The sequence below is a fragment of the Hemicordylus capensis genome, chromosome 5 (assembly GCF_027244095.1).
Source record: "Hemicordylus capensis ecotype Gifberg chromosome 5, rHemCap1.1.pri, whole genome shotgun sequence".
Taxonomy (NCBI): domain Eukaryota; kingdom Metazoa; phylum Chordata; class Lepidosauria; order Squamata; family Cordylidae; genus Hemicordylus; species Hemicordylus capensis.
Window position 1 is genome coordinate 242,105,694 of NC_069661.1, and position 72,089 is coordinate 242,177,782.

Consider the following 72,089-nt stretch of genomic DNA (forward strand, 5'->3'; position numbering starts at 1 on the left):
CCAATGTAAACATCCTGCGATATTTAGTGATAGTAATCTTACCCAGGTAATTCGCAGGTTTAGTATTATACATTTGTAAACCTAGGAAAACTTCTTTAGAGATTAAAGATCGATCAGTCTGCATTTCCATATCATAGATCCGCTGCTTTAATATCAGTCTCGCGTGACAGAAACCCATTTCTAATAGACCATCCAGGCTAAAGCCATATAAACTTATTTGGCGAGATATTGACTGCTTCCAACTAGAATTAAATTTATCAATAAAAATTAAGTGAGCAAGGCCTGTAGAAAAGAAAGACAATCTCAACCAGAAGCTGAGAATGGAAAACCACATCCGGGCTTCAGCATCTGAATTATGTAGGCGGAAAAATCATCCGACCCAGCTGGGGCGTGACAAATGATCAAGCTCCCTGCCTCCAACCTTGTTTTTATCTAACACACAACTGCATCCACCTCCTCAAATTGGGAAGGACTCATTTCCTACCCAGTTTATGATAGTGTGAACTGCCCTAGGAGCTTTACTAACTTTACCTGGATATGCCAGTGCTTTTGAACTTGGGATCTTCTCCATGCAATACATATGCTCTACCACTGAGCTCTGCCTCCTCCTTGGTTTTGGCGAAGCCAAAGGCTTCATGCTGTTGGAGATGCAGCTCCTGATGGCATCAACTCTTAGCACCAGCCATCTATTGACCACTAGGGACATTGGGGGTAGAGACAGCCAGTAAGGGAATCCCCCCTCTGACCATGCTGTCTCTCTACTCTGATTCCCCTTTGTTAGACTGATAGTCTTCAGTTTCATTCTCTCACTGGAGAGAGAAACTTCCTTCTTCTCCCTTTCCCTCTTCCTGTATGTAGCTAGCAGCAAGGCAAGTAGGCCTTATCGATCACCCTGATGGATTTCCTAAATTAATTTATTAAGAACGTTAACTCCAGACAATATTAGCTAGCAGTGCTCCCTTACCTGTGCAATTCTGCCATCACCGATAAAGAAATCTCCCCTCCTGAGCTCTCTAACAAGTGCTATGTGCCAGTTGTAGGGATCTCTGAGGCATGATAACACAGAGAGGCTATTGACACATGCGTGCAAAACCGGGCTAAGGGAGCCCAGCCTGGTTTTGCACGTGTGTGTGTGAATTGCCAGGATTGGGCCATTCCCAGCAGCACCACAGTCAGGGGTGGATCAAGCCTTTTGCCCTCTGTAGGCGGCCAAGGATTTTCCACCCCCACTGCTGCAGTGAGGAAGTTAGGGGTGTCGCTTCTTCTAAATGCCACCACAGTGGCGGGATGTTGGGCAGTGCCAGCAATTGATGGCTGCTGCGGGGAGTGGGGGACAAAGGGGAAATGCTCCAACATTGTACATAATTTCAGTTGTATATCCATGGTTTTGTCAAATGTCAGATAGGAATGAGCAGTCTCTTCCCTCAGTTACATGTAAGTGTTCCAAGATTCTGATATTCTTTTGGTTCTGCTGCTCTTCAGTTCTAGTCTATTGCAGAATGGAGGACTAGATTTTGTGCACAGGCCTGGAATAAATGAAGAAATACAGGATGTTTGTGTGTGTGTGTGTTTTTTAAGAACAAACTATCCCCTGTATATATCTAAAAACCTTTAAAAAGAAAATTTGCAATTTCACAATTACACCATTGCTCTACTCTGCTATTGCACAGATATGTGAATAAAAAATGGAGGGGATGTTTTTATTCCTTTTCTTTTTTTTAAAGGATGATTTCAAAATTACTTTTGGTGGTTTTATTTTTACTGAAGATGGAAAAGGGGTCGGTAATCTCCACTCAGCTGACTAGCAACATTCCAGAAATGTACCACTGAAATTTCCTAAAATCATCTGGGGTTTTTTTTTTACTGGGGGTTGCTTGAGCCAAATAGGCTTCTTCATGTGCTTTAATAAGTTGATTTTAACAAATTTTATATTGTGAGCTGTCTGAGGAGATTTTGAGCCAAAAGGCAATGAAGCAAATAAATAAATAATCCATAACTCGAAAGGATCCCACTTGAGCCTGTAGTGGCTTTCACCCCTTGTGTCTTAGTGTTGGCGGGAAGGCGGGGGTTGCTTCACCCTTTCCTTCTCTTCTGGAATATGCCTCCTCAGCATCCTGCCCCTCACTCGTACCCTCTGCCCTGTATACTCCCAGACATCATCTTCACTGCCTGCCCTACTCTCCCTAAATAGTCTTCCACAACCCTGGCATTCCTCCCATGACTTTTGGTTTCTAGCCTCTGCAGCCTCTGCTCCCTCAGGACTCTGTGAGACCCACTGTTCTCCTCTTCCTCCCATTCCCCATCTTCCTGTGGTTCTCTGGAGGCCTCACCGTCCCAGCGTTCACCTGAGGTCTGCCCCCTGGGCCCTTGACGATGCCCAGCAACACACCAGCACCCTACAAGGCCCTGTCAATGGGCTCATCTTACTTCCCGCTCCTGTCTGGCAGTGCATAATTGATGGAGGAGGAGAAGGTGACCCCAGAAAGTAGGGATGTTGCTATGCCACCAAAGGAGCCGGGGTCCAGGCCAAACTATGGTGCCACATTTTTTTTAACCTTATTTTAAAGTTTCCTCCAGGACTCAGGCTCCTATGCCACTGTGGAGGTCAGCCTTTGCCACTATTGCTGCCGGTGCTGCTCGCTGCTGTTGCTGCCTCAAGGGTGACAGCAGAACCAAACAATGTGTTGCTGCCCAGCATGCAAAAAGCCAGCTGAGAGAAGTAGCATGTGCTCACCCACCTCTGCTTGCTTTTCACACACCTGTTGGCACACTGTTTAGCCCCTCTGCTGGAGGAGGTGAGGAGAGACTGGCATCAGAGATTCAGGGCACCCCCCCACCCCAAACACTGCAGGCCCATATCCCCTGGCCCCTCTAATGACGCCACTGGTGGAAAGTTCTGAATCATCCTTCCATATTGCTCTCTGAGCAATGCTAGCAACAGATGTCTAATTTCTAATGATGATTTAGTCCTGGTTTGGTTTTCAGCTTTGATTAGCATCATGTTTCTTTCTGGAGGGAAGCAAAGAAACGGTAGTTTAACATGGGAGTCGCTGCCGCTTTCCCTCTGCTCGGTGTAAGCAAGACTGTTACAGAGGATACTAAGTAGATATTCAGGCACTTTCCAGTGTTGGATAGGAGAGGCCTGATTGAAAATCAGACCTAGGCATCTATCCTCAGCATTCCAAGTTCTTCAGTTGCCTTGGAGTTAAGTGGAGTGGGCACTTGATTATCATGAAGGCTGGAATTGGATTGAAGCATCCTACTTAAAGGTGTAATAGAGCTGCAGAAGTGTCAGACCTTGGAAGTACCTGGGCCCTTGATTGTAGCAGCTTGAAGTGATTTTTAACAAGTACTTGAAGTGACAGAATCAAATGTTCGGTGTGATGAATGCGCTGTTCCAACGTAACAAAATCATGTTGCTCTTAAAAAAAAAAATCACAAGTAGGAGTTCATGTTCTTGTGTGGAATCAGAGGTGGGAGAAAAATCATCAACATGCAGGGACAAACTTAGCCTCTGACAGACATAGGCATTGTGCGTGCACTCCAGCATGCGTCTCTTTCTATTAGAAACATTTCCCCAGATCCTACCAGCCTGCATACACCCCCACATGGGCAGAAGCCTCCACCTGACTCTAACAGTTGTTGAGTCTGGCAAATACTATAGTCAGCCAGCATCCCAAGTGCCACGACCATGTACTTGCTTTTAATATAAATCTAATGTGAGCTTAAACTACCCCTTTAAAAAAAGAAGCAGCAGCAAATATTGTTTGTGGGTTTTTGCCATTTTTTTGCAGCAATGTTTGTATATACATATAAATGGCCCTCACTTGCCTTCACTCTCATTTGCCTTCATTCATGGAATGCGCTCCCTATTGAGATACAATCCTCCCCACTTCTGACAATTTTTAAAAAATGCTTAAAAACCCATCATTTTACTTAGGCTTTTTCAGCTTTTTAATAGGTTTTTAATTCTGTGATTGACTTTTAAATTGTTAGTTTTAAATTGTTTTTATGTGTTTTTATATGTGTTTTTAACGTTTTTATCATTGTGAACCTCCCAGAGACATGAGTTTGGGCGGTATAAAGGTGTAAAGAATGAATGAATGAATGAATGAATAAATAAATAAAATAAAATAATAAATTTACCCTCAGTTACCTTCAGATCTGACTAGATGAGATTTTATTTGCTGATGACTGATATCGTAGTTGTGATGTCAGGACAGTATCCCATTTACTACTGGTCGCTGATTGGATGGAACCTACATGACTCATTCATAAAAAAAAGAAAAAGGGAAAACTGGGTTGGGAGAGATGGTACCAAAAAAGTCACACAGGATTTTTTTAAAAGGTAAATATTCATACAATCGGTGTCTTTTTCAGTATTTACAAAAAATTCTGCTAAAATAACTACTACTATATATACTAAAATAACTATGCAGCACAGCCTTATTGAAGTTCTATGGGAGAGAGGTTGAATTAATGGCCATTTACACCAAAGTAATCCTATTAACCTCATCGGGAATGCATCAGTTAAGTGATCCCCCAGTCACCCATTAACAAGGTATAGTGAGATTGTTCTGGGTGGGGTGGTTGTAGGAAAATTGGGCTGGAAAATGCACTTTAACAAAAAAAAATCATATGTATTTGCATAATTACATTGGATGTGAGTGCTAATGAAGAGGCAGTAATAAAGCAGGTTGAATTAGCATGATTGAGTGACTTAACATAGTACTTATGATCCCAGAGTCAGGCATGGCTTAAAAACTCACCAGACCTTTTTCTGTGATCTCTTGCAATTTTGCTTTTCAAGTTGAACTTTCAATAATTAGAACATTTTTCTTCCATCTCATGAGCATGAAACCTCATTGACTGAAGTGTTTACATCAGGAGAAACATCTATTCTACAATATTTGCACCTGACAAGATTGATAATGAGGTGTGGGGAGGGGGGAGAGAGATCACTAATACAGAGCACACAAAACATCACCGTTATTTACACTGGCTGAGATCCTGACTAACTGGGTGCTTGTGCAATGAGCAAAATTGCACCTGCACAAGAAAATCTCACCGCTGCGCTAAGAAATGGGGAGCTTTGGAATTGCACTATTGCACAAAGGTTCTCTTTAAAACATCGTCATCATCATCATAATCATCAATACACTTTATTTGTTAGATGCATAACAAATTGTTCTCTGGGTGACTCACAACAGCACAATAAAAACATCGAATTATAACACATGAATTAAAACACAAACTACAAGAGAAATATAGTATTATTTTATTTTTATGTATGTATGTATGTATGTATTAGATTTCTATACCGCCCTTCCAAAAATGGCTCAGGGTGGTGTACAGACAAATAATAAATAAATAAGATGGATTCCTGTCGCCAAAGGGCTCACAATCTAAAAAATTGTACATAACATTTTAAAACTTTTTTTTAAAAAATCAAATTTTAGAAGCCTGAGTGAACAGAAAGGTCTCCACCTGGTGTCTAAAAGAACAAAGTGATGACATCAGGTGAGCCTCACTGGAGAGGCTATTCCATCGATGGCCACCACCAAATGGGGCCTCTTTCTAGAAGCCGCCCACCTCACCTCATTTGGCAGGAGCACTTGGAGGACGGCCTCTGATCATTATCTTATCTGAAGAAGTCTGAGTCGGGACATATGGGACAAGGCACACTCTCAGGTAACTTGGTCCTAAGCCATTTGAGGCTTTAGAAGTTAAAACCAGCACTTTGAATTGGGTCTGGAAATGGACTGGGAGCCAGTTCTGCTGATGAAGCACTGGCGTGATATGATCAAAATGCCCAGCATATGAGGTGCTGTGCCTTGTATCTGTTCTGAAAGTGCAAATATGCTTGCCCTAGCACAACACCTGCCTGGAACGCAAGCTCCAAACTCTATCTGTCTATCATATTTTTATACTGCCCAAAACTTGCGTTTCTGGGTGGTTTACAATTAAAATCATTTAAAACATTAAATCAATTAAATCATTTAAACATTAAAATCATTGACATTAAAACCCACAAACTTGATGCAAATCATTACAGAGAGCGTGTCTGTGCTTGTGTAGCAGCTGCGCATCCTGTGTTATGACTCCTACATTTTAAAGGGAACTTTTGCACAAATGTGCAACAACGCTGTTCTGAAAATCCTCGGGTTTTTAGCACTGCATATTATTTAGCACCGCATATTATTTTCTTGCACCAGGACAACTTTGCTGATTGCACAAGTGCACCATTAGACAAGGAGGTCATTCATACAAGCGAAAACTGTGCTCTACCCAGGTTTGGGAGCTGTGTCGCAGCAGCATATGACAAGGCTTCACACCCCCTCCTCACACTGCAGGCTATAACTTTGCTCTTGGACCAGAGGCGCTCTTACCCCTGGACTTTGGGGCTGAAGTCCAGGGCCTCCACAGCCCCTGGGGTCCCCCAAATCATCTTTAGTCTGTCCTGGGTGGTGTGTTTGCCCAGGAGAGCATGATGATGCTTAATTTGCAGGGGAGCTGGGGGTCTCCAAAGGCCTTTAGGTCCAGGCTCCAAAATTACCTAGGTGCACCTCTACCTTGGACTGTGTCTGAGGGCAGATTGCAACATTGCCAAGATGGGCTATTTGCCCCATGTGGGATTAGATGTAAGAAAAGTTCTTTTGCTTCTCCATCGATGGGAAGTGCATCCTTATTTGGCCTTCCTCTTTTAGCAACCTCTCCATTGATCTTTCTGATCATGTACAGTGTCCTGTCAGACAAGACAGATAATGACTTGGGCTGCTGCAAATGGGACTATATGACATCACACTTTTGAGAGCAGACAACTTAGTAATCTTATCTGACTTGACAGGTATAAAGGGCATTTCAAAAACTGATTGTATCTGCTGTGATTTTAAGAGGGCTGACGTGTGACAAAGAAAATCTTTACGAATCCCTTTTCCCCAGAGAATAAACTCTTCAAGGGGACGGTGCAATATCATTTCTTTCTGAGCACAAAGGAGATTATACAATGCAAAATGTTATTAAGGATTAAGAAAGAGAGCGAGAGAGAGATGCCATGAAATTGGGTGAAGGGTTCAGGGAAAAATTGCCTTCCACAAGCTTTTAAGGTATTTATAAAATGTGACCAAGGATTAGCCATATTGGCATAGTTTCAGTAAGGCTAGATAGGATTGATTCCTACACACACACAAAAGAACTTTGAGAAACTGAGAGCAGTTCTGTTTTGCTTGGCATAATGTAATGCACTCTGTTTAAAAGAACACCTCCAAGAAACCTAGCTGACGATCCTTTAACCAGAATGCTCCTTTAGGTTGAGATAAATAAAGCCATGATATCACATACAGACAGGTGGTGCTCTGGATTATCCAGCAAAGCGCTATGTATGTATACTTATAGGGATCCTTCCAATTTCACAGCATCTGAATGTATCCCTGGATTTAGGAATATATCCCTGGATTTCTTGTTTCCAAACTGGAATCATATTTTGTACAGAGGTTGCTACAGCTATCAGATCATTAGGGATGTGTGAGCCAGCTCGAAATTGAGCTGGCTCAGCTTGGAACTGGCTCAGCTCAAAGGCTCAATCTCATGCCCAACCAGAACCGGTTCAGTTCAAGCTTGAACCAAACCGGGCTGGCTGGTTCAGAGGCAGCTTGAAGCTAGCTCGAAGCCCTATCGGCAAAGGTGGGTCTGATTAAAATCCCCCTTTACTTGTAAAGGGGCAGAGGGTTGCTAATGTTAATATAAACATTAAGTACTCCATAAAGTTAAAATGGAGTACTTACAATTCGATCTTGGCAGTGCTGGAGGCTGCGGGGGGCAGCTCCCTGACCCCCACCAGCTTCCCTTGGAGTCTCCTGAGCGGCCTGGTTCAGGCCATTTGGGGCCTCTGTACTAGTGTGGAGGCCATTATTTAACCACTGCACTTGCTCACGGGCCATTTGCATCACCACACATTTGGTTATGCAAATTATTTATTAATAATAATAATACTAATAATAATTCGGTTTCTATACCGCCCTTCCAAAAATGGCTCAGGGCAGTTTGCATAGAGAAATGATAAATAAATAAGATGGCTCCCTGTCTCCAAAGGGCTCACAATCTAAAAAGAAACAAAAGATAGACACCAGCAACAGTCACTAGAAGTACTGTGCTGGGGGTGGATAGGACCAGTTACTCTCCCCCTGCTAAATAAAGAAAATCACCACGGTAAAATTTGCCTCTTTGCCCAGTTAGCAGGGGTTATGGGCTGTGCGCATGTGTGGAGGTTAAAAAAATGGCCTCTCCCCTGGGGCAGAGGCTCAAAATGGCACATAGCAGGCCCAGGAGAAGCCAGGTGAAGCCAGCGGGGGTCGAGGGAGCCACTGCAGCCATCGGTGCTGCGGAAGCAACTTGTAAGTACACCATTTTAACTTTAGGTAATGGTTAGAGAAACCTGTCCCTTTATGGGTAAAGGGGGATCCTCGCTGGATCCCCCTTTGCCAGCAGGGCTTTGAGCGAGTTCCAAACCGGTTCGAGTTTGAACTGAACTGCGAACCAGCTCGAAGGTGTCAAAACCAAGCTGGCCTGGTCCAGTTCGGATTCGAACCAAAATGGGGAAACTGGTTTTGTTCACATTCCTACAGATCATTCAGGGCTTTCCTCTCCTCTCCATTACTGGTGGGTACAAGCACTTCTGTACACTGATAAGAAAGCATTAAAAGACTTGATAATAATGTTGTATTGTTTATTTAATTCTTTATATGCACCTTCTTCTTCCTTGGTGGCTTTGTACCTTTATTGCTCTTAGCAGCTACATGCTCTGTTTTTGGTGATGCTTGTTTATCAGTGATCTTGATGACAGTGAAGCACATGTCCTAAGGAAGCACATGTGCTTTGGGGCTCTGTGTATGCACAGCAGGAGCCCCCGCACTCTGCAGTCCCCTGACACGCATGCTGATGCACCATAGCCCTAAGCCTTCTGAGCAATGCCTGCACTCCGGAAGCATTCTACAACATTGGGAACCTGTTGCTGATCTTGCCGAGTACTTCTAGAGTGCAGGCAGCACTTGGAAGGCTTATGGCGGTGGCGTAACAGCTCACATGCTGGAAGTTGTATGCAGGCTACCGCTGTGTGCCCGCCGAGCCTTGAAGCACATGTGCTTCATTAGTCAGGATGTCAGGCAGACAGAATTATTTTCTATGCTGATTCAGATCATGCGTCCACAGAAGTGTTTTAAAGATTTTGTATAACTTCTTAAAGCAGCTTCTTTTTCTTTCCTCTTGATGACTGTGGCTAACTTGACGAGCAGCCCTCCATTGATGTTAGGGACCTGACCATGCTGGGGCAGCTGCAGAATAACTTAGAAGCACTTGCAGGCAGTCGTGCAGAGCTACTTCTAGTGCTGCATGATTGCCTGTAAGGAGTATTACGTTTTCCACAGCAGCCCTGTTGTGCTACACAATTGGGACTGCCTTTCAAGTTGAACAGCAGCCCTGGTGGATCCTTCACTTTGACGCAGGGCTACCTGACATGTCAGCCAAGGTTGTTTCAATAGTGCTTCTAACGATGTCTATGTGGCGTGGTTGGTGTGGGGTTTTTTTGTGGCGGTGGGGAGGTACGGAGTGGTGTGCACAGTGAGTTTTTTATTTTCTTTTGCAATAACGTGTAACATTTCTGATGCTTTACAAATGTTGCATGCATATAAATAATTGATTTCAAAAAGCAAATCTGATGTGATGGTCCTCTTTTAACAAATTTATAGGGGTGGGGGGAGTCAAATGAACTTAAGGGACTGAAAGCTGCAACAAATTGAGCATGCTTTAATAACAGAAGTCATTGGAGAAATTCCCTAGTCAAACTGGAATTCAGGAACAGAGGGCAGATCAGAGTTCAAACCAGAGGAACCATAAAGGCGTGAAACTAGGTGGACTCCCTTAATCACAACAATCATAATAACTGTTTCTCTCCACAGTCCCTTCTGTACAATCTTTTCTGTACTCTTCAGTTAAATGAGCAGGTCACTGCATGTATTAACGGCCAAAAGAGTTTTCATAAATTTAAAAAGCATGATGGCTGCAGTCTTCAAGCTAAAGCAAATTTGAGTCTCTGAGCTTCCAATGATTGGATGGCATAGGCAGACCCATTAATACCATGGCTGTGGTCAGGGTGATGAAGACAATAGGACGTTCTTGCAGAAAACATATTTGTCGTCATGCTTTCTGCTAAACTCTATTAAAAAACCTCCGTGGAGGACCTGTCTGGTGTGAACATAATTCATCTTGTCATCTCCGGCAACTCATTGGTAGGTGATTGCATGAAAGCTCATGTAGCTTTTTCACCTCTAGCTTCACCCTCTGTTATAGTACATCACAAACTCATTTAAATGGTGATATTAATGTTTTTAGAGATCACTACAAATGTTCGGGAGCATCGTTGCCGTTAATGTCTCGTGGGGGCTATACTGGAGAGTTTTATCGGCTCGAGGCTGAAGTATTTGATGAAGTAATAACAAACTAGCTTTGAATTGTCTTTCATTACCCTTTATCTCTCCTAGGGAGAATATAATCTTATTCAAATTATAATTGCCTCGGTTATCAATGAGGTTTACTATTTATTTACCTGCACCCAGAAATGCAAATGTACATGCATTCCCCTGTTTTAATGTACCTGTAATGAAATTCCCTTTGCTATCAGAATCATGCATGACAACAAATTATAAACTAGTTACAGGGAAGCGCTATTTGCTCAGCATTAAAAAGACAATACAAACAAAATCTGCAACCCCCCCAAAATCACAATTGTAAGTTGATTCTCCTCCTTTTCTTTAAAATGTGGTTTGATGAAAGAGGCAAAATCCAATCATTGTAAATAAATGTGGGTGTATGTAGAGGAAAAACAAAAGAAATCTACAGCACAATGCTGAAGTAACATTTCAAAAAGCAATGGAGGCCTCTGACTAGACTGGCAAAGATGGATGATACAGGTAGTTCAATGGAATGAACTTCCATTGAATAGAAGTTCAGTGTTTTACTCCATAAGTTCTGGGCCACTTTAGCACATAATGGGGGGACTGGAGTTGGAGGGGCCCACGGTTTCCTTACCATTGTGTCCTAACCCAGCCCAGCAGCAGCAGCACAACCTGAATTTGTGCTGATAAGACTCCAATTTGAACCCTCGGTTTGGTGTTTAGCTGCTCCAAACCAAGGGTCCAGGGAATGCACTGAAGGCTGCATTTGGCCACACTGGAGATGAGGGAGGAAGCTCCTCCCTCCCTCCCTCCCTGATTGGCTGTGAAGGCTGCCCTTCTTTACAGAAGGGAGCCCACACAGCCAGCACCCCCACCTCTCAGCAGTCTCTCTGACTGCAGAGAGGATGCTCTCCTGAATGTCTGAATGTGGACGGGGGATCAGGGTGGAGGCCAGAACCATGGGGCCAGTGTGTTTCTGAATTACATGTGAATGTGGTCTTAGAGTCTCAAATAGGGTGAGCATCCAAAAAAAAGCTGTGGAAGCACTGGAGGTGGATCAACAGCCTACTGGAGACGGATCTGAGGCAGAGCATTGGTGACATGTGCAGGAGCAACCCTCATAAGGGTGCCCAATTGGGATGTGCGTGAATTGAGTTTTTCAGTTTGATTTGAACCCCAGTTGAATCACCCCTGATTTGTTTTGGTTCTAAATCTGGCCAAATCAATTCACACAGACAGCAGGCAGTGATTCTCTCAGCAGCAGGCAGGCAAGGCAAAGCAAAGCAAAGCTCCTCTCCCTCTCTCCCACCCTCCCTCTCTCTCTCCTCCCACAAGGCAGGAAGGCAGAATGGTGGCTGGCTGCCTCCTTAAGTGCATTTGAAAATCCCTCCTTCAAACTCCCCCCACCTTTGTCCCTTCTTTGACCCTTCCCCTAGCCAATGCTGGGTCAGTCACTCCGGACAACACAAGATTTGAATGGAAATGAGCCAATCTGGAACCAGGGTGGAGTCGCCAGCCAATCGTTGCAAACTGTAAGTCACCAATCTGAAGCTTGGGAGGGCAGGATTTTTTTTTTAAAAAAGTTCCTGACACAAAAGGGAGACAGCAAGAGAGATTGCTACAAAATGGAGGTCCGAATCAACAAATTTTGGGGGTCCAAAATCTGGGCGAGTTGTTTTGGACCCGAATCTGGCCAGGTAGCACAGGGGCAATTTTTTTGGTCCACAAATTGCCTGAAACAGGTAGATTTGAGTACAAATCATTTTGTACCTGAATCAATTCGCACATCCCTAGTGAGTCCTGAAAACTTCTAGGGAGGGAAAGAAAGAGGCCTACATTCCTGTGAGAGCAGGAATCTCAGCTCAAAATATCGGGGAAGAGCAAGAGCTCTAAAGATGCCCCCAAAGTGTCCCCAGCAGACTCATTGTCACTTCTACCACCTGTAGTTTTGAAGCAGTCCTCTGGGAATGATGCTACATGATGATGATGTGTTGTTGTTCTTGGGGAATTTCTGGGTGGAAAGGGCAGGAAGAAACAGGAGGAGGAGGAGGAGGAAGCTGTCCTGGCCAGTGGAATGCTGCAATGGCTGATAATGCTCCCATATTTTGTCTTTCTTTTGTGCCCTCTGGCACATCACCAAAATACTACCCCCACCATTTTGCTGCCTGTAAACAGGGTGGTGAAATTGGGTAGAGAGAGAGCATTTTGACTCTGCTCTAAAATTAGCAACAAAAAGGTATTGCAGCAGTCCATCAATCTTACCAACTTCAGCTCTTAGTTCTAATTCCACCTGCTCTGTTCCACAGTAGAGCCCACAGTTCCACCCCTTCACATGGGGCTCTGTGCAAGTTTCAAAACTTTTCCTAGGATTTCTGACTTCATGGGAGAACCCTAGTGTGCATCATCTTTGCAGACCTTCATGTGAAATGTGCATCGGATGAGGAGGGACTTGACTCCACCATCTTGCTTTCCTCTGCACAAATGGACACATTCAACAGACACAGATGGAAGGTTTAAAAAGAGATAATTTCCCCACCTCCTAGCGTTCACCAGTTTTACCCTGGTTGCACCACAATCCTGCCAGTGTGTGCATGGGATGGGAGACATACACACAAACATCCCATATATGTCACTTAGTCCTTCTTAGAGGCATTTGTTCTCAAATTTGGGTCCCAAGGTGATGTTGGACTACAACTCCCATCCAGCCATGATGTCTGGGGATGATGGGAGTTGTAGTCCAACAACATCTGGGGTCCCAAGTTTGAAAACCTCACTAATCTAACTAAAGAGCTTTGAGATCTCCTGAAAGTGGCTGCTTTTCGTCCCCAGATTTATCCGTCATAACAGCTCTGGGTCGGGCTGGGAGAGACTCGTGCCTGCTACCAGGTAATGTAGACAATCTAGACCAGGGATTCTCAACGTTGGGTCCCCAGATGTTATTGGACTTCAACTCCCATTATCTCCAGCCAAAGGCCACTGGGGCAGGGGATTATGGGAGTTGAAGTACAATATCTGGAGACCCAATGTTGAGAACCCCTGATGTAGACAATACTGTCCTGGATGGACCAATGGTGTGACTCGCTATAAGGCAGCTACCTTTGTTCTTCTTACTACTAGCCCTAAACTGGTGATGCTATAGTGATGGTTGGTATTGTACATTCAAATGAAAAATAATTAATGACTCCCTCTTCCTTTCCCCTTTCCTATAATTTCCCCCATAGGTGAAACTCCTATATTTGTGAACTGTTGTTTTGCTATAATTGATACAGAGACCCTTTCCCCCATGAATTTGATTCAAAGGGGATTTGCGAACGTTGCCTTTTGGGTCACAAGGCCGGACTTTATTCACTTAATCAGTCACCCCTGCTTGATTAATAGACTTTTAAAACAGAGTCATATATTAATAATGTAGGCTTTAACTGGGCACCTCGATCAAAGAGCAGATTTTAGAAGTTGATTGGTTTGTATCCTCTAGGCCTGTGATAAATGTCTGGAGATTTCTTGGAGTCATTTTTTTCTCTATGCCTCCCCTTCCCTGCTTCAGTCTGATACTCATTTCAGTCCTTGGAATTGTGATATGAATATTTAACCGAAGAAATGGCTCAGTACTTATTCTCCAAGGCGGAGATCATAAGCAGAACAGCTTCTCATTCAATGCTGAATTCCCTTTATTACAATATTCAATACAAGATGATGCAGAGCAGGAGAAGCTGGAGGGAAGGGCTTGTAGGACACCCAGCTACATTATTTTGCTACATTTAGATTGAAGAGGTCAATTGGTCCTGTTCAGACATTATGTGGTATGTGCATAGCAATGTCCGTACACATTTGCATGTTTGTGTGTGAATTGTGCATGCACTCATTCTAAAACTCAACCTGGGCACAGGCCCCCTCACATGCATGGTACAGAAAGGAAATGCACATCAATTTGTGCATGGGCAATGAGAAAGACCAAGTTTTTCAATGCTGGGAGTAGTATGTGAGCTTCTTTATTGATATACATTAATGTGCCCAAGCTGGAGGGTAGGGCTTGTAGGACACCCAGCTACATTAGCGATAAGCTTACAAATATGTGCATTGAACATAATGTGTGAATAACTGGGTGTGCATACAAATCTGTACACGGGAACCGAGAAGCTGCCTTATACTGAGTCAGATCATTGGTCCATCCAGTTGAGTACTGCCTGCACTGACCGGCAGTGGCTTCTCCAAGGCTGCAGGCAGGAGTCTTTCCCAGCCCTACCTGGAGATGCCAGGAAGTGAACCTGGGACCTTCTCCACGCAAAGCAGATGCTCTACCACTGAGCTATGGCCCTATCCACCTGTGCATAGATTGTATATGTATTGGATTTTACTTGTGAATATGGCTGTGCTGTTCCTGGCATCAAGTTCTGACCTCTAGCAAATTCCGGCTATGCATACGACTGGCACAGACATACCCTGCATTGTTTGCTACTCCTAGAGCAGAGAAGGAATTTATGTTTGGTATGTAGGACTTCAGAAACCCAGCTACTACATTTTAATATGTCTGGTCTGGAGGGGCAGATTGTGTTCCAAGAGTGAAATTTGGATCTGAGCAAGCATTGACTGGCACAACATCTCAATCCATCATTTTCTTACCCCTGAAGAAGGGAATGAGAGAATGTAGAGGCTCAGAATGTTGGTGGGCAGAAGTCAGTCGACCGTGATCATCATAACACCTAAGTCCATGTTGTGGCCACCTTTAGAATCCTAATGTACAGTTCTTATCCCTCCATCACAGACAGGATATCCTAGAGCTCAAAAAGGTACAGTCAGGGCATCTAAAATAATCAAAAGGTTGGAGCATCTTCTCCACAATGAAAAGCAAAATAGAACTATCTCAAAAGAAAATGTTTACGCACTAAGTTTCTACCAGCAGAGAACCTCTGTAAGCTACTTGGACAGAAGTGGACAAGTTCTTGGAACCTATAGCTGGCTTTCCACTATTTGAATTGAAAACTTTAACCAGTAGACAGTACAAGATTAAAATGCCTACCAGACCAATGAGAGTAATAAGGAAATTCAAAAACTCAACTTCTGATAATGCCCTTCTAGTCTGGCCAGGTTCAAACGTAATATGAAACCAGAGGTCTCTTCACATCCGATATAATTAATTGAACGTCTGAACACGGCAAATTGGAGTTAAAGGGGGGAAATGGACTCACTGTTTCCCTCCCCAAACTCTATTTGTCACCTTCAGTTATTACTTGGTTTCACCCACTCCAACTGTGGTTTCGTGGGGCTAGCATTACATTTGAATTCTGGCACCGCAGTTTCTTCTCTCTGAAACTGGAGTTTAGGGAGCAAGCTCCTCCCTTACTCCATCTGCTATTGGTTATGCAGGCTAACCTTTAGGAAAGAAGGAAGCCCTCACAGCCAGCTCCCCTGCCTCTCTGCAGTCTCGCTGACTGCAGAGAGAACACTCTCCAGTATGTCCAAACACAGAAAGGACAGCAAGGGGAGGGCCATGGAACCAAGGGTCCACTGAACCCACGGTTCTGTACTATCTCTGAACCGGAACTCTTTATCAGGTTTGTTACCCTAAGGTTCTCAGCCAAGGTCCTAGACTATAAGAGATATATGTATTGCATATGTATCCCAGCCTTCCTCCAAATATCTCAAGGTGGCATACATCATTCTTGTGTCCCTGTTATCCTCACAACAACAAGCAGGTGAGGCTGAGACAACAGCAGCCTAAGGTCACCAGAGAACTTCAAGGCTCATTAGAGATTTGAATGCAGGCCTCCCTGTGACCTGGTCTGCATTTAGGAATCTGCCAGCAAGGCAGTCGGGGTGCAGGACCCTGGACAGCTCCAAGTGAGCAGCTTGCTCCATCTAGGGTCAGAGGTGGAATGAGGTCCTAAATACCTCCAGGCTCCGACTACTCTTCTCAGGCTCCACGTCCCTGTCTCTGGTTCTAGGGCTTCTGGTTCTGAGCTCACCCAGCTGGCAGGCTCAGGTGCCAGCCTGGCATTAGGGCTTGGGACTAGGCTGTGACTGACTTCCTCACTCCAACTACTGCTCCCTTCTCAAGGTCAGACTTCACTCTCACGGCTGGTGTCATGACACCCCAGACCTAATCCAGCACTCTAACCAATATACTGCACTGGTCCTTACAGTGCTCTATTTAGTTAGCTTAGAGGATGAAATTGCCAAATATAGTGAAACCTAATGACTTGGGGAAAGTAAAATATGCAACTGTGCTAAATATGTAATCAATTTGTTACATTACAGCACAAAAGCTGAGATAGGCCTTTATAAAGAAAAATATAGCTAAGCTGAATAACAATTGGAAATATTATGGACAATATGTCTGGTGCAAGACAGCTACTGTGAAAAGCAGGATTCTGAACTGGAAGAAAAAAGGATCTTAAAAAACCTGAAAAGCAAGATATGAAACAAGGATCTAGAAAAAAACAATAACAGGTATCTGAAAAGGATCTGGGGGGAAAGGGATCTGAAAAGCAGGATTGGGATGGGAGTGGTGGAGGGAGAGAATCTGAAAACTAGAATCTGAAAAGAATGGAATCTGAAAAACTGAATCCTGAACTTTCAATTTGACGCGATAAGTCTCTTCTAATGTTCTTACACCAGTTAGTGTGGAGACATTCCATGCAAGACATTCAGAGAAAGATAAATATTTTTTCTGTCCACTTGCTAATGTAGAATTCAAATTTAGTTGAAGAACCACTGCTAGATCCAGGAATGAAACTCTGCCTAGATTTGTCACTGGTGGCACCTAAGGACTGAGATGGAAGCCTGCTTAGAATTTGCTTAACTACATTGTGGATTGTAGTGTAACATTGTTCTTGTCCACAGAATTTGCAGCTTGATATGTGGTGCATTCAGTCATTATGTAATGTCAAGCACAGGAAATATAGCCCCATTTGAATTTTCTGTCGGAGGGCATGAAAAGGTCATCACTCTGTCTTTTCATATCTTGACCCTTTTGAGTTCTAAGTGCCCTTTCTGAGCTATTAGTCTGGTATTTGGTAGATTTATTCATTACAGATTGCTGATTAAGGAAAGAAAAGGAAATCTGACATTTCCATCATAGGTCACAGGAAAACCATCATCCTAACAACTTACAGTAGTAATATCAATTTCTTCCCATGGGTTGCCATTGCTATTGAGGGAGGGAAAGAGCACCTGTGGTCCATGTCTATGAAGCAAATCCTTAGCCAAATGTTGAAGGCAAAAGCATCCCAAATAGTAGGGGTGTGCATGGAACCAGGTTGGCCAGTTCGGTTCAAATCCAAACTGGATTTGAACCAACCCGGCACGATCTGGTTCCATGTCCAGCTGAACTGGGTCTTGTACGGTTTGACCACAAAACTGGGCTGAACCAATTTGGGGGATATACTTGTAAAGGGCAATCCACCAAGGATTTCCTTTTACAAATAAAGGGGCATTCCTGAGGCAGCGGGTGGGGGGTGCTTATTAGTTATGTGCACGGACCGGTCTGGAGGCCATTCTGAAGGCCTCAGGACCAGTCCGGACATGAGGGCAGTTCGGCGGTCTGGCATTGGGGTGCGGGGCTCTTTAAGGGCGGGGGAGGGTGTACTTACCCCTCCCGCTGCATTTCCCCCGCCGGTGCATTAGTTTTGGAAAGCTTTGGGGGCGGCAGGATACCTCCCTGCCGCCCCTTCCCCCAGTTGTCGGCAAAAGGCTTCAAAAAGCCTTTTGCACGTGCGCACGTCGCGCGTGCACATCACGTCTCCATGTCACGTTTGCGTGTGTCGCAGAGACATGGCATGCGTACGCAACGTGCGCATGCGCAAAAGGCTTTTTGAAGCCTTTTGCCGACGACTGGGGGAAGGGGCGGCAGGGAGGTATCTTGCTGCCCCAAAAGCTTTCCAAAACTAATGCACCGGTGGGGGGAACACGGCAGGAGGGGTAAGTACACCCTCCCCCGCCCTTAAAGAGCCCCCCACCCCAGTGCTGGACCGCAGCTCCGCGGTTCTGTGCACAAGCCTACTGCTTACCCTGGCTGCTTGCCACCACTCACTCTCCCAGTACAGCAAGCACACTCCCCACGCATTTACCGAGCCACTGGCTTGGTAGAGGCTTGGTTCTGACCTCTGTGCATGTGCAGAGGCCAGAACCCTGCAGTCGCTGAGCAAGCAGATTGCTAAAGGAGGGGGGAGCACACTTGCCATGCTGGGAGGGTGAGCAGCAATGAGCGATCAGGGTGAGAAACATTTTTCCCTGCCGCTGCACCACCTCTGCCTCAGAAATGCCCCTTACCATCCCGAACCAGTTCAGTTCAGTCCTCAATCAAACCTTCGAACCAACCCCACTTTGAGGTGAACTGGTTTGAGATTGAACCATTCATGCACACCCCTACCAAGTGGCTTTGCATTATTGCCATAGGTATCATTATTCTGTGAGGAGCCACCCAGTCATGAGGCCTCCAGTGGTTCTATGAAATGACCTGCCCAGCCAGTTATAAACAAAGCTGGGCTGGAGATGATCTGTGGCTGTTAGTACCAAGATACTAGGGATGTGCAGAATGAGTTCTACGGTGACCCAGTCCACTATGAACCAGGCCAGTTTGAGCGGTCTAAAACTGCTTCAAACTGGTCAGATCATTTTGTTGATCTGACCACCCCAGCCAATGGGTTTGACTGAACCAGTTCAGAAACCCACGGTTTGGTCTGAAATCAGTCTAAATTCAGACCTAAACATGCTGACCAGTTGGCGTACACTACAGGATACTTGTGGCCCAACACTGCTTCAAGATATGTAAATCCCAGCCAGAAGCCAGGCACAGCAGACAGTACAGAAGGAGGCAAGTAGATGAAGAGAACGTTCCAACAGGGCCAGCCCCAAGCTTTTTGGCCCCAACCCACCACTCAGCTGAGAGGTGCAGAGCCCTTTTAAGATGAGCTGCACAGGCTGCTCATTTGCCAGGTCCAATGACCAGCCCATGCAGATGACCAGCAGATGACTAGCCCATGCTGGTTTGGGGATACAGTGAGAGAGTGTAAGGAGTTGAGGAGCTTGGAGCCCATCCAATGCCTGCCCTTCTTTTATTGCCACCACCTCACTCCCCTCAGCAGTGCAGGCCCTGAAAACCTCATGGCCAACCAAATTCTCTGTCTCCCTGAGAGACAGCTTTTTATGGTGCTGTGAGAAACTTCCCTCCATGACCAACCAGGCCTGACCACAGCCTAGACAACTGCTGAACGTACCACTTACATATTGTTTTGGGTTTAGGTACCTGGAAACCAGAATGGAGGCTACTGGCTGAGCAGCCGTAGGAGTAACAGAGCAGAGAGATTAACATATTGAAATCAATTACAACCACAGAAACATAGAAACACCAAAAGGCAACAATGATTTCATAGGATCAGACTATTTATGCTTGATGTTTACATTGTCACTGCAGCAAGGCTGCTTCTCAAAACTGTTTTGACATGCTGGGGCCTCACAGTGCTGAGGTGACACGTGGAACCAGGAAACTTCATCATTAAGGAGTAACTCCTGGGACCTTCGTACATTGGCAACAGTGACCTGGTCTATACATGCAGCAAGGTGGGAGTGAGGTGACTTGAATGATCAAGAGTTCATTGTAAAGAGCAGGGTGGATTTGAGCCATGTGAGTCCTGGCACCGCAGTTTCGGACCTTGTCCAAACCAGCTCAGCTCTGAATCTGTGCACGAACCTTGATTCGTGCACATCCCTAATATAGTCAATTTGTCCACATTAGGATTCTACCACCTCAATCTCCTACATAGATGTTGGGGATTATGGGTAGTGGGAATTTTCCTTTCCTGACTCAGGCCAGGTTAATGATTAATTTTCCTGACCAGTCTAAACCAGCTTACAGCAACTTCCTCAGTTACCTAGCTCACGAGGGACTCTTATCAGTTGAGTCATTCATCGGAGAACTCTGAGAAGCTGCTTGGCTATTAAAAATCTTTAACTTAAAAAAACCAAAAAACCCAGAAAACAAAAGAAATGGTTCTGGTAAACCAAGAGGTTCTGGTAGGTTAATCTCACTGCCACCAAGCACTCTAAGGCTTTCTGAGGTTCAACTGTTGGACTAGAGTGTTTTAGTCCAAAGTCCCTCTGTAACTGGGTATTGAACAAATACCAAAAATATATTCCCCTTTGCTAACAGGCAAGAATAAAACCAATTATTCTCCCAGGTGTCTGCCTGCACCTAAAGTTAATTGTTAATTTGGCCAAGCTCTCTTTGAGACCTGCTTGCACCAGAGAAAATCCCCCTCCTCCTGCTGGGTTAATAACCAATCCCCTGAGGCTTGTAAAAAGAACAGAAAAAAAAAATTTTATTCAATTACTACAGATTGGTTCCTTCTGAGGCTTTTTAGCTTTTTAGATACACTTAATAATACTTGATTGGTTACAGGGATACTCCAAAAGCACCCAGATGGTTCTGGGGTGGTACACATTGAAATCTTAGTTACTCAGTTGCAAAGAACAGATATTTAGAAATGCAAAACACCACACAGAAAGCAAAATAAAATCCCTAACACAAAGTCTGACTAAAACCTTTCCCTAGACTAAATTCCCAAACCCATAAAGCCCTGGCTTCCTTATTCCCTTGAGAACTCACCCAAACTCCTGGTGAGAATCAAACCTCCTGCAATCCAGTCTTCCAAGGATATACACAGTCATCATGATACCTTCCCTCAACACACCCAGGACAACTTCCCTTCTTGTTCCCAGAATTCCCCCCTGCTGCTCTCATGTCCCACCCACCTGGTGGTGGTTGGTCAAGCCATGGAGATCACCCACCTCTCTATCAAGACAGGGATTCACTTCCTGTTACACCCTCTAGAGGGAGGGGAGACTGCTCACCACAGGTCATTACAGCTCCCACTGGCCTTTCACCCTAAGTGTGGGAGGGCCTTCCTCAGGGAAACCATCTGAGAGGTTTCAAAGGATGCCAAATGAGTTTTGATGACTGGCAAATTGGGGAAGATGGCCACTGGATTCAACATTGAGTATCACATTCCTTTTCACATCTGAGCAATTTTGAGAGAGCCTGGATTAGCTTCATAGGGTTGTTTACTGAGGATTACTGAGATATATTTGAAGTGTCTTGAGCACTTAGGAAAAGGGCTCTTTAAATGCTAAATATTAGCATCTGTTTGGCTGCTTGACAAGGCATCTGTGTGACTTGTCCCTTTTGACCATTTCATGCCCCTCTTTACTTCCATACATACCATTTAATAATTTCAATTGGCATACAAATAGATTATGCACATTTGTAGACCTCATCAGGTAGACCACATACAGCAAGTTTCAAGTTATTAGCTCAATGGTTGTCATGTTTATAAGCAATAGAATGTTGAGGCTTATAAGGCAGAACCTTTTTTGTTTTTGTTTTTGCTACGCATCTTTACTAAAGGGCATGCCCATGCTCCTTTAATAAAGAAGATTCACATGATATAACTTAGGGGTTCCCAGTCTGGGAGAGCTGGTCTTGTGGTACAGGTAAAGTGTGCCATCGGGTTGGTGTCGACTCCTGGCGACTTCAGAGCCCTGTGGTTGTCTTTGGTAGAATACAGGAGGAGTTTACCATTGCCATCTCCCATGCAGTATGAGATGATGCCTTTCAGCATCTTCCTATATCACTGCTGTCCTATAAAGGTGTTTCCCATAGTCTGGGAAACATACCAGCAGGGATTCGAACCGGCAACCTCTGGCTTGCTAGTCACGTCATTTTCCCACTGCACCATTAAGTGGGTGGTCTTGTGGTGGTCTTGCTAAGCAGGATCTGCCCTGTTTTGCATTTGAATGGGAAACTACATGTGTGAACACTGTAAGATATTACTCTTCGAAGGCCCTTAGAGGCCACTCTGGGAAGAACATCTGCATGCTTGCATGCAGAAGGTTCCAAATTCCCTCCTTGGCCTCTCCAGATAGGGCTGAGAGAGACTCCTGCCTACAACCTTGGAGAAGCTGCTGCCATTTTGTGTAGATAGTACTGAGTTAGATGGACCAATGGTTTGACTTGGTATAAAGAAGTTTCCTGTGTACCTATTTTGCGTCCCAGATGGTTTTAGACTACAAACCCCATCATCCCATGCCACAATGGGGCATCATCTGGGGACCCAAGACTGGGAACCCCTAATTAACCAATGATAAAGTTGATGACATGTTCTTCCTGAACTCTAAGCTCAGTGATTGATTGATTGATTGATTGATTAAGTGCTGTTGTCAGTGTCGATATATGTGTTATATGCTACTTAAAGTTACTTAAAGCTCAGTGATATATGCGACTTAAAGTTTCCCCATTGTGCCAGATTCTACACTGAATGCAACTTGGTTCTCCCCCCCCCCCGCCCCACCTTGGTGGGAAGATGACCAAGAGGGCAACCAAGATTATCAGGGGCATGGGGCACCTTCCTTGTGAGGCAAGGCTACAGCATCTGGAGCTTTATCGTTTGGAAAATAAGTGACTACGGGCAGATATGATTGAGGGGTGTAAAATTATACATGGAGTAGAGAGAATGTTGAACAGAGAGAAAAGTTTTCTTCCTCTCTCACAGCACTAGAACCAGGGGTCATCCCATGAAACTGAAGGCCAGGAAATTTGGGACTTACAGCAGAAAGTACTAATTACTCTGGAATGTGCTTCCTAATGAAATCAGAGTTTCCTCTTCTCTGAATGTTTTTAAGAAGGACCTAAAAAAATACCTGTTTAGTCAGGCTTTTAGTTTACAGTTTCATAGGTTCGATTTTAGTGTTTTTGTTGCTTTTTAATTGTTTTGATTATGTTAAAACCATGTTAATGGTTTTATATTGTGAACCACCCAGGGACCTTTTTTGTATGGGGCAGTATATAAATGTACTAAATACATACATACATACATACATACATACATGGAATTCTCTGTCATGGGATGTGGTGATGGTTACGAGCTTGGATGGCTTCAAAAGGGGCTTGGAACATTCATGGAGGACAGGTCTATCAATGGCTACTAGTTGGTGAAGGCCACCTCCAGCCTCTGAGGTAAGATGCCTCTAAATACCAGTTGCAGAGGAGCAACAGCAAGAGAGAGGTCATGACCTCAGCTCTGAGAAGTTCCTGTTGGCTTCTCAGAGGCATCTGGTAGGTCACTGTGTGAAACAGGATGCTGGACTAGATAGGCCTCGGGCCTGATCCAGTAGGGCTGTTCTTGTGTTCTTATGATGCAACTTTTCATACTTTATCTCTCCCACACATCATTTCCCATGCAACCTCCTTCAGTTTTAGACTTGTCCATCCTTTTCCTGTCTGTGGCAGATAAACATCTTTCAGGTCTACAATATCAATAGTTTTTATTACAGAAAACAGATGCTATCAGCACCCTCTCTGTCTATTTAATTAGAAACCTAGAGGCATGTAGTATGGCATTCCAGCTTTTGACTCTTAAAGAAGCAGGAGGGATAAACTATACATTTTAAAAAGAAATCTTAAAGGACAATGGCATCTTAGAAAAGTAAAACAACAACAACAAAGAATGCTAAGTCCTTTGCTACCCTTAATTGGAATATGCTATGATTCTGAATGGGGACAGATACATATTTATATTATATACGCAATATTATATGGGTGGTATGCAAGGACATATGAAGTTGCCTTATGCTGGATCGACCTAGCCCAATATTGTCTGCTTTGCTGATGGCAGTACACGGAGTCTTGGAGAGTCCTGATAACTTTAACTGGAGACGTTGGCCATTGAGTTTGATATCTCCATGTGCATACCTCTGCCAGTGAGCTCTGGCCCCTCCTCACTGTTATACTTCCTTGATTTATCTGTGCTTGATCAGGTCAGGGAAGCAGCCCAGTTGTTAGGTCAAACCCTGGCAGACTCACCCCTATAACCCCCAGAAGGATGACTGAATCTTCTTTGGCCACAACTGCTAGCAGCCCAAGTGTAAGCCATGCCAAGCTTCATACAGGTGCTTACAGGGAGAGCTAGATAAGACAGAAAGCATCACAGTGGCAGCAGAAGCACCAGCACATCCTTCCTGGTTGGAGGTAGTATGAGACCAAAGACTCCTTCAGACATCATTCAGAAACAAGGGGAGGAAAGAATGTCCTAGCTTTCTAAGCATGCGTAGAATGTACCTTAGGGATGGTGATTGAGGGAAGGCCTGTAAAGGGTCTTGCAAAATCTGGAAGTCCAGGCCAGAGTTAGGGTGGGAAGATCTGACCCCTCGATTCAATCCTTGATACAGTTGTTTTCAACCCAAGCAATTCTTGTAAGAGGATTTGTGGTATCTCCTCCGGATATCCTTAGATGAAGTGTTGAATAAGCATGGGGTTTCCCTCCTGAATCTGGCCTTTAGATTTGGTCTCATCAGTCTTCACGTTACTAACTGCAAAAACCTGTGTGGCTTCTACACCTTTTAAAGTGCCAATGGTACCAATGTCATAGATTACCAATGTCTTGTGTTTAATTTTTGTGTAAACCGCCTTGGGATTGTTTTAATGAAAGGCGGTGTACAAATCTAACAATAAATAAATAAATAATCCAAAAGGCCCCCGTAGCCGTATTGAGCAGGGTGAAGAGGGAGGAGGTCCCGCCTCCAACACGTAACTCATCCGTGCAGCGCTCACATTACAACTGGGCTTCTCTGAAGAACTGCACCCATCATCACAATCACAGATGTGCCCATCATGGGAAGGGCTTTCCCTCTTCAGACAAGCCCCATCAAGGCCGTGAGTGGTGGGTGCATGCGTGATTGACACAGCGGGGCAGAACTTCTTCCCTCTTCACCCCGCTGTACACAGCTACAGCGGGGCTTTTAGATAACGTCTGAATCAAGCTTTAGTGTCAGTCTTGTGAGGGCCAGACAAGGTTCTGTTGGACAGTGAGGGATGTGGGTTGTTTAGAGAGAGCCATGGTGAGGCTGAAGGGGCAACAGCAGAGAGGAGAGGAGTGCTAGGTCTCTGGGGAAGAACTAGCCCACAGAACTTGGCTTGGAGGAGGAAATTTAACCTTCTCCCCTACTAAATCTGAGGTATCAGGGGAAGTAGATTATGGCTCCATGCTGGATGATTTGTAGAGGGGTATGGTGCAGTGGGGAAATGCTTGACTGTTAGGTGGTACAGAAGTGTGTTAAATAAAATAAATAATAAAAATAAATAAATAACAAGCAGGAGGTTGCCAGTTCGAATCCCCGTTGGTACTATATCGGGCAGCAGCAATATAGGAAGGAGGAGGTAATGGTAAACCCCTCCTGTATTCTGTCAAAGAAAACCACAGGGCTCTGTGGGTGCCGGGAGTCAAAATTGACTTGACGGCACACTTTACTTACTTATGTAAAATAGCTCAATTGAAAAGCACTGTCTATTAAGTGATGTGGAAGTTATGGCTATGGCTTTGTTCTCCACTGGCTAATTCACACATGCCAGTAATCTGCATTCATCAAGTGATAAAATGAGGTATGAGTTCAGGTAGGTTAAGGGGCAGCACCAGAGATAAAAATCAATAATCAGATGCCAAGTTTCTGAACACACATCACCTGAGAAGAGAGTGTTAGACACATTAAAACACATGGATGGATGGATAGATGGATAGATGGACAACAGATGGGGAAAAAATAGGGGTTATTGCATGTAATTTTCATCATCCTACTATTTTCTTTATTTCTAGAGCTCATTCTTATATTACATTTTCCCTTAACAGAATGCATTCCTGTGTCAGAAATAATATTCAGCCTAGTCTTAGATCATCACATGTGGCATTTGCCACTTCTGTTTTTCATTGCATATGCATAAATTTGTTATTCACATGATGGAAGTGGAACGTTATAGCCAACTGCAACTCACTAAAGCATGAGCATACAGTGAAATGCATGCTCAGCAGCATCCTGGATGCAAGGAGCCCTGGGGCATGTAGTTTTAAGCATGCCTAAAACTACAGGTGCCACAGGTTCCCTTAGGTGCCTAGGGGAAACTACAGTACCCAAGATCCTTGTTGTAGCATCCAGGGGATGGAGCCACTCTGGGAAGAGGATCTAGGTTCCAAGTTCCCTCCCTGGCAGCATCTCCAAGATAGGGCTGAGAGAAATTCCTGCCTGCAACCTTGGAGAAGCTGCTGCCAGTCTGTGTAGACAATACTGAACTAGATGGACCAATGGTCTGACTCAGTATATGGCAGCTTCCTATGTTCCTATGATGAGGTACAATGAGCAATGAAGACTATGTATTTTGGGGTGCAGAATGTGCAGGCCGTTTGGAGATCAGGGTGCAGTATTACATATGACGTGCACTATTACATATTACACTCCTGACCTGTGGGTCATACCATGAAACTGAAGGTTAGGAAATTTAAGATCGATAAGAGGAAGTACTTTTTCATACAGCACACAAATTAATCCCATTCTTTGCCATGGGGTGTGGTGATGGCCATCAGCTTGGACAGCTTTAAAAGGAGCTTAGACAAATTCATGGAGGACAGGTCTATCAATGGCTACTATTCTGGTAGCTGTGGGCCACCTCCAGGCTCTAAATACCAGTTGCAGGGGAGCAACAGCAGGAGAGAGGGCATGCCCCCTCATCTCCTGCCTGTGGGCTCCCCAGAGGCATCTGGTGGGCCACTGTGGAAACAGGATGCTGAACTACATAGGCCTTGGGCCTGATCCAGCAGGGCTGTTCTTATGTTCTTGTGTTGCTCTATATGCCATCTCTTCAACTACAATTTATTGTGGTTTGTGATTAGTGATGTGCACGAAACTGCACCTCCGTGATCTGGCACTGGGGAGGGGGACTTTTTAAGGGTGGGGAAGGGTATACTTACCCCTCCCGCTGCTTTCCCCCTCCAGTGCTCCCAGTTTTTAAGTCATTTGGGGTGGCAGGGTACTTCCCTGCTCCCCCTTCCCCCATTCCTCGACTAAAAGCTTCAAAAGGTGGACTGCGTGGATGCACGCCGCGCGTGTGCGTCACGTCCATGAGTCCGCACATGTCTGACACATGCATGCACACGTCTGACACCCTGCCACCCCAAATGCCTTAAAAATCTGGAGCACTGGAGGGAGAAAAGCGGCAGGAGGGGTAAGAACATCCCCACCCACCCTTAAAGGTCCATGCCCCCGCCCCCAGCATCGAACCACCGAACTGGCCCCAGGTCTGGACCCATCTGGAGGCCCTTAGAATGCGCTCCGGACTGGTCCATGCACATCCCTACTGGTGATGATAGGAGTTGTCGTTCAGCAACATTTGGAGCAGCACAGGTTGGGAACCCCTGATCTATGGAATTCACTGCCACGAGGTGATGGCCAATAGCCTTGATGGCTTTAGAAGGGGATGAGACAAATTCGTGGAGGATAAGTCTATCAATGGCTGCTAATTATGATGGATATATGCTACCTCCAGATTCAGAGGCAAGAGGCTTCTGAATACCAGTTTCTTGGAAACAGCAGCAGGAGAGGGCTATTCGCCTACTGGTCCCATCCCACTTCTGGGCTTTTCTAGTGGTATCTGGTGGACCACTGTGGGGAACAAGATGCTGGATGAATGGACCTTTGGTCTGATTCAGGAGAGCCCTTATGTGATTTCTTCCTTGATGTCTCAAGCTACTGCAGATATTATGCTAAAGTACTTTTATTTTTCCAGTTGGATGGATTTAACCTTTATTGACATACAGGGTGTTGTTGTTTTTTTAAATCAGATTTTAAATTACTTCCCTCATCAGTGCCTCAAAGCTGGCAGTTAACTACAACACAAGAATTCTTTTGTTCCATTCTTCATTTTGCCTCCCTATCCATCATATAAGCCCTTGTGCATGTGACAGAAATAAGTATCTATCTGACATGCAAGACAGTCTGGAATTTCTGTCCCTTTTTGTCTTTGATGTGACAGCTGGATCCACATAGCAGTTAGGGCAAAGTACTGCCATTTAAGAAAAATGTAGGACACTTGGCAGCCAGATTCAACATTTTAAAGACACATAGATTTCAGTGGGTGAGTTGAGCACATGCTGAAACACTTTCCTTTGAAATCAACAGGACTTTAAAGTGGCAAGATGTGGCTGGATCGTGACCAAAGGGCAGGTCCAGTCCACAAACACCGGGCTGAGACAAAATCCCCACCCCAGTTTTAATGGTTTTTTCACAGGTGCAGGGGAGTAATTATAATAGGGCAAGGGGAGACAGTTGTCTGGGGGCCCACTGCCTTGGAGGCCCCCCCGAGGCAAGTCACATGACTGACTCCCCCAGCCACGCACCCGCCTGGGCTTCCTTCAGTTGTATTCATCCTCCGAAATTGATGTGAATGTTAAGACCTGGAGCTACCAGAACAGCATGTCTTTCTCTAGTACCATTAAGTGACTTGCACCGTCCACAATTTACAAAACTTTTTAAAAATAATTGGGGGGGGTGCATTTTAAAATCTTGTCTCTGGGCCCACTCCAACCTTGCTATGCCCCTGCACAGGTGACAAAATTGAGAGAACTTTGAGGAATTTGGGTGGTGAGGGTGCACAGTTTTGTGGAAGTCTTCCACTGGAAGAGGCAACACTTATGGGAACTGGGGCGGGGGGACTTGAGGGCAGGGATGTCCTTAGAGAGCCTTGACAGGGTTCAAATCAGCCAGAGCAGGAGGTCCTTCCAGTAGGTTTTAAAGGTAAAGTTGTGCTGTTGAATCGATGTCAACTCCTGGAGACCACAGAGCCCTGTGGTTGTCTTTGGTAGAATACAGGAAGGGTTTACCATTGCCTCCTCCCTCGCAGTATGAGATAATGCCTTTCAGCATCTCCCTATATTGCTGCTGCCCGATAAAGATGTTTACTACAGTCTGGGAAATATACCAGCGTGGATTTGAACCGGCAGTCTTCTGCTTGTTAGTCAAGCATTTCCGGGGGTTAAAAGAGTTGGGCCGGGGCGGTTGCCCTGCTTGCTTGGTCCTAAGAACAGCCCTTTCACACCTTCCAGTGGCTAGAATTCAAAGTAAAGGAGTTCTGTAGACTCAGGCTTACTTTTATACTGGTTAATGGTTTCTCCCCAAACCATCATGAGAATTGTGATCTGGTGAGAGATGTTGAGCCCCACTCCTGCTTATACACGAACACCAGTTGGCAGACTCCTATTCCTCTCCCTCTTTACTATTTGTGTTGCCGTTTCCTTTTTAGCACCAGCAGCTTTGATAAGTGCCATTGCCACCATTTAGCAAGGGGGGGGGGAATGTCCCCTTGCCCTCCAATGCAGCTGCCAGCACACACCCCTACTGTGTGCCAGCCACACCCCTGCCACTTGCCCCTTCCACTAGCTGGATGGTCCATGCATTCATAGGAGCATAGGGATACAGGAAGCTGCTTTCCATTGAGTCAGGTCCATTGGTCTACCATTGGTCTGTTTGGTTCAATATTCTCTACATGGACTGGCAGCAGCTTCTCCAAGGTTGCAGGCAAGGGTCTCTCTCAACCCTATCTTGGAGATGCTGCCAGGGAGGGAACTTGGAACCTTCTGCATACAAGCATGCAGGTGCTCTTCCCAGAGCAGCCCCCAAATCTGAGGGGAATATCTTACAGTGCTCATATGTGACGTGTGGAAATCACGTGTGGAATCAACTTGTGGAATTCTCTGCCACAGGATGTGGTGACAACCAACAACCTGGATGGCTTTGGGTAACTTCATGGAGGAGAGGTCTATCAACAGTTACTAGTCGGAGGGCTATAGGCCACCTCCAGCCTCAGAGACAGGATGCCACCGAATACCAATTGCAGGGAGTAACAGCAGGAGAGAGGGCATGCCCTCAACTCCTGCCTGTAGGCTCCCAGTGACATCTGGTGGGCCAATGTTAGGATGCTGGACTAGATGGGCCAAGGGCCTGATCTAGCAGGGCTGTTTGTATGTTCTTATGTGTAGTCTCCCATTCAAATGCAAACCAGGGTGGGCCCTGCTTAGCAAAGGGGACAATTCATGCTTGCTACCAGAAGCCCAGCTCTCCTCCCTGCCCGGCACTAGCAGTGCCCCTTGCACTGATGTCTTGATGCAGGCGGAAGGGGCATGGTCCTTGGGGTAGTGTGCTCAGCGGGAGCACAAACCCAGCAGTGAAGAGGAGCAAGTACGGCCACAGCGGGGGAGGTTGGTATATGCCCACCCTTATATCCTGTCCCAGGGGATTTCTACACCCCGGCTTTGAAGAAACTCCTGTTCATGACTGCCAGCTAATCCCTTTCCTCCCTTGAAAATACAAATGACTGGCTGCCATCCAAACATCCAGAAAAACATTCCGCACGTGTATCAGGGAGGGGTGGTTTTTGCTGACCTCCCCTTCCCTCTGGGGCCCATTGTGCCTCCGAATAACAAGTCCCTGACAAATCCTCAGAGACATATTTTAGGAGACTCAGTGAGCTGCAGAGGGAATGGGAGATTGGCAAACATTAGGTAGGGGAGATTGGCAAACGTTTTCAGCACTTGTCTGGATATCAGCCACATCACTTTATTGCACATGGTGCTGCAAATTTTTGTGCATTTCTGCATAAATTCTAGTCTGGGGTTTACACAATGAATAAAAATATGTGTTGTGATATGCAATAGTGGCAGCCTAGCTTGCTGTATAGTTTGCATGTAATCTATGATGGAGCCAGAGGGGGCACTATAGTTTTCTCTGTATTGGGCTAGCTAGGAGTTTCTGCTCTCCTTCCTTTTCCTGTTTGTTCCTGTTCTTTTGTGTGTATAAGTCAGCAAGTTCTGTACTGATCTCTGAGTGCTTTTGTCTCACAAGTAAAGTTATGGTCATCCCTCGCTAAACACAGGTTTCCGAGTCGTGGTTTTGAGTATCTGCGACTGGGAAGACTGTGGCAGGTATAGCTAATCACACAACCTGAACATCAGCTGTTTGGGGGAATTTTTTTTGCAATTTGGTGGGGGTGTGTGTGTGTTGCAATTTGGGGTGGTCATTTTGGGGGTCAGGGTTCATTGGGGGGGTTGGGGTCATTTTCAGTGGTCAGGGGTCTTTTTCAGAGGTTGCGGGTCATTTTGGGGGTCCCCTTCACTTCTCTTACTCACTCCTGGTGATTTGGGGGGATTTCCCCCCTATTTTACTGTATTTCTCAGTCTTTTTGCAACTGTGATTCCCCTAACCCCCTGTCTGCCATTGATTTCAATGGCTCGTCTACTGCGAATTCGCCAACTGCGAGGTTTTCCCAGAACAGAACCCTCGCAGTTCAAGAGGGATGACTGTATCTTAAAACCCTTTCACTGATGTTTGCTCTGTACGCCAAGCAGACATAACACACTCTGCAACAATATGCATATCTTTTTACAGGCTTTTCAGATGGCTTAAAAAAAACCCCAACCACCCCAAAATGCCTCAACTGCCTAATCTTCAGTACAGAAACAGAATTCCTCCCCATTGGCAGAGTTCCACACACCAAAGACCTGATGTGTGTCTTGCCCACAACAACCTCCTTGCAACTGGTCTGATTAGATTGGATTCAGGATTTCATGCCACACTTCACCTGAATGATAATGACTCATCTCCAGCAAACAAGGATGTTTCTGGCTAAGGCTGTCTCCTGAAGTGCTGGAGAGCGCCAAAGAGATAAATACAGGCAGTACAGTTGTGTTTGACAGACACCTCTGGGCTTCTGTCCAGCCAATCTCCAGTGTTTTTCTTATATAGTCTGTACAGGATGGAAGCTAAATTATTGATGCCTCTTAGTTGTTTGACAGGTACAGCTCATTTGGATGCTGCGGACCTCTCACTGTTAGATGGTGTCCACAGGGTAAGTATTCACATTTTACGCTGAAGAGTCAGGTGAGAAGATAGGGAAATGGGTTCAGCCTGAATTCTTGCTCTGCTTAGGGAACCTTGATCAACATGCCATAGAAATATTTGGGGGCATGAGGAATCTAAGCTGGTTCAAAACTCAGGCCTAGTTCTCACAACAGTGATATACTTGTGATTGGGCTGTACCAACTGAAATTGTGGAAGGGGGATGCCATATGACTGAATTTATTTTTGTGTTTCAAATTTTTATTAACTTTGGACAATAATAATAACCATAACAATCATGATAAACACAATTACAAGTTGACTTCCCGCACACCTCTTTTCGTGATACCAACACCATATGACTGAATTTAAATAAAAAATCCTTGCAAATAGAAAACTAGATGTCAGGGTCCCTTTTTGCTGTCATCAAGTTTTCTATGTGCCAGAGATTTTCTTTCTTTTGATAAAGATGATATGCAAGTCTGTACCTGTAGGGATGTGCAAACCGGTCTGGCAGTTCAGGGGTTTGGGGGTTCGATGGTTCAGGGGTTCAGGATCAAACCAAACCCTGCCCCCCCTCAGTTCCGTCTGGACCAGAACCAAACTCCCTCACACGTTCGTAATTTTTTTTAAAAAAAATTAAATTGTGTTTTAACCTTTTAGCCCCTTTGGTGACTTCGTCTAGACCACGGGGGGTAGGGGATGAAGATTCCCCCACCAGCCTCCATCATCACTGCTGCAGCCTGTCCGGCCGCATTTTCTTGGCACGGCCGCCATTTTGGATGCCACCATGCATGCGCAAATGGCCTCTGTGAGGCCTGGCATTGCCCAGGGCCTCGCAGAGGCCATTTGTGCATGTGCGGCGGCCATTTTAAAAAAAATTTAAAAGGCCACAAAAAATGGCTGCCACACATGTGCAAATGACCTCTACGAGGCCCTGGGCAATGCGAGGCCTCACAGAGGCCATTTGTACATGTGCGGCGGCATCCAAAATGACCACCGAGCCAAGAAACGGAGGCCCGAATGGGTCAGAAAAAGCAGCTGGATGGGCCGTGGTGGTGATGATGGAGGCTGGTGGGGGAGGGGCAACCTTCAAGGATCCCCCCCCGTCGCGTGGCCTAGACGAAGCCCCACGAAGGGGCTAAAAGGTGTTTTGTTTTGTTTTTAATTAAAAATTGCAGACCCCCATCCCCCAGACCGAACTGAACCAAGGAGGTTTGAAGGGGAGCAGAACTGAACTGGGCCAGCCAGGTTTGAGTACAGTTCAGACTCAAACCGAACTGGGCCAGCGGGTTCCATGCCACACCCATATGAACCTGTACTCTGAAGTGGTATAGCCCAGACAAAGGTGCATCTCCTCAGTGAGACTTAGGCCAGAGTTCAATACATTTGTGAAGGACACCTGGTGATTCTTAGGCTCTGAACCACCCCACGTTTTAAGCAGACACTCTTTTTAGAGACTGAGATACCTTAGTTAAACTGAGGTACCTCATTTGCATTCATTGTAGGGAAACTGAGGCCCAAGGAAGATGGGAAAAGCTCTCAGTTTCAAAAGGTGTTTTGCAGAAAGGAGGGGCCCCCCACAAAATGCTGCATTTTGGAATTTAAATGCAACATTTAAATGCAGCATTCAAACTGAAAATGGTTTCAGTTTGACACAATTGCAATTGTAGATATTCTCTCTGACTGCTCCTACAAGCTCCAATTGCTTTGACTTTGTGACTTTTGTCCAGTAGATATCCTGACCTAAAGCCGACTTGCCTGACAACTCTGCAATAAATCCCAATCTCAATTAGTTTGTTTACAGAATTTATATGCCTTTCATCAGAGGCTTTAAAGGGGCTTACAGCAATCGCAAAGCAAACAAAGTATGATAAAAAATACAATATCAAACAGCAAGCATACTGCAAAATAGCCGCAGGAGAGCCAGCAGGTAAAGGCAACTAAAATGCTCTCAAATACCATTAAAAACATAGGGAAACAGAATTGACTTTGCTTGGTGCTGAAAGATGCCAGGGGAACAAATCTAAGGAAGAGAGGTCCATAATGTGGGTGCCACCCCAGAAAAGGCCCCAAACCTCTGAATGTACTCACCATCTGAAACTCAGAAGGTGAAGGCACACAGAGGAAGGCTTCTGATACTCTTGGTTACTTCCCTGTCATCTTCCTCCTAATCTAACTGGCTGACATCCTGAGTAACAAAGCAGCACCAGTGCAACAGAAGAAGCTTCTGAAGAGTTCCAGGCTAATGCAACACTGGTGTGTGTGTGTGTGTGTGTGTGTGTGTGTGTGTGTGTGTGAATGGAGGCAGGGGATTTCAGTGAACTTCCTTCCCCAGAAGGCTATATCACCCCAAAATAGGACCCTGATGGATGCACTACCCTCAGGCACATATTTTTGGGTAGTACAGAGCACTTCCTGGCAAAGGGGAGGTCATTGAAATTTGCCCCCATCATTGGGATTGAAAAGGTTCTTTTGACCTTTCCGGAAGCTCTGGTGTTTCTCCCATTGCTTCTCCCATCTGCCTTCTTGCATGCAGAAGGTTCCAAGTTCCCTCCCTGGCATCTCCAAGATATGGCTGAGAGGGACTCCTGCTTGTAACCTTGGAGAAGCTGCTGCCAGTCTGTGTAGACAATACTGAGCTAGAGAGACCAATGGTCTGACTCACTATATGGCAGCTTCCTATATTCTTATATTCCTATACTACACTGGTGCTTTGTCATCCAGGATGTCAACCTCTGGAAGTTTATAACCCAGTGGTCAGGAATGGAATTCCTTCCTGCCCCCAAACAGTTTCCACACAGAAATATGCCTCAATGAACATGATAGTGGAATTTAAATAATTGCTCATATGAAAGTCAACTGACCGCTTTTCTGGGTTACATGAGCCTTTGGCAAGCAACCAATGAAAAGGCTGAAGCACAGGCTCCCTATGCAAATATCCTAGGAAGAAGGCAACAGTACCTCCTTCTTCTACTGGTGTAGGATTTCAGGGGCCTTTTTCTACTATCTTGTTCATTTTAAACCTGGCTTGATCAAAATACAGCTTCTAATTTTCTGTTTCAAAAAGAGAGACTGAATTCTTGTGACAGGCCTTTGAAGGAGGTGAATGGAGGGAAGAAATAGACAGCACTTTCTGTACTAACAGCAAAAATGGGACTAATTAGTGTAATAATGCAGTAGTTCTGATGTGCTAATAAGATCCACTTCACTGTATTAATATCTCATGCTAAGATTTTTCCAGGCAGTCTGTACCTCTCAGGGAAAATGTCTTAGAATGGATGGGTAAATATTCCCTACTTTCAGTTTGGTTCTTCTCTACTTTGTTCCTGTAAACAAATATCAGTTTCACATCTTGATACTTTTTAGTGTCCTTTTTCTTCTGGTTTGATGTTGGTTGGATGTTCTGCTGCAGTTCAATATTAGCACTGGGCAATGGAGCTCTGATTCAATTCAGGGGTGGTGGGGGGTGTCCCACTTTGATTTGGTCCCTCCCCAACCTCACCACTCTCCCTCCTTCTGTTCCCCCCCCCCAGAGCACTGTGAAATGCATCTTTCATGGCTTCACTTTTAAAATGAAACCTGGAAGACATTTCCCTTACAGTCCTGCGAATGCTGCAGAATTTTATGGGAATGGTAGTATTTTCAGGGGCTGCAGCAATTGCCACTTTGTGACCTCCCAGTGTTGGTAAGTACCTATAGGGCTCAGAGGAGGGTGGGGGGTGGGGCTGAGGAGGAGGACAAATTACTTCAGAAGCAAATCAGCCCGATTTGGTCAAGGCTGTTTTGATTCAGCCCTGAACTGGTAGCCTGCTAGTGAACTGATGAACATAAGAACATAAGAGCATAAGAACAGACCTGCTGGATCAGGCCCAAGGCCTATCTAATCCAGCATCTTCTTTCACACAGTGGTCCACCAGATGCCTCTGAGAAGCTCACAGGCAGGAGGTGAGGGCATGTCCTCTCTCCTGTTGTTGCTCCCCTGGTATTTGGTATTTAGAGACTGGAGGTGGACTATAACCAGCAAAACTAGTAGCCATTGATAGACCTGTCTTCCATGAATTTGTCTAAGCCACTTTTAAAGCCATCCAAGCCAGTGGCCGTTACCACATCCCATGGCAGAGAATTCCATAGATTATGTGCTGTGTGGAAAAGTACTTCCTTTTGTCAGTCCTGAATTTCATGGGATGACTCCTGGTTCTAGTGTTGGGAGAGAGGGAGAAAATTTTCTCTCTGACCACTCTCTCTACTCCATGCATAATGAGTAGATAGAGCAGACTTTTAGCATATCTTTTTCCAAACTAAAAAGCCCCGATGCTGTAGCCTTGCATCTTAATGACGGTTGTCTAGGCCATTGATCAACTTGGTTACTGTCTTCTGCACCTTTTCCAGTTTTACAATGTCCTTCTTCAGATATGGTGACCAGAACTGTATGCAGTACTCCCAATGTGGCCGCACCATAGATTTGTATGAGGGCATTATAATATTAGCATTTTTATTTTCAACCCCCTTCTTAATAATCTCTAGTATGGAATTTGCCTTCTTCACAGCTGCTGCACACTGAATGAATACTTTCAACAACCTATCCACCAGGATCCCAAGACCTTGCAAGCTAGTGGGATACTCAGTATATATATTAGGCATTTTTTAGGTGTTTAGACTCTTTGGTGTATTATGAATTTTCCTCATAATGAATCCCTATGATGATCCATTATACACCATTAATTTTAAAATCCTTTAAAATACACTGAGTACCCCACTGGCTTGCAGTTGGGGGGGGGTTAGTGGCACCCCATGTGCCAACCAATCCACAAGGCAGTGGGGTACTCAATTTATTTTTTAGGATTTGTTGAATCTTTGGTGTGTAATGAATCTTCATAGGGATGCATTATGATGAAAAGTCATAACACACCAAAGAGTCTAAATACACCATGGGGTTGTACCCACCACCCCACTTTGGTGCCCCCAGACCTTTAAAAGTGGATCAAATTGATTCAAATCCAAATCAAATCTAATCCAACTCAAATCAAATCTGATCATATCTGAGTTTGCAGATTTGAGTTCAAATCAAATCTGGCTGATTTGATTCAACCTCAAGGCGAATCACAAATATTGACTCATGCACATCCCTAATAGGGTTGAGACAGCCTTGGTCAGCCTGATAGATGACCTTCATCAGGGAACTGATAGAGGGGGTGTGACTCTGCTGGTTCTTTTGGATCGCTCAGTGGCTTTCGCTACCATCGACCATGATATCCTTCTGGATTGCCTGAGGGACTGGAGGATAGGAGACACTTTTTACAGTGGTTCCACTCCTATGTCTCGGGTAAATTTCAGATGGTGTTGCTTGGTGACAATTGCTCTTCTAAAGGGAACTACTATATGAAGTCTGTCAACAGTGCTTTCTAACATCTGCATGAAACCACTGGGTGAGGTCATTTGGGGATTTGGTGCTAGATATTATAGATATGCTGATGAAACCCAAATCTATTTCACCTTGTCAACAATAGAAGGAAATGGCATTGGCCCCTTAAAAGCCTGCCTACAGGCAGTAATGAGCTGGATGAGGGATAATAAACTTAAGCTGAATCCAAGCAAGACAGAGGCGCTCATTGTTGGGGGTCATAATCTGCAAGACAGCAGAGAACTTCCTGTTCTGGATGAGGTTACACTCCATCAGAAAGAACAGGTTCATAGTTTGAGAGTGCTCTTGGACCTGGGTCTCACCTTGGTGTCTCAGGTTGAGCTGTGGCCAGGAGCACTTTTTATCAGCTGCGATTGATTTGACAACTCTGTCCATTCCTTGAGGAGAATGACCTGCAAACAGTGGTACACCATCTGGTAACCTGCAGGTTGGACTACTCAATGCATTCTATGTAGGGCTGCCTTTGTATGTAGTTTGGAAACTTCAATTCGCTCAAAATGCGGAGCCAGATTGGTTTCTGGGGTATCCTAGAGAGACCACATTATACCTGTTGTTAAACAGTTGCACTTGCTTCTGATATGTTTCTCGGCAAAGTACAATACGTTGCTGATACGTTTCTGGGCAAAGTACAAAATGATGGTTATTACCTTTAAAGCCCTGAATGGCTTAGGTCTGGGTTACCTGAGAGAGGGCTTTTCTCTACAAGATCTACAAGATTTCTCTACAAAGATCTCAATCTTTGACACCCAAAGACGGAGGGGTCCATCTTTGGGTGCTACCGGTTCATCTGGTGGCGACCTGGGGTAGGGCCTTCTTGGTTGTTGCCCCTAGGTTGTAGAACACACTCCCCATGGATATTAGAGGATTATCTTCTGTGGAGACCTTGAGGAGAGCCTTAAAGACCCATCTTTTTAGCCTGGCTTTTACAGATACCTAGTTTTAATTGTAATTTTAATCTGCTTTTGGTTAGTTTTTGATTTTGATTATCATGTATTTTCAATTTTAGTGTAAACTGCCCTGAGCCACTATAGGCAGGGCGGTGTATAAGTCGAATAAATAAGCAAGCAAGCAAGCAAACAAACAAACAAATATATACATACTTTGGCGAAAGACAATGGCCAACATCCTAACTATCGATGTGCCTGTGTGCCAGGAAGAAACATCCCTGCTGTGAAGCGCTTCCTGAGACCTGCAGTGCTTATCATGCAATGGGGCAATTTTCACTCATATTTTCGTCCCCTGGAAGTGCCCTACACACAGCACCAGAAAGTATTCCTTGAGGGTTGTGCATCCCTCAGGGACAACTTGTGGAAGGTGAGATTACCAGGAATCAGCCCCCAAGAGCAACAAGAGCTGCAGAGCTCTAGAAGTTCTCCACAGTAGGGAGACTTCTTCCGTGGGCTCCCCTGGTTCTGAATTTTGAGCTTCAGGGGAAGTCCACAAGTTCAGTTTGATGTCTGTACACTTGTACATATGTTTGTGTGAATGGCTGTACCTGGGTTTATTTTAAAAGTGAACCTGGATACAGGCCCTTCAAATGCATGGTACAGATAGGAAGTGTACTTCTGTACCTGCATTCGACATAACATATGTACAGATCTGTATCTGTGTACACTGTATACCTGTTGTATGAGTGTTGAACATAACATATGAGTGGGCCTAAGGAAGGACACAGAACAGGGAGTGGAAGTCCTGTATGCTTCCTGTTCACCCAACGTAGTGTACATCTGAAATGGCTGTACTATTCTACACTGCTATGATTCTTCTATATCTTGTAGTTAATTGCCCAAAAGTGTGCTGTTGTATTCCTGATTTTTTAGCTAAGGGTTTCCCACAGAAACTGCTGCATCATTGACTATTCAAGTGTATGCCTGTGTCTGTCATCCCAAGCACATATCAAGTTGTTCCCACCTGAGCAGAGATTCTTAGCACTTTGAACACTGACAGATGTGTTAACACAAATGTGTTACTTTGGAAAACCATTGCTAGGTTAAATCTTTTTGTCTGAAATGCACCCTACATGCCAATAGAAGAAAGCGGCTGTCATGACCTTGTTCCGCAAGTCAAACAATCAGCTCAAACAGGGTACAATATGTACTTCATCCCTAATAAAGTTCCAGATACTGACCTAAAGAGGTCCTACCCAACCCTAGTTTCTACTGAGGTCATTCACATGACCCAATTGGTTGGAGCCTACCTCCTCCCCCCACCACATGATCCGAGCCTGCAGAGGGCTCTGTTGCTTGTACGCCCAGATGTGTGGTGCAGCGGTGACTGGCACGGTAAACGGGAGTCAGGGGAAAGGCAGCCAGCCTGCCAGATATCCCACAATGCACTGCGTGAGCGGCACAGTACACTGGGGTATCTTCTGGCTGCCAAGACGCTCCTTCCTCCGGCCTCTATGGTAAGTATGGCTGCCAGCAGCCCGAAAGGAGCTGCCAGCAACCCACTTGCCCATACAACCCAGCAGTGAGGTAGGAGGCACACATGCCCTCCTCCTAACTCATGTTTAGCCTGTTTGAAGAGTGTTGGGATCGGGAGTGATGGGATCAGGAGTGATTCTCACAATCAGCCCTATCCATTCTAGCACTGCCTTACCCGGGTAGGGATGGTCGTGAGAAAGACCTCACTATCTGCTACCTTCTGGTTGTCCATGTGGCTCTCACCTATCCCCTCCGGCAGGGTTGCCCAGCCTTGGGTCTCCAGACCATGGGCTTTAGCCATTGTGTCTGAGGATGATGGGAGTTGTAGTCCTACAACATTTGGGGACCCAGGTTGGGAACCCTTGCCCTACAGGTTTTGGTCACTCCAGTGGGCTTCCTGCAACAAATCAGGAGTAGTGATGAACAGATCTTTCATCAATGTGCCAGAGAGTCATCCTCAGATTTTGACAGCTGTGTTAAGTACAACTCAGTGAGATGAAAAGCTAAGAGGTAGTGCTTGGCTGAAATTCACGGATGGCTCCACATGAAAACATTAAGAGATCTGTGAGGAATAGGGAAGAAATGAGGATTTCGAATAGAAAAATAACACATAGATAGTTGCTTCTGGATATATTCATATTTAAAGCATTTTACCCTCCTATTCAGCCAACAAGGTTCCCTGAGTGCCTTATATAAAATAAATGACTGACATATCGTGCATGGGTACATCAGTCCAGTAATGCTGTATGCACTCAAGTTGCACAAATAAATAATAATAATATTTTATTTAACATATTTATTTAATGTAGTAATAATATTGATTTACATATTTTATTTCTAATGATGATGATGATGATGATGACGACGACGATACCTTTATTTGTTGGTCTCCTCATAACAGAGGATCTCTGGGTTGCTCACAAAACAATAAAAAAATGAATTAGATATAAAATTAAAAACATATTTAAGGGAAATGATATTGCCTAAATCACGGATTCTCAACACTGTGTCCCCAGATGTTATTGGACTTCAACTCCCATAATCCCTAGCCCCAGTGGCCTTTAGTTAGGGCTTATGGGAGTTGAAGTCCAATAACATCTGGGGACCAAACGCTGAGAATCTCTGGCCTAAATCACACAAAAACACATTATATTGCCTAAATCACCCAAATGTTGTGCAAATGTTCAAAAGTAAGCCCATTGGAAATAATAGGCTTAATCTTGAACAAAGAGATACCTTTTCAAGTGGTGATTCTCTTATATTTAGCAGAGGGAGAGCAACTAGCTAGACAGACCATCCGGACATTGTTAAGAACTCCAGGTTCAGTGAATCCGCGGTTCTCTTACCCATCCCCTGACCCATCCCCAGATGAGCCGGAGCTGCTGTCGCAGAGCCTGGAAGGAGGTGGAAACTGTCTGCACAGGCTTTCCAAGACCCAGAAAGGAAAGCCACTCTAGTCAAATGGCGTTAAAGCAGCAGCGGGAGCTACTTTCCTTAACTCTGGTTTGGGTAAATTGTCCAAACTGGATGACACAATCCAGCCTTCAGACCCTTGGTTTGGTAAGTGTACCTTACTTCAAACTGAGGGTTCATCCAGAGGTTGGGGGGGGGAGGAATCAGAACCATGGTTCCAATAATTCGGACATCGTGTGGGGCCAACCTGAGGAGGTTTTACCTTAGGTTCTGTGTGATATCCAAAATGGCCTAAGGTACCTTCCTGTGTTCCTATCTGGGAGGGGCAGAGGCTTGTAGTTTATTTGTCCCCACATCAAATGCTACAGATAGGCTGAGGCTTTTGAATAACTTTTGGCTGTTTCAAATGATGCCATGCGAATTGGACCAGAGTTTTATAAAAAATCTTTTAAAATGGCATCAGAAAAGAGTCTTCTATCCTGGCCAGTGAGATGGACAATGTTTCCAGCTAGTGCAACTGAAAGGCTTCATGTTACCAACAGCAATTTTGTGCCCATCTTCTCAGAACGCCCCTTTAAAGCTTAGCCTCTTTAGGGTCCCCCCCCAAACTCCCGAGTAATGCTTAACTGAAGTGCTGAGTTATTCCGATCTTTTCCCCTGCTTCGAGCTAATGAAGCTGCTCGGTTTTAAAGGGCTGCTTAATCTATGTTAATATAGTGAAGATGATTATGGAAGCAATAATAATCACAGAGAAATTGGTAATGACTGGAAATCAATGTCTGGCTTGTTAATTATAAAGCTTTTACTATAAAAGGAAATAATTTAGAAACCAGTTAAGGAAAAATTTTATTAGAAACTATTTCAAGGAGATGGTTGCTTTTATTTATTTATTTATTTATTTATGCTAATGTGGTGGCTGAAATGTGGTTATTTTTACTGTACGTCTGTTAAAAATAAATTATGCTTTATATGTGCTATAAATATTCTAAAAAGATATATGCCTAGGAATGTACAGTTAAAGATACGGTCGGTTAATTCAAATCAATATGAAACTCAACTCCCCAATTCCATTAACTCTTTGACCTCGCTACCTCTAGGGCTCTCTGGCACACATGCCCCTGGACAGAGATCTCCTCCAAAGAGCTGTACTCAGTCCATACTCTTCCTGCCATGTACTCTACATGCGGATGCTTCAACCCTTGGTCTCTTTCTAATCACTGCACCATATTTTCTGTCTCCCCTCCCTCTGTTCCTCCCATCCTCCTTCTAGGATGCCTCCTCATTCTCAGCTTATCCTTCCTTCAAATTGGATTTTCAAATTATTAACTACATCCTGCCTTTTCCTTCACCCTCCCTTCCTCTGGGCTGCTTTTGTGTTAGATCGGCTGGGCCATGGGCAGCAGTACTGGGGGGTGTAGGTCTAGAAGCCAGGACTGAGCGCATCAGGAAAAGAGTGCTGGTCAGGCAGATGAACAGGACTGAAGGATCAGGACAGGAATCGTGAGCCAAGGACACAAAAGGAGTCAAGTCGGGAAATCTGTCAGGAATCAGGCTAAGATTTTCCCCCACACACACATTATTTGACACTGAGGTCATTCACATAATTAAAAAAAAGTGTGTTCTACCTTGGTTTGTGAGCTGTGTGTGCTCCCAATTTTTGGTTGTGAGAAAGCAAGGTAGGAAGAAAACCTTAGTAGAAGTGATCGTGTGGAAGCCAGGTAGGAGGAAAAGCTAGCCACATTTCCCTTCTACCTTGCTTCCACATAATCACTTCTACCCAGTTTTCCTCCTACCTTGCTTCCACACAACTGAAAATTGGGAGCACACATAGCTCCCAAGCCCAGGTAGAACTCAGATTTTGATTGTGTGAATGACCTCAATGCTCATCTGGAAGGGGTTTGTATTGGTTAGGGGGCCTTTGCTCACAATGGAAGGGTAGTGTGGGTAAAGCAGAAATATTAAAACACAGTCACTGGTCAGCATCCAGAAGCACTAGCAGATTTGGTGGGAGGAGTTCAGTAAAATGAGGGGTGAACTTTTCAGATTTTTAGGAGGGATCTGTACCACTGAGCACTAGGAGGGCGAAGGGAGTTTTTCATGGTTCCACTTCTTTGGATGGTTCCACTTCTTTGGATGAGGCCCCTTTGAGGTTTACCTTCCTCATTCTTTGAGAGCTTGGGGGCTCAGGTGTGATGACTCAGGTAGTCCTCCCTCAACACAGCTAAATGTGTGGTAAGGAGGAGATGGGAGCAGTAAAGGGACTACTCCAGAACCTGGAGAGAAACTAGGACAAAACTCACACAAGGGTAGTGATAGGCAACTGCCCAAAACAGATAGGACTTGGGTTTTGTAGTTAAGCACATGCTTTGCATGCAGAAGGTCCCAGATTTAATCTCCAGCATCTCCAGGCAGGGCTGAGAAAAGATTCCCGTCTGAAACCCTGGAATGCTGCTGCTAGTCAGTGTAGACAAAACTGCGCAAGATGGAGCAATAGTCTGACATGGCAGAAGTCAACTTTCTGCCTGTGTGAATTCAGTTGCATGAATCTTGCCTGTTTAATGTTGGATGCAGATACAAGGGTGGAGAAATTCCCCTGAAAGATAGCTTGCTAACCACTGTTATTTAGCACTATTGTTAATTAGAATATTGAATACCACTTTTCAACTGAATTGCTCTCAAAGTGGTTTACATAGCAAAGGGATTGAGAAAAAAATCCTGTGTCATTCAAAAGCATTCATAGTCTAAAAAGAAACATAAGGGAGACACTAGTAACTAATCCTGTGCACTAATGGAAGAGTTGGGGTCGGGTTCAACCCAATCTGCTCCAACCCTGAAAATGTCAGTTTGGGGTCCTTTGGACCCTTTTGAAAGATGGGGTTTGAGTTGGGGTCAGAGTCAGACAAAGCTGGATTTTTTTTTTTTGAAAGGATACTCACTGTAATCATGGAAAAAAAGTTTATTTCATACCAAAGAGACACAGGGGAAGTGAGGTAACACCAGAGAATCTAAGGGGAAATTATGTAACACCAGAGAACTGAATGAGAAAACCGGAAATCAGCTGGTGGCAGCTGCTTGTGCATGAAAAATGGGCTAAATGCCCAGTCACTTGCTCCTCGCCCTGCTAAACATAAAAGAGAAACCACTTTAGAAGGTCCCTCTTTGTCCAGTTAGCAGGACCTCTTGAAATCTTTTCCTGAAATGGGCAATGATGCAGGGCTGATGGGCAGATTCTAGAGTACATGCAAACCTCGTATTCATGGATCCAACATCCACGGTTTTGAGTATCCATGGCCAGGTAATTGACACCCGCCCTCAGCATGCACAGGGAAAATTGGTTCACAAGGGGTTAATTTCACATATCTATGGGTTTGGGGAGGCTGGAAAAGACCTCTGAGGTCCTTTCCAGCTGCCATTTTTAGGAGGAAAGCAATTTTGTGGCTTGTTATTTTTTTCCCCCACTCAAAATTTTTCATGGGGGAAAATGGAATTGGAGCTTTGGGGAGGCATTGCTGGACTCTTGGAGACCCACAGAACTCCTGGAGACCCACCCCTTTCTCACCATTTTAACACACACACGCACTCTGGTTTTAGGGCCCTTTTCACCATTTCCGCTGCCTCCAAGAGCCTAACCCCCTAAGTCGCATTGCATTAATGACTTGGTATCTGCAGTTCTGTTATCCGCAGTTGTAGCAGACAATTGAACTCCTGTGGATACCAGGGTTCTCCTGTACACACTGGCAACATTATTCTCAACAGGCCTAGCCAGAATTCCATATGAACAGAATGTGTATCTTAAAACCATTCCCTATTCACTCTGCAATGTTTCATGTTCCATGGCAGATGTGGAGGGGATCTATGGCAGACAAGTCAACTTGGAATACTTTCTCTGAAGGCAGAAAGTTTGAAAAGCCACTGGCCTAGGAAGCAAGAAATTTCTCACGTCACGGCAAAAAGAGATTCAATTCATAAAAATCATGCATGCTTTATCTAGGATTTCCAGGTAATTTAAGACTCTTTCTTCTGGACAAGATAATCATTTTTACATACCCAAGGGATACTTGTAAGGAATTGAGTTTAAGTGTCAGAATTCAAGTTTTCTGATAAAGAAGTGAATGGGAGAATGTAGGAGATTCCTATAGAGAAAGAAATTGAATCATGGGTGTGTGCGTCTGATTAAAAGAGGGAATGCTTATGGGGCTTTTGCTTATCTGTTTGAGTCGCATGGAATGATTGCAGGGATACTAGAAACTTCTTTAAAATGTGTTTCAGCTGGAGCTTGATTGAAAACTTGAAATTCGCACCAGGGTGTCAGAAAGCTCATGAGTCATTGAGGCAGATTGGGAAGGAAAAATGTTACAGATCACAGAAAATCAAATAAATGGACACTGAGATCCACAAATAGCTTAATGTGAAGTTTGTACATTTGCTTTCACTACCACAAAAAAAAAAAAGTGTTTTCTGTCCTGCTGTAGATGATGTTAAGCAGGGGGCAGGTACAACATTCCTTCTGGCTCTATCAATTAAGAATCTCTACCATATGAGCTATTCCGACCCTGGGCATCATGATTCAGCCCACCAAAAGGAATGTTGGCTGACATCCAGACTAGGTTACTCAATAGTACTACTCAGGAGTTATTCTAAAGGACCACTTAATTTCAATTAGAACTTCCATTGAGTTATTTAGTATATTGGCAGCCACAGATCCTAAGGCCCCAACTAGCATTATGCATCATAAGAACATAGGAAACTGCCATATACTGAGTCAGACCATTGGTCTATCTAGCTCAGGATTGTCTTCACAGACTGGCAGCGGCTTCTCCAAGGTTGCAGGCAGGAATCTCTCTCAGCCCTATCTTGGAGAAGCCAGGGAGGGAACTTGAAACCTTCTGCTCTTCCCAGAGCAGCTCCATCCCCTGAGGGGAATATCTTGTAGTGCTCACACATCAAGTCTCCCATTCATATGCAACCAGGGCAGACCCTGCTTAGCTATGGGGATAAGTCATGCTTGCTACCACAAGACCAGTTCTCCTCATCTTCTTACCAGTTGAGATGTTTCACAACAAATCTTTCCTTTTCTTCAAGGGAATATCTCAAAATAGGCATAAAATCGCCATGACTAAGAAATATTGCATGAATGTATTTTTTGTTGTTTAAAACTGAACATTTGAAAATAAATACAATAATACTGTCTAACATTTCCTTGGCTTACAACAATATGCATCCATAAGACAAAGCCAAAATTTGAACACAGTTCAAAGTCACAAAAAACAAAACTTCACAAAGGCGCAGAGACAGAAAAACAAGCTCATAGAATGAGCATAGGAAAATAGGAAGCTGTTTTACACTGAGTCAGACCATTGGTCCATCTAGCTTATGAATGTCTACATTGGCTGGCAGTGGCTCTCCGAGGTTTTAGGCAGGAATCTTGCCCACCCCTTCCTGGAGATGTTGGGGATTGAATCTAGGACTTCCTGCATGCAAAGCAGACGCTCTGTCACTGAGCTTACAGCCCCATCCCCCAAGGAGAATATCTTACAGCAGACGGTGCTCACATGTAGTCACCCTTCCAAATGCAAACCAAAGTGAACCCTGCTCATCAAATGCTTGCAATCACAAAACTGGCTTTCTAAAACAAAAACTGCAAGTCAGACAGGTTCAAAAGACCTTCCTAAAGAACAAGCTTTTGACTTGACACATAAGGGACCAGAATTAAGGTTGTCAGCTCAGACTGAAGCTATTCCTGGAATACATTCCCCCAATATATTTCACAGTATCGAGCTGTTAAAATCTCCAAATCTCCATTCAGTTGTTGCCTGGAGATTGTTGCCAATTCCTGGAGACTTCAGTCCAAGCAAGTCCTGGAAGGCAGGCAATCCTAACCGGAACGTTGGAGCCTGGTGGGCATCCTGGGGAGGGCATATATCAGACTGCTGCCAACACTGAAAAGGCCACGTCCGAAGATCTAAAGAGCAACCCAAAGTGATCTTTGCTCTGTTGGGGTCTGGGGAGGATGTATGTGGAGAGAAGCATTATATCATGCCTGAAAGGGTTATAATCTTTAATTTGATTCGCTTCTATTGGAAACCAAACTGGCAGATATAGACACCTTTTATCCATCTGCAAAGGGAGGGATATATAAGGGGTCCTCAGATATCTACTCAATGCGGATATCTGTTGTATGCAGGAGATCCCAGATTTGTGAGATAGGGCTGAAAAAAGGAGAGATGCTGCCAGTAAAGCTACTCAGCTAGACAGACGAGTGCTCTGACTCAATAGAAGGCAGTTTCCTGTATTCCTAACACCAAAGACTATGAGCGCCTTCCTTCACTCAGTACTGGCTTGAACAAACAATCCCTTTCTTTATCAGGCCTGTGGGAGGATTCCATTACCTCTGCAAAAGTCTGAGGAGCAGATGATTACAACTGCTCTCAGTCAGTTTGTGTGGGAAGAGATATCTTCATTTTACAGACTCAGGTCTCAGTTCTAGATACGTCCTGTAATAAACCAGCTGCATGCCATTGATTCCATCTGTGTGCTGACTATATTAAACTATGCAGCACATTTTTTTTGGTGTGGTACATGGGTGGCCATTCTGAAACACCGATGGTAGATCTGGAGATGGGGCCATAACTCCGTGGTAGAGATGATTTGTTTTGCATGTAGGAAGTTTTTATTTTTTGTTTTTATTTTATTATTATTATTTATTTATTGTTACATTTCTATACCGCCTTTCGTTAAAAGAAAACCCCAAGGCGGTTTCAGGGTCACTCCTCGGCATCTCCAGGTAAGGCTGGGAAAGACTCCTGCTTGAAACCTTGGAGAAGCCACTGCCAGTCAGGGTAGTCAATACTGAACTGGATGGAACAATACTGAACTCAGTATAAGCAGTTTCAGGGGTTTGTGACACACCTGGGCCTGAAATCCTACCTGCCTTTTCTACACTGTGCTGACACACCACACCATGGTGATAGCATGGAGGAGCCTGCATATGTACTATGCTTTAGAGCAGAGTTAGAATATGGATTGTGGTGCATCTGCCGAGGAAGCTGGACATCAGTGATATTGCATATCAACATTTGTGGGTGGTGGGAGGTCCATCTGTGAGACGGCTCCGGAGGACAAATGTGATTTGTCATAGACAGAAATGCTGTATGCAGTAATAAACAGTAGCTGCTCAGAACTCATCTATAGCCACCTAATGGTGTAGCAGGGAAGTAACTTGCCTAGAGAGCAAGAGGTTGCTTGTTCAAAAGCCCAGTGGTATGTTTCCCTGTAGGGGTTTAATAGGTGAGAGGATGGATGCATTTTTTTAATTTTAATTTTAATTTATCTGAAAGCCTGCTTTCCCACCAAATGTGGATCCACAAGGCAGCACTCAACAAAGAAGTTCAAAACAAAACTTATAAGCATAACAGCAATCTAGCAACTAATAAAAGAGCAGGTGAAGAAGAAGAAGAAGAAGAAGAAGAAGAAGAAGAAGAAGAAGAAGAAGAAGAAGAAGAAACATCCATGTGTGTGCTATTATTATTATTTTAATGACCATAGCCCAGTGCTAGAGCATCTGCCTTGCATTCAGAAGGTCCCTGGTTCAAGCCCTGGTATCTCCGGGCAAGCCTGGGGAAACTCCTGTCTAAGCCATCTAATGGCGTAGTGGGAAAGTAACTTGCCTAGGGAGCAAGAGGTTGCTGCTCCGAATCCCCGCTGAAATGTTTCCCAAACTATGGGAAGCACCTATATGGGGCAGCAGTGATACAGGAAGATGCTGAAAGGCATCATCTCATACTGCACAGGAGAGGTCAATGGTAAACCTCTCCTGTATTCTACCAAAGACAACCACAGGGCTCTGTGGTCACCAGGAGTCGACACGGACTCAATGGCACAACTTTATGAGCGACTGGATATAGTTGTTAAAACTTTCAGAAAGGAACTTGAGCAATTCAGGCTGCCGAAGTTCACAGCACCGACCAAAGAGATAACACTGTGTATCCCTGGGGCTCCGCTGAATAGGCCACTAACAATGTGATCAAAAATAGATAGTGAATCCCACCATCCTGAGATGAAGGGCCCTTCTGATAACAGCAACACCAGGAGAAGGGAAGGAGATTGCTTCTTTTCATGGGGTGAAACATTGTCTCAGGGCCTCAGACAGGGGGAAAGAACAAGGATAGTTAGAATGGAAAAGGAAATGGACTTCACTCTAGGCTGAGGGAAGAAGTCAAGTTATTAACCTTTCCTATAAAGTTATCCTCAGAACAGATGGTGTCTGGTTTTCCCTTCCTAAAATCTGAAATTTGGGGAGGGGGTTCTGTCTGCCAAATTTAGGAATAAGGCATCCAGTTGACAGATACACTGTTCAGAACTTGCAGCAAGGTGGTCTCTTCTGTGCATGAAGACGGCTCATTCTCATGGCGACTGCAATCAAGCATGCCATCGTATTGATAGGGGAGATGTACAGGACCTTGACGCCAGCCATTCCCAAATTGCCTACTGGAGCAGCCCAATGTGTCACAAGAGCGCTGCTATGTGTTGTAGGGAAAAACATTCCTTAAATGAGGAGACCGAAGAGAGCTGGTCTTGCGGTAGCAAGCATGAATTGTACCCTTTTGCTAAGCAGGGCCTACCCTGGTTTACATTTGAAAGGGCGACTACAAGTGAGCACTGTATGATATTCCCCGTAGGGAATTGGGCCGCTCTGGGAAGAGCACCTTCGTGCTTGCATGCAGAAGGTTCCAAGTTTCCTCTCTGGCATCTCCAAGATAGGGCTGAGAGAGACTCGTGCCTGCAACCTGGAAGAAGCTGCTGCCAGTCTGTGCAGACAATACTGAGTCAGATGGACCAAAGGTCTGACTCGGTATAATGCAGCTTCCTATGTTCCTATTCCTCTGATCCCACCTTTTTTCTTTTTTTTGTGGTGGGGAGGGGCTATAGCTTTGTGCTTTTTATATATAGTTATATAGTCTTGCTGTATTTATCACTTAGGCTTTTATGCAATTACACCTGTCTGTGCCTTTTATCCCCTTTTCTCCTTTTTAATGCCTTTTATACCTTTATGTCTTGTATGCCTTTTTATGTTATTTTATGCCCGTTTATGCGTTTAAATGCTTTTAAATGTTTCTTTAGGCCTTTAATGTATCTTATGTTATTTAATGTTTCCTTAGGCCTTTTAATGTATCATTATGCATTATACTTTGCACTATGTAATCATCCCCTTTATTTTATGCTGGTCTCTTATATCGGGCAGCAGCGATATAAGAAGATGCTGAAAGGCATCATCTCATACGGCGCGGGAGATGGCAATAGTAAACCCCTCCTGTATTCTACCAAAAGAAAAACCCACAGGGCTCTGTGGGCACCAGGAGTCGAAATTGACTTGATGGCACACTTTACCTTTAACCACTTTATGATGATTGATTAATCACTTTATGATGATTGATTGATTGAGGATTTTAATAAAGATGATTGTTTGACTGAGGAAGCTGCATTATACCAAGCCAGATCATTGGTCCATCTAGCTTGGTATTGTCTACACTGACTGGCAGCATCTCTCCAAGGTTTTGGGCAGGAATATTTCCCAGCACTAGCTGGATGAACTGCTAGGGACTGAACCTGGGACCTTCTGCATGCAAAGCAGATCCTCTGCCACTGAGCTATGGCCTTGTCCCTTAAGGGGAATATCTTACAGCAGACAGTGTTCATATGTAGTCACCTATCCAAATACAAACCAAGGCATAACCTGCTGGGCTAAGGGGAGAATTCATGCTTACTACTGCAAGACTGGCTTTCCACCTCATAACAGTTTCTAAGTTTAAGTTTTAAAACTCTGACTTTGTGGATTTTACAGAGATTTTACCCTTCTGGCTTTCTGGCTTAATTTCCTTTCCGCAAGGCTGACGTTCAGTTAAGTTTATTATTGCAGTGATGCTCTGCTTTTTAAAAAAATCTGAGCAGAGCTGGCATTTACATTTTTTAAAAAGTGAAACTGAAAGCTAAATTCAGGGTGTTTCTGAAGGGGAAATTATCTTTTCTCAAGACAAAACATTAAGAGAAGGCAAATGAATTTCTATTAGACAAGTGGAATTTCTCAGGGAGTTCTGAACACCCCTGAACACCCCTAAAAGTGTGATAAGATATACAAGCTTTAGCAGGAGTTAATAATCAGATGCAATGAATTGGTAACCCACCAGAGGGCGAGAATGTTCTAAGTAATAAAATGACAAAAGCTTTGTTATAGGGTCTGTCCCCTCTTCTGGAAAAGAAAACCTAAAACATTTTAAAGTCCTTGAATTAATTTCAGAATCAGGGTCTTTTCTTTGTAATGCAGCTTGGAAAATGAAGCACAAGAAAAACTGTAAGGGAAGCAATGAAATCCTCACCACAATAGGAAAAAACAATGGGAGTAATCACTGTTTTGTGAAATCTATTAATGTGGGATTCACTTTGTAAATTTTTATTTTATTTTATTTTATTTATTTTAGCATTGATCCAGATCCTCTTCCTCTAGCTTGGCCATTATATTTCTCCTGCATGCAGATGACATTGATGAGTTGCTAGGAATATGCCTACAAGAATATTGTAGTGATAATTGTTCTGTGATGTCACATTAGTCATGAGCACCTACTGGACAGTGCTTGTGACATCACTGTAATGGGAACAGGACAGGAGTGCCTTTCCTCCCACCAACCTGCACCATTTCAAAAATATAAACATGCCTGCCTTTTCCAGTAGATTGGCTACGCCCTTTACTAGCTGTAAGAATTATTTATCCAGTGCTGAAAGATTCCGCTACACAAAAAAGCAACAAAGAGTGATTTTGGGAGTTCTTTCTGTGGAACTCCCTTTCTATGGAGGCACAGCGGGTTTCCAAAAGTTCTCTTTCTCCAACTGAAAAGTTATCTTCCTCCAACTCCTCCGGAGGAGGAGATCCTTTGCAAGTAACTCACTGCACACAATCCCTTCAACTTTGTAGAAGATTAGATAAACACCTTCCTTTGCTAGAAGGTATCCAGGCTGTAATGAATATAAAGTTTTGATGGTTCCTCTATTGCTTGTTTTAAATGTCTTTTGCATTGTTCTTTCATATTATTGTGAACCAGCCCGGAGGCTGTCAGGGGTCAAAGGGCAGGCTGAACATGCAATCAGATGTTTTTTAAGTGGAAAAACCTCATATCTGCTATTCTCTGGCAGCATTGCTCTCTCCTGACCCCATCGAAGTCAATGGTTTCCACTCCTTGCCCCATCATAGCAACATCGATTTTCATAGTATGGTGGGATGGGGCCGAGCTATAGCTCAGTAACAGAGCATCTGCTTTGTATATAGCAGGTTCTAGGCTCAATCCCTGGCATCTTCAGGCAGGGCTGGGGGAAACCTTGGGAAAGCCATTGCCAGTCATTGTAATAACTAGATGGACCAATGATCCGACTTAGTATGAGGCAGTTCCTAAATTCCTATAGAAACTTTTATCATCATGCCATCTTAATTTCCATATTTATTTATTTATTTATTTATTTAACATATTTCTATACAGCCCAAACTCACATCTCTGTGCGGTTTACATATAACCCAGTGGAGTCATCAACCCCAAGTTGGACATGGATTGTGCCAACACAATGGCTGAATCTGGACATAACAATGGATGGTCCACTGGACCCTCGGTTGGTCCATTGATGGTCCATTGGACCACATGCTTACCTGTCCAAATTCAGACATAGGTGTTCGCCTCCTTTCTTCAGTTTCTGAGACTGCAGAGGGGAGGGGGAGATGGCTGCTGGGCTTCCTCCTTTGACTGATGGACAGCCATGGCAACCAATCAGGATGGAGAGAGGAAGGAGCTTCCTTCCCTCAGGTCTGGTCTCAGGGAAGGCTGTTTCCAATACTGAATTCAGATGCAGTGGAGGCAGCCACAAACCAGAGACCTGAGCAGCGAACCTCACTTCAACCTGAGAGATCAAACTGGAGTTTGGTGAGTAAACCCTCAGGTTGAGTTAGGGTCTGAACTACAGTTTCCCACATTTGGACGTTGAAGTTTGGGAACCTCTGGCTGCTCCGCCTCTGGCTCCCCATTATGTCCAAATCCGGTCAATGTTTTGATAATCATGCTTACTTACAAAAACCCAATCCAAGAAAGCAGGGTTTATTTCAAGCACACACAGGATCAGACACAGGGGCTGAACTGCCGTGCTGGCAGGGGTGTTAGGTTAGGACAGCAGTTCTCAAACCATGTCCTTGGGAACCCTGGAATTCCTTGAAAGCTTATTGGCATCCCTCAGTTTAAAAATGAATAATGGTGGATGGGCTTCGCCAAAAGATTGCTCACCGATTCGTTGCCAATGGTTGTTTCCAGCAATTTATAGCTGCAAGAGATTGTGTGGTTGGATTCAGCTATGTTGTCAGTTCACAGAGGATATGGAGACAAACTTGGTCCATGCCTTCCATTAACAGTCTGTTTCCTCTGCACCCTAGCCCAGTTCACTGAATTGGGAGGCATGAGAAACTATAGATCCAATGCACCCTAGCAGGAAATAGGTGGCCCTGACTGAAGGCCTTAAGAATGTGGACTATATGAGGACAATGAACCACACAAGGAGCATGGGCTTTCCTGGTTGCCATCTTCCCCCTTTGCAAGGCTAAAAGGCTGTTCACACAAGCAGTCCTACCAGGGCTTGTGCAGCCCTATCAGGAGAGGGCTGTTCATGTGAAGCACTGGGATCGCAGCCAGTCCAGGTGCTGCCCTGCCAGGTAGCCTGAGGTTTCTTCCTGGTTCCCCGGCCTGCAGCCTGAACAGACACAGAGCCAGGTGGCTAGAGTGCCCAGCTTGCGGACAATCCTCCAGTGCACCAAACTCCTTGTGTGGTTCATTGTGGGATTTCTGGAGGCTGGGCTGCATTTCCCCGGCCTCCAGATGGTCGTGTGGCTCCCAAAAGAGCCGCTCATGTGGCTGTGTGAGCCATGGGGCCAGGAGGAGAACGGAGATTGCCTGGCGGAGAGAAGGTAGGTGCTACCCGGTCGTCTCCACCCCCGCTGTCCCCACCCCCCTTAAAGGGGGTGTGAACAACCTTTAATTGTGCTTCTGAAGGATTGGGGGGAGTGACAGGAAAAATGTGGGGCAAACTCTAACTCTAGTGGTCAGAGCGTTGCACTAGGACTGGGAAGACCCAAGTTCGGATCTCCGTTCAACACCTCACTGGGTACCTCTGGGCCAGTCACATATCTCTCAGCCTAACCTACCTCACAGGGTTGTTGTGAGGATAAAAATAACCATGTACACCTCTCTGAGCTCCTTGGAGGAAGAGTGGGATATAGGTGTGAAAATATTTTAAAGAAGGGGGGGGGACTCCTACCTCTTGGTTTTCCCAAGCCTTCTGAGCAAAAACTCAAAAGACCGGGACTTTTTTCCAAATATTATCTCAGAAAAACTATTAATTATGGAGGCCATCAGGAAGATGTCACCCATCCCTGGTAGGATCAGGCTGCCCTGTCACTTTGTGGTTTTAGATAATGTTTTTGTCTGGCCACAGACAAAATCTATTTCTATTTTGCTCGCAACCTAATTCTCTTTGAATGCTGACATTGTTGCCAGCTCCCATTGCCAGCAGGAAATATATTTCAGTGTTAAAATGAATTAAGAGGGAAATTCAGTTCAAAAAATTCAAAATATGCACCTCTATTGCCAAGATGAAAATAAATGAACTATTGTGCAGGATTTAACAACACTTTTCTATTCCTCCATTCTTAGGCTGTTGAACACACAACACCAACACTTTTACAGCCTTGTTCAGAAAAGGTCCTCCTCAGATTTAATGACCTTCTCAGTCATGGTATGCTGTGATTGAACATCACATCTGGATATTGGCAACTCTTATATGCTCTGGTTCGAGGATGTGGTTTCCCCCTATACCAGAGAACGGAAAATGAGATGCCATAGATTTGTACCAAGTTTTCACTATTTCAGGTCAAAACTTGGATTTTCACATGTTGCAGAGTAATTACTTATCCTCTCTATTTATTTATTTATTTATTTATTTATTATATACCGCCCTTCCAAAATGGCTCAGGGTGGTTCACAGCATGAATGGTTCACAGCATGAATTTCTGTGATTTCACAGCGGTTCACAGCATGAAATTAATTGAACAAGAAGCCAACATTAACTGAGAAACAAGAGTTTGATATTTATTACTAACTAAACATAGGCCACATTCACACATAATGTGAAATCACAGTTAAACGGGGCAGAGGATGGAACTCTGTTACATCCGAATGCGTGCAACCACAGTTTCACAACAAAAGTGACCTGTGGTATGATTCACAAAACCCCATGTTGAACCTTCAGTTTGTAGTAAGTTTCACCGTCCCAACCTCATCTTTGGTGGCATTGGCGTTATGTCCAAACGTGGGTAGTTGCCACAACCTTGATTTCATGCAGTTTCTGGAACTGCAGTCATAGAGATGGCAGCGCAGGCCCGCCCAGAATTGTACCCGCTCCATTCCAGCGGTGCTTCTCACTGGCTGCCTTTCCAGGCACTCACTCTCACCCTGCCCCTCCTGTCTCTGATCCAATAAAGCAGTTGCCCATGCATGTGCAGAGACCTGCCACAGCCCCATTGGATGCTGGACGGAATGCCACCACACCGTGCGGGATTGTGGGCGGAGCAACACAGCCTGAAGCTGCTGCTTACACAATGGTAAGCACCTGCTTATTACCTCCCGCCTCCTGCCACCCACCCACCCTGGTGCTGCCCTCACTGCCCCTTTACTGATGCTACCCCTTTCTCCTAAAGAAGAAGGGTTATTGTTTTTTGTTTGATAAGGAGGGCTAGCTAGTAGTGGGGGTAGGGGCAAAAGCCATTATGATCCAGCACCAAATTTTATGGGGAGGCTTATAATGGGGAAAGTTTTCCAAACTGGGGAAGCTCATATTCCACACCTGAATTCACCCCATAGATATAAAAATGCGTTATAGCTACCAGTAAATATAAGATCACATTACAGCATTTCTTCTTGACTAGCTCCTGAACGTTTACTCCTAAGAATCCCATTAAATTCGAGAGAGAGAGAGAGTTTTAAAACCTTATTCTATGAGTCTTGTTTGCAATGGCAAGAGGCTCTCATCACCAAGTCGAAGTGCGCCCATAGTTATAGCATATTCCAACCTCCAAACGCCTTTCATGTCAATATGAGAGATATCATCAGGCACTTTTGAAAGCGCCAGCCTATTTATAAAGATACCATCAAAAGCTGCCTGATGCAGCTGACTTATGAATCAATTATGTGGACTGGGCCAAATGATAGATCTGTTCTGAATTTTAGAGCCATATGTTTAAAGCAACACCAGACTCAGATAGGGCTATTCAGCATCCTGCCAAGGTTCTTATCTTTGTGTAGAGACTTGTCAAAAAAAGGAAAGAAATTAAATAAAATGAGAAGAACCTGACTGTCGGACTTTTTTTTTAATCTTAGAGCCTTCCCTCCCTTTTTAAATCATGGCTATCAAGTTATTTATGGCCTGAAGCCTAAAGAAAAGATTAATCAGGGGCATACAAGGGATCAGTGATGATAGCAAATAGTAAATTTGATTTGGCTGAAAGCTGATGAGAGTCTTCACTGAGTTCTGCACATGTGACAAAAACTTTGCACCCTAAATGCCTTGCTTGCTTAAGCAGCAGGAAAAGGCTCCCCATATAACCCATGGTTATGATGTCACTGCAGGAAGACACACAGTGGTTGGAGATATGTATGATGGCCAATATAGGGCTACTATCAAAAATGGCAGCCAAGGCTTTAGTTTTTCTCTCCTTTCCCCAAAAGAGTTCCTTGCTTTCCCCCATCTGCAGAATATTGGTTGTCATGGATAAAGAAAAGCTGGTGAAACAACATGGTTAAGTCTAACTAACTAAATGTTACAGGGGATAATGTTTTCCGTAGCAATGAGGGAGACTTCTGGAATTCTCATTGTAATTTCTCCCAGATTTTGGAGGTCCAGATTTATTTATTATTGCTATATCTTGGCTTGTGGAACTTCAGGCAGGCTACATAGGGTTCAGTGTTCCCTCTAAAAGGGTTTCTCAGCTATTGTGGACGACAACTCCCAGAATCCTCATCTGCAATGGCTTTTGCTTATGGAAGTTGTAGTCAGCAACATCTGGGAATCCATGTTAGAGGGAACACGGATACGGTTATGGGCAGTCATCTATCTAGGCACTGCCCAACCTTCAGCAGGATCGCTGTATCATGTGACCAATGAGCTGCTCTTGTTCCCAAAGCGAAACAGACACATTCATTCATTCATTCGATTTCTATACCGCCCTTCCAAAAATGGCTCAGGGTGGTTTACACAGAGAAATAATAAATAAATAAGATGACTCCCTGTCCCCAAAGGGCTCACAATCTAAAAAGAAACATAAGATAGACACCAGCAGCAACAGTCACTGGAGGTACTGTGCTGGGGGTGGATAGGGCCAGTAGCTCTCCCCCTGCTCAATAAAGAGAATCACCACATTGGAAGGTGTCTCTTTGCCAAGTTAACAGCTTCTGTTCTGTTTGTTACTTCCGAATGTGGTGCCAGCTGTAACAAGGTGTGTGGGCTACCATGGAGCATGGGTGATGAGCACCCTCAGGCTGCCACCGTCCTGAGTGCCAGTGACACTCGCCCTGCTAAAATAAAGAAAATCACCACTTTAATAAGGTGCGTCTTTGCTCAGTTAGCAGCAACTAATTTCCAGGGACTGCCAGAGTCCACACCCCCCCCCCCGCCTTCACCCACACCTCCAATGGGCTGCCAGATGCTGCCCTTCTGCCATTTCCAGCTGGTGCTTCATTCCCGCACCGTTCAGGTTGGATGCAATTCTTGCTCTGTTCAGAGCGAGGCAGAGAAAGAAGGGACCTGACCCAAATGGTGCATGAATGAACCACCAACTGGAAATGGCAGCAGGGTCCCGGAATGTGCTCACAAACCAGCACAGAGGAGGGGGCCGCCTGTAAGCGCCTGTACTGTGGCCACCGCCAGTGAGTTCCCTATGCTGCTGTGTCATGAGTTCCCCAGAGCTCTCAGTCCCTTCACTTCAGTTCTTTACCTGCTCTTCCGGGTTACCTGTGCAGAGGCCCATATGGATAAAACACAGCAAAAAAAACAAACAATGCAATTATACACATGGTATTATCAAAATTATTTGTGTGCACTCATGACTAGAAGTGTGTGTGAATTTAACAATGTTCAGGACTGCATGAGCCTAAGTAGTAAAAGACTGCACAAAAAGAAGCTCGGCGCTCCCTCCCTCCCTCCCCCCATTGCCTCGGCAGGCTACCTCACCCGGGGCAGTCCCCCAGTCCGTCTCCCCCCACTCCCCGCCAGCAGCGGCAACCAGAGAGTGACACTGGGCCTGCCATTCAGCCCAGTGTCTCTAATGAACTGCGAGGCATGCCTGCACAGTTGTGAGAGCCCGTCGCAAGCCCATGACGTCCCGGGCTTGCGACGAGCTCTCACAACTGCACAGGTGTGCCTCACAGTTCGTTAGAGACTCTGGACTGAACGCCAGGCCCAGCGTCACTCTCCGGTTGTTGCCGCTGGCAGCAGGGGTGGGGGCAGAAGGACTGCTGGCACCTCCCGGCAGCCACCCCTTGGCCGCAAGTCAGCTGGAAGTTTTTTTTAAGCAGTATTCAGTGCAGTAGAGCAGGCAAAGGAGCCCCCCAGAAGTAGGTTTGCGGGGGCCTTGCGCTGGGGTTCCCTCCCACCAGGGGCAGTCCAGGTGCCAAAATGACATAGATACACCCCTGAACAGGGAACTGGAGTTGCAGGGATGAGCGGCTGCCTTACCATTACGTCCGAATACATGCAACTCAGGCCCTGTCTGTAGTGCAACCCAAAGTTGCACTTAGGATACTCCAGTTATGAACTCTTGGTTTGTAGTGAGTTTTGCTGCTCCAAACCAAGGGTCCAGGGAGTCTCCACTTCTTGTGAATGCAGCACTGGAGGCTGCATCCAGCCAGACTGGAGTTGAGGGAGGAAGCTCTTCCCCCTCCCCCTCCCTGATTGGCTGTGCAGGCTGTCCTTCAGTCAGCTCACACAGCTAGCACCCCTGCCTCTCTGCAGTCTCGCTGACTGCAGAGGATGCTCTTCAGTACGTACGGCTTTGGAAGGGAGAGTGGGGGGACCGGTGTAGAGCCACAGGTCCATTGGCCCGATTCTGCATTACATGAGAATGCGGCCATAGTCTGATACCACTTTGGAAACTCCACTGAGGTAGAAGCTAAATCTGCTCCCTGCCTCTGTGATCCCAGCCATTAAGAATTAAGTCTCTTTGTAACCATATCCTGGGTTACATAGGATACATAACTATATCTAGTTGGTCCAGAATGAGGCAGCCAGGTTGGTCTCTGGGTCATCTAGGAGAGACCATATTAGTCCTCTGTTGAAAGAACTACACTAGCTGCTGATATGTTTCTGGGGAAAATACAAGGTGCTGGTTTTTACCTATAAAGCCCTAAACAGCTCAGGCCCTGGGTATTTAAGAGAACGACTTCTTCGCCATGAGCCCCACCACCTGCTAAGATAATCTGGAGAGGTTCATCTGCGGTTGTCACCGATTTGGCTGGTGGTTACTCGGGAATGGGCCTTCTCCATTGCTGCCCCTGGACTTTGGAATGTGCTCCCTGTTGAAGTAAGAGCCTCCCCATCTCTGGCCACTTTTAAAAAGGCACTGAAGACACATTTATTCCCCCAGGCTTTGAATTAGATTTATAGTTTTAACATTTTTAATATTGGGTTTTAAATGTTTTAATGATTTAAATGATTTTAATTGTTAATTGATTTAACGGTTTAAATTATTTTAATTGTAAACTGCCCAGAGAAGCAAGCTTTTGGCAGTAGAAAAATATTATAAATAAAATAAATAAATAAATAAATGGGGTTGCATAGATCACTTTTTAAATTAGCAAATGGGGAACAAACCAGGATCTGTAACCATGGTTTGATCCTGGTTTGGTTGTTATCTATATTTTTTATTGGCATTATGTGGTTTACAAGCATTTTCCCCCAGCATCGTCCTCCCCTCTCCATTGCCTCCCCTCCCTGTACCCACCTCACCCACCCTGAGCCAGCCTTCCTCACCCCAAGTCTGCTGTTTTTCCCCAGCTGGGGGAAAGTGCGAAAAGGGAGGGGGCAGAGGGAAAGAGAAAGAGAGAGAAGGAAGGCAGAAGAAAGCAAAGGAGAGGAGAGAAGGAAAACACACCTTTGCATCAATAGATATGGGTAACAAAAGGGTTCTTATTCTATATATATAGTTCAAGGAAGTTGTCCCAAACTTCTGACCATTTATCTGATTTCCTTGCCTTGATAAGGGCCCATTCTTCATGCACTGCTAACTCAAGCAGTCTCAAATTGGGGGTCTCAGCTGACAAGCCCCAGGGACTTCACTCCTGCACCACTGGTGGTCATCCAGCCTAGCTAGTGCTAAGACTAGAATTCTCACGGAAGAATTATCAGCACAAATTAAAGGATGCAGGAAGAATTGGGGGGCTCATAAAACCAGGGAAAATTTGGGAGTTCCCACCCCTTTATGGCGCATGAGGCTGGAGACCTGTGTGGATGGTTTGGAGGGGGCAGGAGGGTGTGGCTGCACAGCCTTTAGTCCTTGTGCCCACCTGAAGCCCCCATTCAATGTTTGGCAGGCCCCACTTCCACCTGACTGGAGGAAGAGTACAGACTAAGCTGGTCACCCTTTGGGGGGCCAGATAAGTATTTTTGGCCCCCTATTTCATTGGCTTTTATTATTTATTTATTTATCTATTTATTGAATTTATATATCACCTAATACAGAAATCTCTAGGTGGTGTACAGAATTAAAACATAATATAAAACATTTAAAATTCATAAAAAGATAAAAATCATAGTAGGTAAAAACGCATTAAAATTTAAAAATTTGGTCTCTGTTGAATGCCTGGGAAAATAGGTGCGTCTTCAGGGTTCTCCTAAAAACAAACAGAGGAGGAGATACCCTTATTTCAGCAGGGAGCACATTCCAAAGCCCCGGGGCAGCCACAGAGAAGCCTTTTCCCGTGACTGATCTCCGGGTTTACCCAAAGGGATCATATAACACTGATTCTAAAAGAACTGTACTGGCTGCCAATATAAGGACCAGTCCTGAGTTGCCACCAAACGAGTTGGTGGCAACCATAACCGGACCTCTCCAAATGATCATAATAGGTGACAGGGTTCATGACAGAGAAGGCACTCTCTTAAGTACCCTGGACCTAAGCTGTTAAGGGCTTTATAGGTAATAACAGTACTTTGTATTTCGTTGGGAAACATATCGGCAACCAGTGCAGTTCTTTTAGAATCGGTGTTATATGGTCCCTTTGGGTAAACCCAGAGACCAATCTGGCTGCAGCATTCTGTACCAATTGTAGTTTCTGAACTAGGTGCAAAGGCAGCCCCATGTAGAGTGCCTTACAGTAGTCAAGCCTAGAAGTTACCAGCATATGTACTACTGTTTTAAGATCATTTGTCTCCAGAAATGGATGTATCTGGTGTGTCAGCCGAAGCTGATTAAAAAAACACTCCTGGTCACAGCCTCAACCTGAGAAACCAGGGAGAGTTTGGGATCCAGGAGCACACCCAGACTACGATGTTTTAGGGGAAGTAACCCCATCCAGAACAGGCAGAACAGGACACTGCATCTTTTTACTCACCTCATACTTTCCCATAGTTACTGTAGCTAGGCTCACATTGGTCACAACTTGTAAGTGCACTGTGGGACTCGGAAGCATAGGAACACTTCAGGGTGAGTATCCCAAAGTGCATGTTTGCACAGAGGGAGGTTCTAGTCAGTCACAACAGGCTTTGCAGTTTGGGGAATCTTGCCTGGAACTCCTCTAAAATGGGGGCATCGCCATCCCCAAAGGCTGAACTGGTGGAATGCAGGATGCTTCACATCTACCTTAGGTAAAGAAGGAGATCATCATCTCTACTGACACATTCAGGGTTCTAAGAGTTTCACAATTCTCCTTTGATCCTCAGGACAACTTTGCAAGAGCAGGTTTGCTGGAAAGGTAGTGACTTACCCAAGGATATCCTTTCAGCTCAACCCATGGATGAATAGGTACTGGAATCTAGGTTTCCCACATTCCATTTCTACATCTTAGCTACCTCTCTATTTGATGAATGACCTCTAGGTGTAAAAGGGTAAATTCAGCATTTTCTGTCTCTACCCAAGGGCTTGGCCAAACTGGGCCTCTTATACATTCTTTCCTGTAGTAATGGCCAACAGCCCTTTTCCACAGAGACATATCAGCTTTCATGGACTACAGTCAACCTCATCAGATGCATGAAGCGAAATCCTCAGTTGCCAGGTATTACACTTACCTAAGGATATTTCACTCGGCTCTTGCACCCAGATGGATCTGGTTGGCCATTGCGTGAAGCAGGATGCTGGAGTGGATGGGCCTTTGGCTTTTTCTTGTGGTCAAAGAGGCACCTCTTAAAGTGGTGGTTCTCTTATACTTAGCAGAGGGAGAGCAACTGTCCCAATTCAGCCCAGCATAGTGTGGGATCATAGGAAGCTGCCTTATACCAAGTCAGATCATTGGTCCATCTAACTTAGTACTGTCTACCCTGACTTTCAGCAGCTCTCCAGAGTTTTAAACAGGGGTCTTGTCCCAGCCCTACCTGGAGATGCTGCCAGTGCCAGGGATTGGACCTGGGACCTTCTGCATGCAACAACACAGATGCTCTACTACTGAGCTGTAGGCCATCACTGTCAGAGGGACTGTCTGTAAGTGGTTTGTTGAGGAGATTCTGAAACATAAGCTGTAATTTTGTTTGTTTGTATTTGGGGTCTGTGTGCTATTACTTTGCATATATATTGTGTTCTGTAATTTGTGTATATTGCAGTTTATTGTATTGTCCATTATTATTATGTTTGACTATGGTCAGATGACTAAAGAGCCTTTGGATGGACAGGGTGGTATGGAAATGTAATGAATAAATACATTCATAATAATTTATAATTTTTATAATTTTTATAATTTTCAGTTTTAATTTTAACCTAATAATTGTTTTTAATCAGACTTTTTTTTTATTTTTTTAAAAATAATTTTATTACTTGTATCTGTGTCTATCTTATTGTTGTAAGCCGCCCCGAGCAGTATTGCTCTGGAGGGGCAGGGTATAAATATTTTAAATAAATAAATAAATAAATAAATAAATAAATAACTGTATGTTTTATTGTGAAGCTGACTGAATGTCTGATCAGCTGATACAACAAAAAAAAACTGGTGCTTCTGCCCCAATCATCTGCTGCCTGAAGCAACTGCCTCACTTTGCTGCATGGAAAGGCCGCCATGGGCTATTGCTGTATGTGTTTGTGTATGTATGTGTGTGTGTGTGTGTGTGTGTGTGTGTGTATATATCTATATATATATAGATAGATAGATAGATAGATATACACAGTGTGTGTATATATATATACACACACACACACACACACACACACACACACACACACACACACACACATGCATATACATACACATATACATATACACACACAAAATGCTCTGGCTTGCTGGAAAGAGCCTTTCCACCATTCTCTCGGCCCCATGATCTACGAGCCATAATAAAAATTTCTCAGCCTCCAGAACTCAGAAATTACATGGCAAATTGGTGTGTCTTCTCTTACTGAGAGCATCTTTAGTGTGTCCACAGCTGCTAGAAATGCTGGCAAGAAGCAATGTGTTGGACACAAAAGATCTGAGCCCAGGTTGGTACACAGCCTCATTACGGAAGCACATGTTTTAATGGAGATAGTCTATTAAGTTTTATAATCTGAAATCAGTGACATTTGCAATAATAATTATTAATGGCCCAGGTTCTTGCTATTCATATTTAAAAGGGGGCTTTATGGCTTAACTAAGTAATCAGCAGCAAATGGTGTATTACATTAGTCTAAATCATAGGAGGGTTGGATTTTTAAAGTGTCTTTGCTATCTTTATAAACCCCTTAATATATAGCAAATAAGACAAAAACTAATCGTTGTCGGGTCATAACTTGCTTTTAGGCCACCAATGGAAATTTCCACAGAAATAAGCAGAGAGTTATGCATTATTAAATTGTCAAGATAGGGCCTCTTATTGCCCTAGGAATTCTAAGGGTTGATCTAAGGGCTGCAGAAACACAGTACAAACGGCACAGTAGGATGGGACACCCATTGGGATTTCCTCCATTCCATTCTTTTATTGTTCCTTCAGTTCATTCTGGCCTGAGTTCCATTCCTTCTGAATTCCAGTGCAATCTATATGTATAATTCTCCTGGGTGTGCCTCGGAATGTGTGTCCCAGCGCTCAGCTGATTGGCAGGGCGGCAGATGTGCCTGATTGGCTGAGGTGCACCCAGGATGATTGGTCGCCACGGTGGGCCTGGCCGCAGAGGCCAGAGGCAGTGGCGGGCCTGGCTGGGCTGTGGAGGCTGGCAGCAATGGGCACGGCCTGGCCGTGGAGGCCAGCGGTGGCAGTGGGCCCGGCCCAGCCGCAGAGGCAAGACCAAGAAGGGGGGAAAGAAAGGGGGGGCAGAAGTGGGGGTAGGGAGGAGAGGTTGCTGTGCCCAGAAGTGGAGACTGGGGCAGAAGGTTGGGCGGGGGAGATAACCGCCGGCCCCAAAGAGCACACAGATGCTCTGTGCGGGGTCGGCTAGTTAGGAGAATATCTTAAATTAATTCTGAAATTGGAACATGTACCAGGACTGAGACCTACTCAGATATCATGCTATATGTGCTTGAAGGTATCTGTAGACATGTCCATATTTTTGTCTGAATGACTAAACCTGCATTCACTTTGAAAGTGAACCTGGGTGAACCTCAAGTACACAGTGCGCCTCAAGTGAACGTCAAGTACACATTTCAAATAGGAAGTGTACGACCATACGTATGTTAAACATAAGGTTGTTCACACAACCAAAGTGGGGAGGGTTTGGAGGAATGGAGGAGTCTACCTCCTGTCCCACAGTCAATCCAAGCCTCTTCTAGGCTCCACCACTCACACAACCAGTGCGGCAGTGGACTTCTGAAGTGGGATCTGGAGGAGGAAACCCTCCCACATCCCAGAATGCACTGTGCGGGCAGTAGAGAGGGAGCCCTTCACAATGCAACAGCACGCCTCTCCCTGGCCCTGCTTTCCCCTGGACTCTCTCATAAACATGGCCACCACTTCCTGGGAGCTGCAGAAGTGGCTTCAAGCACCCACAATCTAAAGCTGAGGTAGGAGGAGAGCTGATCTTGTGGTAGCAAACATGACTTGCCCCCTTTGCTAAGCAGAGCCCATCCTGGTTGCATTTGAATGGGAGACTGTGAGCACTGTAAGATATTCCCCTCAGGGGATGGGCCCACTCTGGGAAGAGCATCAGCATGCTTGCATGCAGAAGGTTCCAATTTCCCTCCCTGGCAGCATCTCCAAGATAGGGCTGAGAAAGACTCCTGCCTGCAATCTTGGAGAAGCTGCTGCCAGTCTGTGTAGACAATACTGAGCTAGATGCAAACATGTAACCACTTACCACATGGCGATGGCTTAAAAACTGGTCCAGGAATAAGAATTGTATATGCTAGATCAGATCATGAGTTCATCTTCGTATCCAAGCAGCCAGCCCTACGCCCTCAGGAAGTTCGCATACAGAGAGAGGGAGAGAGGGAGTGACAACTATCCCCTGCAGCTCACCTCACTTCTCACATCAAACCATTGGAGAGGGAATATGGAGGTTAGTTTACTTATTGTGAATAATAGCCATTGACAAAGTCTCAAGTCTCAGTTACATAGGAACATGGGATGCTGCCATATACTGAGTCAGACCATTGATCTATCTAGCTTAGTATTGTCTTCACAGACTGGCAGCGGCTTCTCCAAGGTTGCAGGCAGGAGTCTCTCTCAGCCCTATCTTGGAGAAGCCAAGGAAGGAACTTGGAACCTAGATGCTCTTCCCAGAGCGGCTCATCCCCTGAGGGCAATATCTTACGGTGCTCACGCTTTTAGTCTCCCTTTCATATGCAACCAGGGCAGACCCTGCTTAGCTAAGGGGACAAGTCATGCTCGCTACCACAAGACCAGCTCTCCTCCATGACCAGTTTATTTGCCTAATTTATTTGCATAAGACCCCAGGGAGGAAATAACCACATACATACCCCAAAGACTGGCTTTTATGTCTATATCTCCAGCTTGATGAGGAATTGTACACAGGGATGATGCATGCACTATTCTCTAGCCTGATCACCATCGCCTCAAGCTGCACACATACATATTCCTACTCAGATACTTGCAATAACATGATCAGCTGTCTCAAAGGGGGAGCAAGAAGGATCCACTATTCTCTCTCTCCAAACAGCAGATGACCACTATTGTGAGTAGTATTTATTATTATTTGTATAGTGCTACTCCTGTACATGACACTTAAAGAATAAGAGAACAAGTCCTTGCCCCAGAGGGGTTACAATCTGAAAAATGGACACACAGGAGTCAGCAGAAGGGAGAGAGGGAGAGGGAAGCAAGGTCAAACAGGGGGAGGCTATGCATTGATTTCAGTTAAATGTAACTGGGCTTAATTACAATTGGGTATGTGGACAAAAGGGTTGTGTTTGACAGAAAAGGTGGGTTTTGAGGAGAGATTTGAAGAGAGGAAGCCTCATGCCAGTGTTCTGGGAAGTTGTTCCAAGAACAAGAGGCAGCAAGGGCAGAGTCATTTGAGGGAGCAGGGGACCAGATGGTTTTTGCCAAACTAACATTGCATTCAAAACAATCATGGTGGCTGGCATGCTGTGCAATGGGATGTGGGCAGCTTGACAGGGGTGTGAATAGTGCTCAAGGTTTGGGCTTGGGCCTGCAGCTGCCCCTGTAGGGTGGAGGTCTGTTCTCTCATTCTTTAAGCATTTTAAGCAGGGGGACGTGTGTAAAGACCTGCAACAGGACTGCACCACAGGGCAGCAATGTCAAGCAGCTGAGCTATGGGCAGCAGTTCCTAAAGGGCAGAAGTCCAAAGCCAGAACTGGGACAGAACTCATCGGGGTTAAGCTAGGCAGACAGGAGCCAGGAGGGTCAAATCAGACACCAGAAGTCAGGACCACACCAAGCGTAAAAACCAAGTAGTCGCCAGGAGCCAGGAAGGAACAAGACAGCACAAAAGGATCTTAATACCAAGGCAAGATTTGCCTCATCCAGGAAACCTCTTATACTTCCTGTTACAGGGATAGACCAATGAGTGGTTTGCCTGGAAGCCTCTTATATTTCCTGCTACAGGCAGAAGGCAACGAGTGGCTTGCTTAGGGCTTCAGGAACCTTGGACCTTGTTTGCAATGTTAGCAGGCTGCCACAAGAGGCAGTAAGGTTCAGAACTTCACAGCGGTCAAGGTCTGACAAGCAGCACATGGTGGTAAGAGCTCTGCTCATGCACATTTGTGACGCACATTGTAAATAACTGACATCAAGTCACACAATTGCATGCACAAAGTAGGGTTGTGCGAGCCAGCTTGGACAGAACCAGGCTTGAGTTCAAGCCAGTTCGGCTCAACAGGTTCGGGTCAAACCAAACTGGGCTCAGTTCGGTCCAAGTTCAAACCGAATCGGGGCCGGTTAGAAGCCACCTCAGAACTCTACTGGTAAAGGGGGATCTGATAAGGGGGAGCAGGGGGACTTTGTAAAAGTAGAGTGGGCAGGAGGGGAGTAAAAAGGTACCTTAGAAGTGTCGCCACCGGCTGCAGTGGCAACCACGGGGATGTGGTGGCCGGGGCAGTCATACAAATGGTCATTTTTTGTGACCTCCATGCCTGTGCAGAGGTCCAAACTGGGCCTGAACCTGGCCCAATCCATCCAGGGCTACTCAGGGGGAGGCTGGTGGGGGTGAAGGAGGAGCCGCCTCTGCCTCCCCCCCCCCGGCAACCGCTGCCACAGCCCACAGCCATCACCAGCACTTCTAAGGTACCGTTTAACTGCCATCCTGCCCACAATACATTTATGGAAGTCCCCTCACCACCTCTTACCCTTTACTGGTAAAGGGGAATCCTTACCAGATTCCCTTTTACCAATAGGCCTCTGAAACCAGCTCGGTTCAAACTCAAACCAGGTCCAGTTCGAGTGCGCACAGAAACGGGCCAAGCCGGTTCGAGTCCGGTTCCGATTCAAACCAAACTGGCTTTCCAAGTTTTGTACACATCCCTAGCACAAAGCCCTTACTGCCAAGTGCTGGTGTTCTGCAATACAGCCCCATTGCAGATGTTTGAATGGGCACAGTGGCATGGATGCTGCTCAAACCTCTCGCATCTCATTGTGCATTATGTGAGGCAGTTATCTTGATTTTAGCTCTTCCACTAAAATTTTGCCCCATAAATATTTTAACCATCCATACAGGTCAGGGAACTGGCCTCATGTTTAACACGTACTACCAGATTGTTAGGGAAGAACTTCATTTAAATTCTCTCTCCGACACCGCATTTGCTTATTCTGAGTGGTATCCACCAGCAGCATAAGAACATATTCATCTTCCCTTTTACTAGCCTCAGACCTTTACTAAGTCACTTGTGGCTCTGTGCATTACTCCATCTTTAAGTGAGTTATAAAGGGCGCCTGTAATTCATGAAGATAATGTATGATCTGTCAGAGTACTATCGCTCATGTTTTTTCTCAGGGTATTCTGCTTCATCTTATGGAATTTGGAAACTGATATCTTTTTATTGCGGCTAAAAATAGAACTGATTGGATAAAATGCCTTTAGAAGTTTTGCATTTTTTGTGTATTAAGTTTTGAGGTCTCATCCTTTGACCTGGTGTACCCACAAAATGTTCAACTTGGGGGGTACCAGTCATATCATTTAATGGGGTAGCTTATGGCCTCATGTTATCTTAGCAAACTGACCAGTACCATGGACAGAATTATAGAGGGAAAAGAAAGAAGGATATCCATCCTTTTGAAGTGTAGTGAGACTGGATACCCATGTTGACTCCATTGATATTCTAAATACTTATCTGCATACATAGCAATTATGCATCTGTTCATTTGAACATATCATTGTACAAATGTCATGTATTGTTAGTGCTCATGCCAGCTCCTTTTAAAATACCCTCTAATTCAGAGATGAGGATTTTGCCATCATGGATGGGGCCTTCCATTTTATGATGCAAGATTTGAAAAGGATGTGAAGAACTGTGTTGGAAAGGATTCACTGGTCACCATCTGCTTTGATTTCTCCAACCAGAAGTAAGCAAGTCTGGAACAGAACCAATGAGGGAAATATCAATGGAAGGACATGGCATCCTTAACACATAAGTCCTATTCAGACATGGCACTGCACCTAAGTTATGGTGTCTGTATGTGTTTTTCTATTAATGATTGTACAGTACCTGCATTCATTTAGAAAGTGAACCTGAATACAGACCCCCTCAAATGCAGGATACTCATAGAAAGTACACTGCTGTCCATGCGTTGAGCATGATGTGTGAATCATTTTACATGCATACAGATCTGTACATCCATATACTGTACACAGATTTTACTGTATAAATTTGTATGCTATTTTTTATATACAGTGTTTTATATACGGTATAAAAACTGTATGATATACTGTACACAGATGTACTGTACACAGAGTTCATGTGTATTGGTCATCATGTGTGAATAGGGATACAGCCATGATCTATTTCGTACGATTAGGGAAGGAAAATAATGAGGATTGGGAAATGGGAAGGAAATGCCAGTAAACCAAAAACTAGATTTTTCCTTCTCTTATTTAACCAGTGAGAAAAGGGGGTACAGCAATTCCTACTCTTCCCTCTAGGCCAGGGATTCTCAACGTTGGGTCCCCAGATGTTATTGGAGTTAACAGTCCAATCGTTGAAGTCCAATAACATCTGGGGACCTAACGTTGAGAATCCCTGCTCTAGGCCACTTAAGAGACTTCCAGAGACAACTCCAGAATAGGAGCCCTTCCTATGTACGAGGCAGTTGCTAGTGGATATACAACAACAGGTCTCCCGGGACATCCTGGTCAGCATGAGCAAGCCCAAGACACGAGAGATGTGGCTGCGAATGGGGCTGTAGCTCAGTGGTAAAGCATCAGTTTTACATGCAGAAGGTCCCAGGTTCAATCCCTGAAAGTGTCTCAAGGTACGGCTGGAAAGGGTCCTGCCTGAAATCTTGGAGAGTCACTGCTGGTCAGTGTAGACCAGGCCTGCACAACATAAGGCCCGGAGGCCGGATTTGGCCCACAGGGACTATTTTACTGGCCCCCAGGTATCCTGCAGCAACACAGGTGCTGGGAACTGCCTTATAGCCTCATCCTGTGTATGCTTTCTCAGAAATATGCTCCATGCACAGAAATGTGCCCAGTGAGGCTTACTCCCATGTAAGCATGCCTAGCATTGCAGCCTGAAAGCAACAACAATTTAGGGAGAGGAGAGGACTTGGCATTTGTTTGGGGCTAGCATGCACTCTAGGGGCCCCACTGATTGAGCAGGGACAGGACCAATTCTCTGGACACTATCCTTGGTTAAAACTATGGGTCCATTGACAGAGGGAATAGATCCACAAGTAACTAATAATGTTTTTAATTTTAATGTAATAATGTGCTAAAAATTTGACCTCAGCCCCTGCACACCAAGTTGTGGATGGTTCCAGCCCACCAGGGCATTGGAGTTGTGCAGCCCTGGTGTAGACAAACCCAAACCTGATGGGACTAATGGTATAAGGCAATTTCCTATGTTTCCATGATCCTATTGTTGTATTCTGTCTAGTCATCGCATATGTTTTGTCATTGAGAAGTTTGTCCCAGTGGGGATCCTGTAGAGAATGTGGAGTGAGTCAGAAAGAAGAGGGAGGGAAAGGAGAAGGAGAAACTGGAGTTGTTCTGGATAAAATCCTAGTTAAATCTACCTAAGATTACTTTGTGCTTACGAGGAGAAAAGTTATCAAACACAGATGACAGTGCTCTTCATTGTAAGGTCTTGGGGCCAGTGGTGACTCCCATTAACCTGGAGTGCAGATCCCCAACTAATTGTTCATTGGGCCTGTGTGAAGCTTTGACCATAGTTGAATGCTCTGCAAATTCCCCCCATGCAGAGATAACTGTTCCCACCATGCAGTGCCACCACTTTGCCAGGGGGTTCTTTTAAGGAAAACAGAGTCATTTTGAGTCCCCAGCGCCATCTTGGAAGGCATGCTAGGAAGTGTAGGAAGTGTAGTCTTTCCCTGTGCTTTCCTCCTAGAGCTCTTAAGAAAGAGCTCCATCTCTCTTAAAGAGCTCTCCCAGCACTGAGAAAAGGGCAGTACTGTGTGGAGTTCAGCACACTAGCCCTATCCGCACATTATGAATACCAGTCGTGCTCACGCTTATAGCTGCAAAAGCGGGGAGGAGGTCCCGCCCCTCATTGTCATTTGCCACCTCCAGCTGGCCCATTCATGCTTATGGCCACATTAGGGGTGTACACAAAACTGGGTTGCCCGGTTCGGTTCAAGTTCGGTGGGGGGGCGGGATTCGTTCCGATAGCAAACCGAACTGGGGGATTTGGTTCAATATCAAACCATCAAACTGATCCAGTTTGATGTCAAACCTGTTTGACATCAAACCCATTTGCACTTATCTAGGCCCTGTTTGTCTGAAGGGGGAGGTGTCATAAGTGTGTTGGCCGGCACTTCCATGAGCCTCATCCTGGATCACTC

The 72,089-nt window shown here is 44.9% G+C and overlaps 1 long non-coding RNA gene across 2 annotated transcripts; it reads left to right on the top strand.

Annotated features, from left to right (window-relative positions):
* Window positions 1-31,111: 31,111 nt before the first annotated feature.
* LOC128328046 (uncharacterized) lies at window positions 31,112-55,383 on the top strand. 2 transcript variants are annotated; one of them, XR_008308967.1, is made up of 4 exons: window positions 31,112-31,240; window positions 32,100-32,163; window positions 45,255-45,414; window positions 55,148-55,383. It is a non-coding gene; the product is annotated as an uncharacterized LOC128328046 (long non-coding RNA). The 2 variants fall into 2 exon arrangements; XR_008308968.1 differs by having other exon boundaries at window positions 31,114-31,240; window positions 31,704-32,163.
* The last annotated feature ends 16,706 nt before the right edge of the window (window positions 55,384-72,089 follow it).